Source organism: Orbicella franksi, chromosome 3 (genome assembly GCF_964199315.1).
Source record: "Orbicella franksi chromosome 3, jaOrbFran1.1, whole genome shotgun sequence".
NCBI lineage: Eukaryota > Metazoa > Cnidaria > Anthozoa > Scleractinia > Merulinidae > Orbicella > Orbicella franksi.
This window is the reverse complement of record NC_138147.1, coordinates 12,906,844-12,978,932: the sequence shown is the minus strand read 5'-3', so window position 1 is coordinate 12,978,932 and position 72,089 is coordinate 12,906,844. Positions and strand designations below refer to the sequence as shown.

At 39.9% G+C, this 72,089-nt stretch overlaps 4 protein-coding genes and 5 pseudogenes across 5 annotated transcripts; 7 read left to right on the top strand and 2 right to left on the bottom strand.

Annotated features, from left to right (window-relative positions):
• Window positions 1–3,260: 3,260 nt before the first annotated feature.
• On the top strand, window positions 3,261–7,383 carry LOC145482322 (uncharacterized; annotated as a pseudogene).
• Window positions 7,384–21,727: 14,344 nt separating this feature from the next.
• On the top strand, window positions 21,728–23,323 carry LOC145483042 (BTB/POZ domain-containing protein 6-like). The gene has a single exon (XM_081461662.1). The coding sequence runs from the start codon at window positions 21,933–21,935 to the stop codon at window positions 23,268–23,270; it is 1,338 nt and encodes a 445-aa protein (XP_081317788.1). The 5' UTR covers window positions 21,728–21,932; the 3' UTR covers window positions 23,271–23,323.
• Window positions 23,324–27,666: 4,343 nt separating this feature from the next.
• Window positions 27,667–29,989, top strand: LOC145483041 (BTB/POZ domain-containing protein 6-like). The gene has a single exon (XM_081461661.1). The coding sequence runs from the start codon at window positions 27,673–27,675 to the stop codon at window positions 28,996–28,998; it is 1,326 nt and encodes a 441-aa protein (XP_081317787.1). The 5' UTR covers window positions 27,667–27,672; the 3' UTR covers window positions 28,999–29,989.
• A 3,812-nt stretch (window positions 29,990–33,801) lies between these two features.
• LOC145482321 (BTB/POZ domain-containing protein 6-like) lies at window positions 33,802–45,955 on the top strand (annotated as a pseudogene).
• LOC145483040 (uncharacterized) lies at window positions 36,682–38,029 on the top strand (annotated as a pseudogene).
• Window positions 43,082–45,011, bottom strand: LOC145480402 (uncharacterized; annotated as a pseudogene). Its single transcript, XR_014048513.1, has 3 exons — window positions 44,843–45,011; window positions 44,569–44,651; window positions 43,082–44,353 (listed from the first exon to the last, which is right to left on the bottom strand). The product of XR_014048513.1 is annotated as an uncharacterized LOC145480402 (transcript).
• Window positions 45,956–48,663: 2,708 nt separating the features above from the next.
• On the top strand, window positions 48,664–50,676 carry LOC145483039 (BTB/POZ domain-containing protein 6 pseudogene; annotated as a pseudogene).
• Window positions 50,677–56,980: 6,304 nt separating this feature from the next.
• On the top strand, window positions 56,981–59,239 carry LOC145481341 (BTB/POZ domain-containing protein 6-like). Its single transcript, XM_081459815.1, has one exon. The coding sequence runs from the start codon at window positions 57,025–57,027 to the stop codon at window positions 58,057–58,059; it is 1,035 nt and encodes a 344-aa protein (XP_081315941.1). The 5' UTR covers window positions 56,981–57,024; the 3' UTR covers window positions 58,060–59,239.
• Window positions 59,240–62,917: 3,678 nt separating this feature from the next.
• Window positions 62,918–65,413, bottom strand: LOC145482320 (uncharacterized). Its single transcript, XM_081460975.1, has one exon. The coding sequence runs from the start codon at window positions 65,411–65,413 to the stop codon at window positions 62,918–62,920; it is 2,496 nt and encodes an 831-aa protein (XP_081317101.1).
• Window positions 65,414–72,089: the final 6,676 nt, after the last annotated feature.

The following is a 72,089-nucleotide window of genomic DNA, read 5'->3' as shown; positions in this document are numbered from 1 at the left end:
CCAAAATACGAAAAGTTTCCGCGTCAGATCACTATGTTTGAAACCTCTTGTATGCAACTACCTCTCTTAAACGACCTCGACCACTTTTTAGAGCTAAAAGTTTGAAATGGGGTTTTATTTTTTAACTTCTCGTAAGTGATCACTTGACAGATAAGAGAGCGGAAATGGGATAATTAGGTGTTGTAGCATTATGACATTCCTAGGTAGTACAAGAGGTAGAAATTTCTCAATGGAAAGTACCGGATGTTTTCTAGAAATTGACTCTTTCTCGTGAATAAAACATGTAAAACTTTAAAGAAAAAATGCACATACATTGTACTCTATCAGTTTTAAAAGAAACTGAGATCCTGCAGCTTCAAAGTGCTCTCAAGAAGAATCAACAATTTAACGGAAGTACAGTATAACCCGGGAATCCGGGAATATATATATATATATAAAAAAAAAATGTTTGACTCAATATAAATTGAATCCTGGCAAGCGGGGTACACCTCAAGAAATATACCAAATTTTGACGTTACTATGGCAACATGCACAGTTCCAGTCTCTTTCCTCTTTAGTCCGGCAAATATTACTATATATATTTATCTTATCTATTTTTATTTTTATTTTTGTTATTTTTTAGTTTTTTTTTATCTTTTTTTTTCTTTTTTTTTTTTATTTAATCTAGAATCCAGAGTCCAGAGTCGAGAGTCCAAGGTCCAGTCCAGGGTCCAGTCCAGGGTCCAGTCCTGGTTTTATACTATGCCGGTCACACATATATTTTTTATTTTTATCTGACTTTTATCACTTGATGGTACCACTTAAATTTTAACTTCACGACTTGAAACAAGAGGTGGGATAAGCTCGAAATTTATAACGTCAGTCTTATAATTTCGACAGAATTTGAGTTTATTGGTGTTCCGTTCGTGGTAGATATATATAGTTGACGATGTAGAATTGCTGAAATTTTTACTGATAGCTGACTAATATAATAATCGCCGAAAAATTTCACTGATAGCCGAGATTCCAGCGCCCCTATCCAGTCTGTCTTCTAGTGGAATGAGATTTTATAATGGAGATCACGTTTTCTGTGTTTGACAAAGGGTGCTTTTTACTTTTGCTGCTTTTTCGTTAATTTCCTGGCAAACGCCGAAGAAAATTTCATGATTAGAATCATTTCTGAACTGCTGGGAAGTCGCACTTTAATTTATCATTTATCATCTTTCTTTCCTTGTCATTATTTTGGTAGTGTTCTCAATTCCTAAGCTCTTTTTTCCCCAGTTTAGTTGTCGTCTTTTTTCAGTCTTTCCTTCTAATTATACTAGCTAAATATATAAGAAATAGATAAGACAAAAAGCCAACTGGCATGTTTTTAATGCCGGGAATGCATTTTATCGTAATGTTATTGTATTTTATTGTAATTTTAATTAGTTAAAAGTAGTGTGGCATGGGGAGTCAACTTAAGTAAATGGTGCAATAATTTTATGTGTATGGTATAGTTTTTTGTGTGTTCAAAATAAAAACTGAAAAACTAGCTTTTCTCTGCTTCGTTAATAAATGTACTACTTAGTGGCCCATGTAAACTAGTGTGCAAGTTATACAAATAAGTTTACATTGGAAGAGGTGAAGTGAACAACACCATAACAAAAAAAACAAAAAAAAAAACGCTTCTATGAAAAAAGCATTAAAGTAATTTTATGATCATTAGATCCAAGCTTCAAACAGTTACAGAACGGCACGAACACGACGAGAAGACACCGCTCTTTGTTCCTATAAAGTCTTTACACATCCAATATTTATGGCCTGAAAAGAGCAATAGTGTTCTACTGTTCCAGAGTTTAACAATACGTTTACCAAGTTCATGGCGTTAAAGAATCTCATGTAAACGAGAATGCTCATACGCTAGCCTTTGTTTGGCTGTCTTCAAAGCCTGTTTTATAACGCAGAACTGTGCATCTTTGTACACAGCGCGTGTAACATTTTTCCCATCGAACGGGTCTTCGATGCGAATTTTAGGGCGGGTCCACTTTTTATCATAGGCACAGTTTTGGTGCCGGCCAGACGAACCGATAACACTTTATACCAATCAAAGTCGGTGTAAAAATTGAAAAAACCGACGAGAAGGCTTCCAAGGGAATCTGTATTAGATGAATTATATGAGATAACGACTGATGGAAGGGAGCCGCTGGCCAGCTTATCTGCGGTAGCGCTGGCGCTGGACGATGTGCTGAAGTGGGTTGGGCTGGAAATTTGTAAAGATGGAAGGACAAGTGGGCTGCAACCTCTCTGTTAATAATAAATAACCAACGGTACCACGGCGAAACCTAAATCAAGAGAAAGAAATATTAAGCAAAGTCCTCACAGCCTTACCAAAGGCTCATCAAGTTTAAACTAAGAGAATTATTACCGTGGCAGTGTCTGGATCAGTCTGATCGTAAAGGAAAAATCTTTAGCATTTTATCCCTCCTTTTTCTCTGTAGTTAAGTGCTTTAATCTTGATTAACAAGATATATCTCAGTCACCAAACCGAGAAAGTATTTTACTTCATTTCCAAACGCCTTGAGGTTCGCCAAAATATTTCGTTGCATGGATTATTTTCAGCTCTCTTCTCGACGTTTGAAAAGTAATTATACACCGTCTCTCGTGTTTGATATCATTATTGCATCACAACCTTGAGCATGTGTAACCTTTTATAACACTCCTTTTATAGCTTCAGTGCATTCTATAGAGTGTGTGCATTGTCACACAATAAAAAATAAAATCAAAATCCATTCAGTGGATAAACTCAAGAAATTGTGATATTATAGACGATAAATAAAACAGACAGTTCTCCAAGTTTAAGGTGTGTGCTTCCCAAAGTTGAGATATTCGTCCAAATGTTCCGCGCAAAATTATGGAACCTAGTATGGAGCCGCCATGTTGGAGGACCTCCTTAGTCCTCCAATATGGCGACAGGAAAATAGTGTAAACATCTGGAACTTACTTTGGTTATCTAGACATCTGATTATCTAAACCGAACCAAAAAACATTTACAAAAGCACTTTTCCTAATACTTTAACTCCTAAAATGGCTAAATATCACGACATACAAGTGATTTTATTTTTGAAACAGGGAAAACAGGATATTTAAAGAACAGGCAAAAAGAGGATAGAACAAGTTCCACAAGTAAAACGAAGGAAAAACCAACAAAAAGCAGGGGATCAAAACAAACTGGCCGTACAGCCAATTCCCAAATCTCGAGTCAAACAAGTTCCAGGACTACAAAGCGAAGCAGAAGTACGATGTATACGTACTGGGGAAGCTCAAAGTGTCCAACAGGTGGAGATGAAATACTAAAAACTGTTTATTCAGGTGAGTTTGACATCTTGTTTACAGCGCCTGCTCATTGAAATCACCTTGTAAATCTCACTTTAGGCTCTTATCGAAACAAAGTAAAAGTCACATGGCGTCATAGTGCGATATTGCAGTCGAGTTCTTCTTCATTTATCGGTTTTTAGGCTGGTTTGTCGTATAAAGAGATTTTACAATCCTGGCAATAATTGTTGGGCCTCTCTCTCCATCCCTCTTTCAATGTTCAACTTTCAATGTTCAACTTTCAATGTTCAACTTTCAATGTTCAACTCAAGCGAGTTTGTATCTCGACATTCAGAGGGACGCGAGAAGCGACCAAAAGGAGAAACCCATTTATACCATGCCATAGAAAATACAGCCAATCAGAATACAGAAAAGCCGTTGTGTATTCGATGGTACTACACACAGCCTTTCTGTCACGCGCCGCGCGTATGTCGCATCAATTGATTGTGCTGACCACTGTATTTTCTATGGAATGTTATAAAATAGTTATGCAACGCTCTCTCGTGGTATACCATGGAATATCTCTAAATTATTTCGTTATTTCTTCATTTCATTTAGGCAGAGTGGCGTCTATGCATTCCCGCTCCAATCCCGCCGTTGGCTCAGATTATCTGTGTTCCCGACCGCTTTGAATATACGGATTACAAAAACGTGACTAGCGGACTTCACTTATCGCCTGTTAAATACGGGCCAAACATGACTATTTTCACAGCGATTGGACCTGAACAGTGCAAACAGTGGGGAGAGGTCTGCGAGAGATTGAAGAAAAACGATCCGCGCATGTTCAGAGTTCTCGACTATCACCAGGTCCCGGTATGCGGAGGGAATATTACTAAGGATATTTAATGACCGGTCAGCACGGAAATTCGAGGTCGCAGCACATATGCGTGGGCGCCGATGCGGACGTCATACCAGGGAGCAATTCCACTCGTAGTCAAGGCCCATTCCTGCAACATGTTGCTTATAAGTGCGACGAACCATCGTGCCCTCAAAACTATTTTTGAGGTATGTATCTGTATAGTTATTTTTTGTCGCGGGAGACAGGTTTTACCGGCTATTAAAAACATACACAAAAAGAACATTGGTAAGAGGAAACGAAGAATCTATATTCCATTAGACCTTGAGTTTTGAATCAAAATCATTTTTAGCTAGATTATCTTCTACTTGAAACCAACCCTCACAATAATGCTGAGCTATTTGAAATTTATTTTAGTTTTTCAGTGATTTTAATAGTCCTGCGAATGCAGTCGCCATGCACTCGTTCCTCCTTGGTCACTGGCCGACATTTTGTTAAGGTGACCCACAAGAGACAGCTGTGTCTAATTAACGTCAGAAGCGAACGATATTTTAACTAGATGTTGTAACTAGAGCTTACAAGGCAGTCGCGTATCGAGAGCACGATTGCAATCTTCATGCGCGAAGTAATCATCCTTGTATAGAGAACACTTCATCGTGAATGATAAATCAGCACAACAAAGACGTAATTACTTTGAAAGACGATGAAAGTCTACTCTAACAACTCAGTAATAAATCAAAATACCAAGTACTTAAGGCAGGTAATTTCAAATGCCACGCCACGGATATGCTTATAACAGTTAAAACACACTGGCATATACTGAGCTATATGAAAGAATTTGTAGGTGTTGTGAGGGTTTTCCTCCGAGTTATTTATTGTTCCTACCTTTATAATGGACTGGACTTTCATTTATATAAAACTACTTATTTACAGGTCATGCGCTGTGTCATTCACTTATCAGACTTCGGGGTCAGCGTCAAACGTATTAGGCGCCTAGTTCCCGCCAAAAAACTGTCACTTATAAATATCTCCATTTTCTGGAATCCTTCAGTTACAAGGGAGGGCCAAGAACGTGCAGTTAAAGTTAGGCTTAGTATACTACTTATGCTTAAAGAACTTAATACTGATTTTTACACACTGCAATATAGAGTACCTCTGCTCTTTTGACATCGTTTCTAGACAAAGTCTTGCACATTTTCACTCAAATCCCGCGCAGGCGTCGAGACCACAAAAGCGGAAGTGGCGTTGTATTGATATCTTTGAGTTTAAATCCTGTAAAACTTGAATGTAAAGTGTTCAAGAGCTTGGGTCGGGCCGCTATTTTATCAGGTCTACTTGAAAAGGAAACTTTTATTTTGTTTGATAACCGATTATCCACATTGTAGACAACTATAATTTTTTACGACAACAGCCACATATTTCTGGTTAGTTTTCAGTTATTCACCTCACTGTCGGTGAATAATAGGGGTATCTATTTTTACTTTGAGATAAATCCACTAGTCCAAATCGTGGGAAACAGACCAAGAGGCTGATTATTTTCTGCGAAATAAAACAGTGCCATAAACAGTCAATCATTTTGAGGGATACCGGAGCTTAAGAAACTCGTCCTGGGTGGAAGAAAATGCGACTGACTGATTGACTGGTTTGATTGACTGACTGACTGGTTTGGTTTAAATTAATCTAAATTAAGATAGTAAAATTTTTCTGAAGCAAGTTAAGCCAACATGTTGCATGGGTACATATTATTATTGTTGTCGTTCAATCCGCCCAAATGAAAACCTTAAAGCTCATTTTCTTGGTATAGATGTTATGCCAAATTGAAGATCTGTATAATAAACTATTTGCATAAAATAATTCGCTTTTGTGGTAACAAAATAAACTCATGAAGCTGCCATACTACCTGCGACTGATCATGAGCAGGTTCATATTTGGGCGGGTGTTTTAAAATCAAACCAAACCAATTCTTGGGTTTCACCTGACGTCAAAAGCTTTGCTCAAATCAGTGTCCGCCATGTTGGTGTCCCTCGGATGTCAAATTTATGCTAATAATAGGCCATTTCTACGTACAGTGAAGCTTCTCTATTATCGCTCTATTATTTCGAAAAAAACGCTAAAAGTGCCGGGCATTCATCTTAAGGTATCCCAGTGCTCTCAGACTATGCCAAAAGCTTAGAGAGTCGAGTAAGGGAAAGATATTCGCAAAAGATCTCGGTCATCAGGGTTGACCCCGCAAGCATACCAGCCGAGCAGTTCAGTCCAGAATGCTTACCTCCTGTGGAAGTCTCAGACTTTCTGAGTTACCTCGTTCTTGAGACCAGCTTCCACACCAACAAGCAGTTCAAGGCGTTCAAGAGTCTGGAGGCGTTTAATCAAATGGTGTCGGGATTTGTAATCTCAGTTGTAGGCAAAGTAATCGTCAACAAGTATGTCGTGAGAGCAAGTGTTCGGCGCGGCAGTCACAGCGTATGAATGATCCTTTAGTGAACCATGGGACTATTTTGTCAGCCCATTGCTTGGGACACAAAGCTAGACTGGCTGAGTCATGCTCACATATCGCGAGTGTTTTATTTTATTTAGAGGCAGCTACACGAATTCATGACAAGCTCGCTTGCACACTGGTAAAATGCTCATGGATTTTGCCGACATATGTCAATGAAGTGCCGTATGTGAGGGCTAAGGACATCGATTTTTCATCGGCTAACAAGCTCAAAGAAAAGCTCGACCACAAAATTGGGGATCTACAACAGCCGCAAGCCTCGAACCATACCGCAGCTTCTAGTTCTGGGACTGCATCGGCCGGCGCATCAGCGACTTAGCAAATGCAGCGCTCATCGGCACCTTCGAAAGAGGAAATGGGTCAGCTTTATGTCAAACTCATCCAGTGCAAAATTAAAGCAGTAGCTTTAGGTTTAATCGATCCTTTTCCTTACCAATTTATCGACCAAAGCCGCTCTGTTCCAGTAGTTTCAGAGCGAAGTGTTTGCTACAAACTCGTTCACTCTCTAGCACTCTCAGGTTTGTAGCGTCGCCGCGACTCACCGCAGAAATCCACTCGTTTCTCCTCCTAGTAGTGAGTTCCTCCTGTTCTTCCCCTTGAGTTGTAATAATCTTAGATATACAAAAAAAAACCCTAAGCCTTTATCCTTTCCAACTTTGCTCGAACAGCCAACAACAACGCATGAACCATCCCTTCTTTCTCAGATGAACTCTTCTTTGGATACGGTTTGTTTACGTTTGAAGGACACCAAGATGGCGGATAGTAAGCGTTGCTAAGCTATTGGTCACGTGGATGAAACCCAAGAATTACTTCCCAATTAGACTACTCAGCCAATTTCAAACCGTAGTAAAACCAAAACCAAGGTAATGACTTACTAATTAGACTACTCAACTGGCCAATCTCAAACCGTATATAGTAAAACCAAAACCAAGCAATTGTCTGATTAGACACCGCGGATATACGTTTTTTGGGGCGCGATACAGTATTTTGCTGGTCAGCGGTACACCCTAACAAAACTACAAAATGCCTGCAACTTTTACATTGTTTTCGCAGTGAGTCTTACCGACAGTCAAAAAGATACAAAACTTAGAGCGCACACTGTAAACTTAGCTTTTAAACTCCGCTCATTTGTTGGATAATTCTCAGTTAATATTATATATTGTGCCAAAGCCAAACTGAACTTGCACACGGTGTGAAATTGTTGTTGTTTCGTGAGAGTTCATGCTCGCAAGCGGCGAGCCAGTGACAATTTACGTTACGATGTGCGCTAAGGCTAAAACTAGGCAGCTTTTGTGCTGCTGTAACGGTGTTCTGAGGACATCAACTTCTCAAGTTTGTTGAATTGATGGGCTTGAACCGTATGAATCGGTATGTCAACGGCATTTCGATCAAATTCGTCGGGAAGACATGCTCGTGTTCGTCCTCTTGTTCGATTGGGGGCACTCACGTAAGTAATCACGGTCATCCTGTCCTGACTCGGCATCACCGAATTATAGACCAAGTTGGCCGAAATCGAAGCAGTACTTCGTATAAATCTTGGACACGTTGGTGTAACAGGTGTAGGACTGAGTCCCCAAAAGGGTTCAAAATCTGGCCTCAACTCGAGGAAGAATTCATCGAGGTATGTTTTCTCATAAAATATCCAATTTTAATTATACTGTACTTCAGGAAGCTTGAGGCTGGCGAAAATAAAATTTTAAATTTTCATGTTTATTATTGTTTCTGTGTTTCGTGTCATAATTTCGAATTGTTGCAGTTCTGTATTTTGCTTTTAGCGCCTCTAAAGTGTGAAAAATATTTTAAACTAGTTGCATAGCTGTTAGAGTTTAGAAAAAAAGCTATTTAGCTATTAAAAAAACCACAAGTTGATGGAGAGGCAGGGGGAATAGGGGGTAGGAATCCGGAGAGAAATGCAAAATGCTAATTTTTGTCATTCATTAAGGCTTCAAATACTTTCAAAAACAAGAACTGAAAATGTTACTTGACTTTCATTTAGTGTCTTTAGAGACTTCTAGGCCGACGGGCAAAGAAAAATTCACCCTTGGGCTCAAAATGAGGCTCAAAATGAAACCCTTTGACAGTGGTTATGTCATAGGTCATTCACTTGAAAGACGGGTAAGAGTAGCAAGGCTGAAAATGAAGGAAAAAAGGAAAAGGAAATGCCTAAGGACTGTGCAGCTAAATGACTAGGATGTGTTTTGAGTCTCTTAATTTACAGAGGACAGGAGCAGGATGAACAAGGGTGGGAGTAAAGAGATAGAGGTATGGGAAGTGGGAGGTTCTGACTCCACTGTCCCTTCCCCCACTTGATGCAGTACCTTGTCCCTAAGTAAAAGGTAAAGTCTGCATAGAGCCAAGTGGCCCATCAGGCCAGGCTTATCTCGGTTTCTGTAGCATGAACCGACTGGCAGTATTTCTACTACCCCCTGCCGGATAGGATGCTAGTCGATCACAGGGTTACCCCCTGCATTAAATTCACCAGTACCCATATGTACACCTTTGTGGAGAGAGACACCATGAGAGTAAAAGTGTCTTGCCCAAAAACACAACACAATGTCCTTGACCAGGGCTCAAACATGGACCGCTCGATCCATTGCTGAGCGCACTAACCACATGGCCACCGCACCTCCCACCTTGTCCCTTAGGCCTAACCTTAACCCTAAACCTAAAAAATAGGAGTCTGTAGATTTCAGTCAAGTTTACCTCTTATCACTTGCGTATTTGAGACAATTTCTAATTTCCTCGCTTTGCCATTCAGTTTACAGCACCAAAGCCTGACTTTAAGTGATTCGCAACTACTGACGGAACTTGTTTTTGCAACTTACAACTTCAGACTTTGCACAAAATTTCTCACTGGAGAAAAGCAATGTTGTAGAACTAAAGTGATGAACTAAATGCAATAAATATTAATTTGTAAGAAATGTATCTGTTCTTTAATACATGCTTTTGTGTCTAGTATCTGAGTTAGATGTAGCCAAGATATATTACCAATGGTTTGTAGACAACAGTAAGCCAATTCAGAGACACAGTGGCATAAACAAACCCACTTGTTAGCCAATTTATCACAGGAAAAAAAAATACATATAATAATATTACACATATATAATTCATTGCCATCAGGTTCTATTATGTCTTGTAATAAAGTGGTTACAAGTTAAGTCAGAATCTTACAGAAGGGAGGATGATACAATACTATTACTAAGGTGATCATAATTAATTTCATATTGATTCAAAGCACGTGATATGTACATGTATGATTACAATGTAAAAATTATTTTGTAGTGATTGTGCAAAGCTCATCTGAATTAAATTAAATGAAAGGAAAAACAACAACAGTCAATTATTTATTAAAGTTGATACAATGCACATGTAAGATAGAGAAATAGAAATCGAAAAGCTTCAAATGACTGAGTAAACAAAATAAACTAGTGGGTTTCATTGAGGAGTTGATTACTGCCTCTCTGAAATGTTGAATGTCTTTTCAGCATCAAAAGAAGTGAAACTTGACCACATCCCATAAGTGGAAGCGGTTTCGTGTAAACAAATACAGGTGTTTGGGCATTTTAAAATATTTAGTTACATGTGCATACATGTACAGGGAAACGGTCTTGAAAATTTCCATGTGCTATCAACATTTAATTGATGGAAACAAAAAAGACCTCAAAAAAGGAAAAATTGTCAATGAACCGAAGATATTGAGCGGTCTTAAATGTTTTCAGTATTTCCAGCGTTCGCTGCGGCCAACAAATTATAATATTTTCGATTTCTACTCCCTTCGCAAACGCCACCATTATATAAATGTAGGCTTAAACAATCTTTACTGAATGATAGAGAAATATCTTGTGAATGAAATGAACAAATGTTTTATTCTTACAGCAAACGGCAGGTACAAAAAAATATTTCACCCGTTCCAAAAGGCGCAGAAAGTCAGAAAGGTGATAGAAAGGCCAAAACGCCAGTCTTTAAAGACAAATTCTTATCAAAGTTTCTTTGAAGCGTTGCGAAATATAATCTCAATGAAAGAGCACCATACGTCGGCGCAAAGTGAGTGTGAACAAAACGGTCCCGACTTACATGTACCTTAACCATTTCGTGCAAATTACACTTTAAATCCAACCAGTCTTCAAAATCCTTGCAAAAGCTGCACACAGGACAAATTTTCTGCTTTGCTGGATACCCATCGTTGATTTTCACAATTCTGAGGTGAGGGCGGCTGAAGCAACACGATCCACGCTTCGTCCGCTCGAGCTGGCTCGATTCAGCAAACTACACATTACTCCACACAAAATGACTCCCCTGTACCGCTATTTTTTACGAACATTGCTTGAGTATTAAAAACCCATTTAAGGACGTCAAACTCACCAATAACGAGAACTATCAAGGATATTTTCGACCTTAAACCGAAGCAAAATACCGATCTCAGAGACTGCTCGGTCGAACAACAGCACAGCCCGATGGTGATGACCACTGACCAGTTACTGTGACGTCAGAAAACGTATTTCCGCGGTGTCGTCTGATTACTTTCGACACTCAATTGAAGACTGCTCTGACTGATGTAAATATACGCTAATAAAAAAATCTGTATCTTCACAAATTACAACTATTGGTTCTAAGAACCTGCGAAAAACTACCAAAAAAGCCATCCTTTATCTCTCATCTTATGCAGCAGCTCCAAGGAGAGTGTTCCGATTAAATATAAACTACAACGTTTAACAATCATTTATACAAGTTGTTTAAACAAAAACTTAATCAATCAATAATGACCTAAGTCTCCCGCCAATTAAATAGTTCATAAACTTCTCATGACTCCCCGCGAACCTCTCCATCTTGCCGTCTGAATGTTAATTTGTGGCTGATTAAGTTGTCACTTAATCGTCAAAAATCACATGCATTTTCCAAAGTATATAGTTTAAATCAGAAGATAGCTAAAGTACTTTAAACTTCGTCCAGCCGGGCTCCTGGCGGCAAATAATTTCTTCTCAATGTCAGGCATGATTAGATATTGGAGTCGAGGCACCCCTCGTACCCAGCGTCTTCGTTTCCCTGTCAAGCCAGTATGCCCAGTAAGGAACGAAGACACGAGGTACGAGATTGGTGTCGAGATTATGAGGTTGAGATTTAATGCCTGCAAGTTAGTTATCTCAGTTTATAATCCATCAAATATTTTCGCTCGCTAGCGATTGGTCTAAGCGCGTCACGTGACCGAATATTCCAGTTTTAGCTGGGGAATATCCGAGAATATTCCCCAATTTTCAAAATTGCCTGCGCAGTGTAAAATATTTGAAAGATAATAAACACAATAGCCTCCATTTGACTTTGGAAATATGTTCTGATATTTGTCCGCGGACATTATCTTTTCCTCAAAGCTCACAGTTTTCCTCGAGCTACGCTCTCGGAAAACTGTTCGCTTTTCGGAACAGATAATGTCCGCCTACAAATATCCGAGTATATTTTCGCGCCAAATGAAGGCTATTGTTTATATAGTTTCTCGCCAAATGGACAGTATTGTTTATGTGTCTGCAGCGGCAAATAAGTTGCATATGATGGACTAGCATCGATCATGATTATACAGACACGAGTGTTTTATTTAGCACATTAAGAAGCCTGAGCCGTGTATTACACTGTGATAAAACACGACGGGCATTTGAGAACACGAGGGAAATGTAGAAAACACGAGCCGCAGGCGAGTGTTTTCTACATTTCTCGAGTATTCTATTGATTTAGGAAATAACTATGGAAAAAGTCTGTCAATGAGAGGAAAATTTATTGTACTTTCGCGATCAAGTTGCTTATTCTCATCAAATTCATGAGATGACGCGACAAACCAATCACAGCGACTGAAAGAATGAAAGCACAGACTCAGCACCGGACACAAAATCCGCGGAGTAACAAGACGAAAGACTCTACGAAAAGTTTGCAAGTAGTCCAAACTTCATACGCTTGGCGAAGTGATCCAACGTAGTGTTTAACGATAACTTTCCAAAATTTTGTGAATGGAATAAAGGTATGTTATAGAAACGCTGCTTCCGAAATTTATTCAGAATTTATTTACTTATGCTGAAGGCTATTAAGTCCGTGTTTCGCTGTATTTTGCGAAATGAAAACTATTGCTTGAAAGCTAAGCTCATGGAAACCAAATTCATTTATCGTATTATGCATATATATGCATTGAGTTTAAACTCAAAATGTCTGATAGAAACAAATCTTTTCCCTACTTTTTTGACAACCCAAATTGATCAGTCAAGCCCAGCTGACTTCGTCCTCCAGTGACCGTGGAAAGCACCCAAAAAGGGTTTAAAACTTCCTTAATTTTAATCTCAAACGTAGCCGGAGTCGGCGTAAATTTTTTGCCCTGGAAAAAAAAAAGATAAAGCTTTATATGGTCCTGGTCCCTGTTTTTCCTTGCAACTTTCCATGTATATGTTGAATGAAAAGATATTCGCATCATTGATATCTCAGCAAGTGAAAGCCAAAACTGTTTACTATGTTTGTTATCGCTAGTGTTCCGGGTTCTCTAGTTCCCGCGTTGAGCTGCTGTAGATCGGGAACCGTAGTTTACCGGTACAATAGAACACAGCCTTAGCAGCTCTATTGACCAATCAGAGCGTGCATAGTATCTCATTTATTTTATAAATAAATATTATTATTATTATTATTGTTATTATTATTATTATTATTATTATTATTATTATTATTATTATTATTATTATTATTATTATTGTGGGTTATTTTCCGGGAGGGGAAGGCAGTACAGGTAACCCGAAAACACTGATCCCCGGTCCACGGACCTCCACTACGAACCGGGTCCACGGACTACCCCCTAAGGACCCCATCTACGGACCACCCTGAACTAGAATAAAAAATAACCAATTAAGATTTCACTTATGGGTTGTCTAATAGATTATTCTTGTCGGTGAAATTTCGAGCGTTAGGCGTTGCAAATGTAACAGACTTGCCAGTTTTTAAAACCCCCAAAATAATGTCTAAAAGCTGTTTTCGGCGTAAGGAGATGTCGATGACAAAAAGAAGGAAAGTTATTACCTTCCCATAGTTTTCTCTAACAACCATCCTACTGAACTCATTTGTCAGTTTGTCGACCATCACCTTAAGCCATCCTATGTAAAGGACGCTGCTGATTGCCCTAACAAACTTGCCAATGCCATACTTGTCACACTCGACGTCACTTCACTTTACACCAACATTCCACACAGTGAAGGTATCGAGGCTTGTCGCTTTTTCCTTCAAAACGTAACCACAAATACATTCCCACAGAAACCATCTGTTGCCGTATTTGCATAATCCTCAACATGAACGATTTCACATTTGACGACAGACATTATCTAGAAAAACACGTACGGTACTTCTATGGGTACCAAATTGGCCCCTTCGTTTGCCAACCTTTTCCTTGCTAAATTCGAGCATGACGCTCTCAGTAACGAACCTTATCTACCCCATACATGGCTGAGATTTTTGGACGATATTTTCGTTATTTGGACCGAAGGTTCAGATAAACTGGAAGTATTTGCCGATTATCTCAACAACCTACACCCTACCATGCACCAAGTTCACTTGTTCACATTCCGTTACTGATATCGCATTCCTTGATGTGATGGTTTCACTTGAGCCGGATGGATTCGTAGAAACTGATCTTTACCACTGACAAGCATCAATAGTTTACTCTCTCTTCATGTCATCCCACCCACACTAAACGTTCTATTCCATACAGCCTTGCACTTCCTCTTCGACGCATATGTTCCAATTACGACACATATAATTAACGCTGTCAGGAACTCGTGGACTACCTCGTTAATCGGGGTTATGACTTAAACTTTTCTAAAACCCAAACATGAAGGGCTTCTATGTAGTGATATAACTTGCGCACGAGCCTAAACCCAAGACTGTTACATTCGCGCAACGTAACATTCAAAAATTTCGCCGACACGAATGATCTATTAGACAACCCGTAAGTGAAATCTTTATTTATTATTTTTATTCTATTTTGGGGGTGGTCCAGGCAGGGGGTCCGTAGAGGTATTCCGTAGAGTGGTCCGTAAAGTAGTCCGTGGACCCGTCCGTAATAGAGGTCCGTGGATCGGGGATCAGTGTTTTCGGGTTACCCGAGCAGTACTTTAAAGTGAAAGGCGAGAAAAAAAGGATTGCCAAAGGTATTTCGGGATAAACGCCAAACCGCCAGAAAATCCCTTACAGAAATAGTGATCCTTTCAAACATTCTTGCGGATGAATGTATGCTACCAAACGGCTCATTTTACGTAATCTAGCCTGAAAACCGTTATTTTAAGCTGTTAGAATATCTCGAAATGCATTTTGAGGTAGCCGAGTCTCCTTTTTTTCTCTCCCAGATCCAGCTCGTCGCCCGCCCACATTCGCGATCATCCCCACTGAACGAGACTGGAGCAAACTATCTAACTTGTTCAAAAATACTCTTGTTCTTTGGCCATTTCAATTTAACAAGAAATAAAATGCAAACAGCGGCAACAAACATAACACATGAACTACGCCTGGTTTGGAACAACAAAATAAAATTTTCTTGACGTTTCGCATGCTACAGCACGCATCTTCAGAAGTGGCGGTTACAAAAAAACGAGAGATTTAAAACTTAAAAATGCAACGCGAGGTACTGGTAACTAACTAAACAATAACGAAAACAAAAGGTGATAGCTAATGAAGTGACAGCTTGTCACTGCTAGCATTGTCATTAAGTGTTGGTTTTAAGTCTCGTATAAACAAAATCTTTAAATCGCTCGCAAAAATCTAAAGTCGTGTACAAAGCCAGCTGCTGGGATTGTGACGCTTTCTATATCGGCAAAACAAAGCGACGACTGCATGACAGAAAGGTCGAGCATTTTAAAGCCCTTACGCAAGTGGGTCACGCTTCCGCTGTTGCTGATCACGCAATCTCCACCGGCCATAACATCAAATGGGACCATTTCGAGGTCTTAGCTAGTGGACAATATGATTACATTGTAAAATAAAAGAAACATTGTTTATACGCGAGACTTAAAACCAACGCTTAATGACAATGCTAACAGTGAAAAGCTGTCACTTTATTAGCCATCACCTTTTGTTTCCGTTATTGTTTAGTTAGTTACCAGTACCTCGCTTTGTATTTTTAAGTTTTAAATCTTTCCGTGCTGTCTGTGATATCACATTGATATCCACATTTATTATATGGCCAGCTCCGTGAGCGGGCAAGATGAATTAAATCGTCAGTGCGCACTGATAAGCTACCCGAGCGGGCAAGATGGAGCTGTCTTGCCCGCTCGAGACTACCCGCCGTGTCCCGCAAGAAACATTTCCCCGAAAGCTATATAATAAATCCTTTATTGACCGAGCTTGTTCGGTCAAGATGGCTGGATATTGGCCTCGTTCTTTTTTTTGCGTGTTTACGGACCTCGACTTCGTCTTGGTCCATAAACACGCAAAAACAGAACCTGGCCAATATCCAGCCATCTTGACCTCACACTTGGTCAATAACCCATATTTATAATCCGTCAATTTTTTTCGCTCGCAAGCGTATGGTCTAAACGTGTTACGCCACTGAATTTACCCTAGCTATAACTTTTCAAAACCGCGCACGTTACCAGAAATATTTGACGGATAATAAACACGCTCGCAGTTTTCCTCCAGCTTCGCTCCCGGAAAGATGTTCAGTTATCGGAACAAATAATACTTGCGGACAAATAACTTAGCATATTTCTGCGTCAAATCGAGGCTATTATTTATACAAGTGTAATAAAAGTAAATAACTTGCAGAAACAGTGGTTCATTAACTGTCGGTGATCACCAACTGGTCACAACTCCAAGCTAACAAAGTTTCCATTGAACCGAAAGGCATGTACACTAAACCACAACCTGCACAACGGAGATACTTTGTAACTTGTTTGCAATGCAATTGGTCATTGTGATTCTTTTTGAGGGAAAAAAATTTTACTGTATCGAGATCGAGATTGCTTCCTGCCCTGGAGCGTTATCTAGCACTGAATGTAGCGTCGCCATTTTCTCTTCCCCGTCTGTCTGCGCTCATGATCTTGGGCTCCAGTTTTCAGTTCCACCAGTTAATTTTTGTTTTCATGGAAGAACTGATATTTTATAAATCACATCCAAACGATGTTTGATCTCAATGAAATTATTCGCAATTTCAATGATTACATCAAATTTTATTGCATGAGTGCATGAGATGATAAGCGGAAATGGACCGAGAAGGTTTGATATGCTTACGATGAGTATACAAATAAAATCTAAAAAACCAGAAGCTCAAATCATGTTAGGTTAAATTCCAGGCGGTAATCTCAGCTAGAAAAAAACTAACATCGCATATCCAGTTAATTTCCGTAGACCAATTCCGATCAGAAAGGATTTAGCATGCGGGATTTGCAGTCATTGTAATAATGATAATGATAATAATAATCATAATAATAATCATAATAATAATAATAATAATAATAATAATTACTCTAATTATACCAATTATACTAATTACTCTACCTCCCAAGAAATGCTGGTGGTAGGTGTCTTATCCAATTAGAAGCCTCCTACAAAACAACCGCGATAGGGCTCGATACATACCTAAAGAACACTGATGATGCCCTAATCGAACTAGTGCAAGAACATGATGGCAGAAAGAAATTGTACTCTATACAAAGGCAAGCAGAACAATTCAAACAAGAACTAGACCTAACAATACCAGATAAACAAGCAGAAGAAACAACCACCAAATATGCAAAGAGAACCAAACAAATGGCACGAAATAAGACCCAAGAAAAATTAACAAAGCAGTGGGAGAACAAAGCCCTACATGGAAGATACCCAAAGAGAATAAAGGAGGCAGATGTTGACCACCACAAAACCAACCAGTGGCTCAAAAGCAGTGGACTGAAGGCAGAAACGGAAGGATTCATAATCGCAGCCCAAGACCAAAGCCTAGCTACCAGATCATACCACGCCAGCATTATCAAAGACGGTACTAGCCCCCTATGCAGGATGTGTAACAAATACGACGAAACAATTGACCATATCGTGTCTGGGTGTCCTGAACTTGCGAAAACAGAATATACCCACAGACACGATAAAGCAGCCGCGTATATACATTGGAAAGTCTATCACAACTATAATATAAAGACATCAGAAAAGTAGTATGACCATGAGCCGCAAACAGTTACCGAAAACGAGGATGTCACGATATTATGGGACATGCCAATACACACAGACAGGAAAATAACAGCCAACAGACCCGATATAGTGATTAAAGACCACAAAACGAAAACCTGTAAATTTATTGACATGGCAGTACCATCAGACAGAAACACATCCGTGAAAGTCAGTGAAAAACTATCCAAATATAAGGACTTGGAAATCGAAACAAGCCGAATGTGGGGCATGAGAACGGAAACGATACCAGTTATCATTGGAGCACTTGGAGCTATCAAAAAGGGACTAGAAACTTATCTTGGAAGAATTCCCGGCCAATTAAGCATCAGTGAACTACAAAAGATAACCTTGCTAGGTACAGCGCACATTTTGAGGAGGGTGCTATCAAGCTAAAAACTGGCTATCCCCTAGTGCCCCAGGACCATGGTTTGGTCTCGGCCCTAAGGACTCTAAGCAAACATTACGTGAAGACGATAATAATAATAATAATAATAATAATAATTACTATAATAATAATAACAATAATAATAACAATAATAATAACAATAAAAATAATAGTAATATACAATAATAGTAATAATACAATGGGAATGGCAATGACAATGACAATGACAATGGCAATGGCAATGGCAATAGCAATGACAATGGCAATGACAATGACAATAGCAATGGCAATGACAATGATAATGGCAATAGGAATGACAATGACAATGACAATGGCAATGACAATGACGATGACAATGGCACTGGCAATGACAATGGCAATGACAATGACATTGACAATGGCAATGACAATTACAATGGCAATGGCAATGACAATGACAATGATAATGACAATGGCAATGGCAATGACAAGGACAATGGTAATGGCCATGACAATGACAATGACAATGACAATGGTAATGGCAATGGCCAAAACAATGACAATGACAATGGCAATGGCAATGACAATGACAATGGCAATGGCAATGGCAATGACAATGACAATGACAATGGCAATGGCAATGACAATGACAATGAGAATGGCAATGACAATGACAATGACAATGGCAATGACAATGGCAATAACGATGGCAATGGCGATGACAATGACAATGACAATGACAATGGTAATGCATTGACAATGACAATGGCAATGGCAATGACAATGGCAATGACAATGGCAATGGCAATGACAATGGCAATGACAATGGCAATGGCAATGGCAATGACAATGACAATGACAATGACAATGACAATGGCAATGGCAATGGCAGTGACAATGGCAATGACAATGACAATGGCAGTGGCTGTGAAAATGACAATGACAATGGCAATGACAATGACAATGGCAATGGCAATGGCAATGACAATAACAATGACAATGACAATGGCAATGGCAATGACAATGGCAATGGCAGTGACAATGACAATGACAGTGGCAATGACATTGACAATGACAATGACAATGACAATGACAATGACAATGGCATTGGCAATGACAATGACAATGGCGATGGCGATTGCGATGGCGATGGCGATTGCGATGACCATGACCATGACCGTGACCGTGACTGTGACCGTGATCGTGACCGTGACCTTGACGGTGACCATGACCAGGATAATGATAATGATGATAATGATAATAAAAATCAATATGTAGAGAGGAAGCCGTGTAAGCTTCAACTTGTCCTCATGTGAGTCGTCGATCCAGTTCAAATGGGATTTTGGAAGTGTTGGTTTTTAATGAGGGTGGCATGGATATATGCATGCAGCCGGAAAATCGGAGAACCCAGAGAAAAACTCTCGGAGGAAGGCGAGAACCAACAATAAACTCAACCCACAGATGACACTGAGCCAGAATCGATTCCCACGAATATTTTCGGGAGGTGAGCGCTTTCCCCGAGCTGTGGCATTCCTGTTCCCCTTATCGGGGTTGACCTGATTATTGCGAAACAGTAACAGAAAATAATTTCCAGGTCGTGTATGCGGACGTATATGTGAAACAGTAGTGCACTTATATTAAACCCGCGGGGAGGGGGGACTGCCATATGAAAAGGTTGGGGATGCTCGTCAAAAGAGTTGAATTAAACCCCTAAAAGAGACCAACCTGAGCGTGGCTTAAGCTTTATTTGACCCCTGAAAGATACCCGACTTAATGAAATAGGCCCGAACCAACGTCTGTTCGGATCAAGGAAGGAGCCTGCCCTTGTAGATCGGATTCGAGAGACCGGCGGAAGTTGAGCCTAATGATATACTCGTCCAACGCCTGGAAGAGATAAAAAATGGAAATAAGAGCGGTACTTTGACAGCTAAAGATAGTGGCGTTGCGTATTGAACACCCTAAGTGAGACCAGAATCCTTGATTTGCACCCCTAGGCGAGACGACGAACATCCCTAACCTTTTCATATGGGAGTCTCTCCTCCCCCCAACCCCACCCCCACTCCGTCGGGTAGTTAAAGACTTACACTGCGGTACAGGTCTATTAAATTTTCACGCACCAATCCATCTGAATGGATATTGACAGACGTCAACTTAGGTACCCTGCGAATGCTGTCAGTTCTTTCTCAGGAAGTCAGCCGGAAAATGCACTTCATCATGATCAGATGCGATGCGTATTCAAGTTTCAGTTCCAAGCTATAAAAGTATTCATCTAACATTAAACGTGCGGATCTTCATGATTATTGAGGTTGAACTGGGTTTGTACAATAACTGTCTAATTTCTCGCGCGCTGATTGGCTCATTTTTATCATCAATAAGAGTACAGACGGATAAAATTTTAATTCATGCAAGCTTTCAAGTTCAACTTTCAGCTGTCAAATTGTCAACTTTTTGACCAATGAGATTTTGAGACTTTTTTAAGTAGCCAATCAAAGAGCGAGAACAGCTATTGACAATGTTCGCGTCATTTTGAATAAAATTCACATATCTTTGTTTACGGCGTTTTTTCCCCTCATTTATTCCCGGCATTTGACCATTTTGGGGTCCTGTTATTGTATTTAACAAATTGACGTCAGTTTTTGATGCGTCTATCCTCTTATTGATGATAAATTTCGTAATAACATTGTCAAAGTTTACTGCGGAACCACTCGCCTGCGGCTCGTGGTTCCACAGTCACTTTGACAATGTTATGATACAATTTGTCTTCAGTAAGAGGACAGACGCATAAAAAGCTGACGTCAATTTGTTAAATTGCAAAATAGCTTCAACAGTGGTTGATCAGAATTTTATTTTCCCTAAAATTCAGTCAGGCAACTCAGGTCAACCGAGAAACTGATCACCTTGACTAATATATGACCCTACACAGAGTCTCGAGGCAATCACAGGAGGAGAGCTAGACAGCTAGAGCCTGACAATACTTCATGGTTACATGGACTAACCTAGCGGCCCTATCCTAGGCTTATGCGAGATTTCAGGATTACACTTGTATCCTGATCAATTTCCCTGTGCTGTCCCTTGTCACGACACCGCTCTCTCAGTACCTCTTTCCTCCTAGGTATATAGATGGATTATGGCTCCTGGATGGATATTAATTCCCAGGGGAGTGGTAGCTAGCAGTACTTTGATCACTTTAGGCGACAAAACCTACCGAGAGGGGTGGTGGGAACTTCTTAACTAGGCGATAATGGAGACTTTATTTGCTACAGACCCAGGAGAAATTTTGCCGTGAGCCATTACGAACTGAAGAAATCTCATAGGTGTAAAAGAGATCGCTAAAGTAGTATTACATGGACGGATAACCGCCAAAACGTTAGCCCGGCATCCAGCGGCCCTCAAGATAAAGTGATGCTAGATGTATGAATAAAATGTCCAGGCATTTTAAGACTAAAGCAGACACTTGCGTACAGTTTCACAAATCTGTTCCTCTAGTGGCACTTTACTGGTTTGAGAACAATCAAACAACAATGTTATTTTCACACTAGGACCTTAGACTAAATATTTAAATCTACATCTTAAGAACAGTTAAGAAAAGCAGATAAGGTCCGAAAACTAGGCCTCGTACTCCCTCCGTCAAATGGGGTGAGGGGAATATGGATAGAAAATTGAGCCCGCGATATGGAGTAGTTATACTCACGTGACGTTAGCGTGACACCGTCGTAAACGAAAGTTCCATCTCGGAGAACTGTTTTATCAAACTCAAACTTAACAGCCCAAGGATGTCTCTCGATGTGTCCAGTAAAGATCTTTGGAGTGCGACTAGTAGACGTACAATCAGAGAAAGATGTCAATTTATGTTTAACAACGAGCTCTTGAGCGATGTGAAATTTGTCGTTCGCGACTCTGAAGGCGGAAGTGAAAGTATGAAGAAGATTCCAGCTCACAAGTTCTTGTTGGCGATCAGTAGCCCAGTATTTTATGCCATGTTTTACGGTGAACTGGCCGAGAAGAAAGATTCAATCGCCATCTCTGATTGCGATCATAAAAGCTTGTTGGAGTTGTTTCGTTTCGTGTACAGCGATGAAGTGAACTTGAACGCAGACAATGTCATGCAAGTGCTGTATTTGGCCAAGAAATACATGCTTCCTTCCCTCGCTGACAAGTGCACAGAGTTCCTTGGAGAAAACTTGGATGCGTCAAACGTGTTCCATGTGTTGCCAGACGCACAGAAGTACGAAGAGAAAGATCTTGTGGATCATTGCTGGGAAGTGATCGATAAACAGGCGGACGAAGCTGTGAAATCGGACGGTTTCGTGACAATTGAGAAATCAGTGCTGGAGGCATTAGTCGAGAGAGATTCGTTGAATATCAAAGAAGTGGAATTATTCAAAGCTGTCGATTCCTGGGCTAGAAAGAAATGTGAAAAGCAAGGCCTAGCAGCAGAAGGTTCTGTGAAAAGAAGGATTCTAGGAGAACGGATCGTTAAAGCAATTCGTTTCCCAGTGATGGAACAGAAGGAATTCGCCGATGTCGTGCTTGACTCTGACATCCTTACAAAGAAAGAGTTAAGTGACATGATGAAGTACTTTAGCTCTTTACTGATATTTCCGGAGTGGTGCTCTGAGACCACAAGACGTGGTCGTCAGCGAATCAGCAGGTTTGGGTCTGGGAGCAAATTGAAAGGGTGGCATCATTCTGCCTTAAATCCACACTCACTAGTTGTTTCGGTAGACCAAAACATAAATTTGTTTTCAGCACGGCTATTTGGAAGCGAATATAATGAATATTCAGTGACACTTAAGGTAACTGATTCCAATGGTGTTGCTCTGGCAACTAAAACAGGCACTTTTGTGTCTGAACTAATGCAAAATGAAGGAGAAGGGTATCACGGCTTTGATATCGTGTTTAAGCCTCCAGTTGTTTTACAGGCGGGGAAGAAGTATTTTTTGGAGGCTTCCATGGATGGCCAACGATCCTGGTATGGGCAGGGTGGCTTGTCCCATGTAGAGCATGCCGGAGTAACATTTTCCTTTGAAAACAAGGTTGGAGCGGTAGAATTTATAAATACAACTGTTTCAAATGGGCAATTTTCTGAATTTGAATTCGCAATAAATTAAGTGTATGTCCTCATATGTGTGAGGTATCGACTCAGAATAGAAGGTTTGCTCTTTTTCCAATGTCAGTAGTCCTAAGGTCTTAAAGATTTAGTCTAAATCATTGCAAATAAACTGATGATTTTTTAAAAATAAAACATATCTGTATTTCAGCTGCATTACTGATGAGCTGTAGGAGGCGTTTTTCTGTAATAAATAAAAGTAAATTACTCTGAAATTATAAAGACGTCTAGCTACTTCAAGCGAAAGAACAACCTTTTATTGAGAGGCCGGCCTTCTTGGTTCAATGAAAATGTTGCTACATTTCGGTGCACATCGTCCCGACTAGCTGTCCCTGGGTCTTCGAGGATGTGGTAACTCCAGCTTTGCTTAGATACTTTGCGATTTTGTGCAATGAAAGTGATCGTTGTGGTTCTCCGTGACAAAACAAAATTTGACATTACAAATCAAGAATGCCTTGTTCAGCAAGTGACTCACTCGGAGGAGAGTAATCTGGGAGTGGGGCGTGGTTAGAACATAAGAATACTCACTCACTTAACGGTTTCTGTGCCACTTTTTTGTTCTTAGCACATTTTGACGTCATCTGTGATCTGTTACTGAACATACGCCCCGCGAAACTGCCAAGCTGTTAGACTGGTGTTCCGTCAAGTGTCGGTCAGAGTTAAGGGTGAGAATGTCCAATTATTTTATGTCTGCAGACACACGGTACTTCTAATTACCTAACGCAAGCACTCACCTACAATTTTCCAAAACTTTTATTCTAATTACAACTTTATTGCTTGCCGTGAAAACAATCTTATTTTCCGTGTTTGACATTACATGCGTATCTTCGACTGAATAGGCAAATCCCCTCTTGCAAAAGCAGCGATGTTTTTAAACATTAGAGAGTTCAAGCATGACAAAGTTACGGCAGGCGGCAAACGGCAAAGATGACCTCTGATTTTTTTTCCTTTTCTTCTGATCCTTAAATAAATCACTTAAAAATAGAAAAATGTCTCCTACTATTTACCGCAAATACAAATATTTTCACTCCACTGTACAGACAGCTGAAGACAGACGGCAAAAGTTTCATTTTTGCCGTTTGCCGTAAACGTCATGCTTAACCTCTGTTCTCGCTGATCGACGTGTGTACGTTACCAACTTACCAACTATTCAAAGCTGTCGATTGCTGGACAAAGAAATGTGAAAAGCATGCAAGACATTGCAGCAGAAGGTTCTGTGAAAAGAAGGATCCTTGGAGAACGGATCGTAAAGGCAATTCGTTTCCCTGTGATGAAACAGAAGGAATTCGCCGATGTCGTGCTTATGACTGGGTTATTCTCACAAAGAAAGAGTCATTCGGCATGATGATGTATTTTAATTCTGAGCTGAGGTTTCTAGTGGCGTTTACAAAATCCACAAGAACCGGTTGTCGTCAGCGACTGACCAGGTTGGGGTCAGAAAAAATATGTAGAGGTTGAAGGTATTTTTCTTCCTGTTCACTTGTTGTTTTGGTCAAAAAACAAAACAAAACAAAAAACAACAACAACAACAACAACAACAACAACAAAAACAAAAGTGTATTCAGTGAGCTTATTTAACAGCGAAAACAATGAATATTCAGTCACACTAAAAGTAGCTGATGTCAATGGTGTTGTTCTAACATTTAAAAATGTCAGACATAAACGTGCTTGTTTTAAAATACAGGCACGTTTATGTCTGGACTTATCCAGAGTGAAGCACTAGGACCGATGCAGGTACAGGACGAACTAATTCTCAAAAAGGATAGATTTCTGGATTTGAATTTACATTGAACTAAATATAAGTCGCAATTACGTGCTTATTCGGAATGTCCTGTTTTCATTGGAAGGTGATGCGTAGACCCGGTGTATAAGGTTTGTAACTTTGCCAATAAAGAAGTCCCTAGATCAGTGCTCAAAAGGAATATCTAGTCCATAGCAGGCTTCTTGGCCATTGCAAACAAATGACTGAAGAGAAAAATAATGAAATATATCTATATTCCAGTTAATTCATGAATTTAAGGGGACGTGGATTTCGAGTAAATAAAAGCAAATAACTTTCAAATAAAGTGGTCCTTTTACTTTCGGTGATCAAAAAGCTTGTCAAAATTCTAAGGTATTAAACAAAGTTTTATTGAAGCGAAAGGTCTGGACACTAAACTTCAACGGAGATACTTTGCAACTTCTTTGCAATGCAACTGGTCATTGTGTTCATTGTGATGCTCTTTGAGAATGTCAAATGTTATTTTATAGATCGACATTGGCTCCGCCCCCGGAGCCTAATGTAGCAAGGGAGCGTCGCCATTCTTCCATCCCCTCCTCTTCCCTCTCGGTTAATTTTTTTTTCTTTCGAGGAAGAAAGACAGGTTACAAATCACATCCAAATGGCGTTTGATTTTGAGGAAATTCATTCGCAACTAGCCTCATTGAAGTTTATTGCATGAGTGTATGGGCTATACTTAATTTACGTGCAAGAAAATAAGAAATGAACCGAGAAGATTTGGTATGCGGGCGGTGAGTACATAAAAAAATACAAGACGGGAAGCTCAAATCATGCTGAATTCCATGTGGTGCTTTAATTACTTCCAGGTGCCAAGGGTGACAGTAAAATTAATGCTAAACTAGCATTTAATATCCATTTAATTTTCATAGGAAAATTCCAGATTAGAGCGGATTTTGCCAGATTTGCGACCAGCTTAGCTACCCTTTGAATGCTGTCAGTTCTTACTGATGGGATGCATTTCCACCTTTCAGTCCCAACCTAAAAGTGTTCATCAAACATTAAATGAATGGATCTTTCTGATTATCAAGATTGCAACAGTTCCAGCACCCAAAAATTGTTGATCAGCATTTTATTTGCCCTAAAGGTCAGTTTTGCAACTTAGAAAAATCAGCTGAGAAACTGATCACCCAGATGAAGTACATGACCTTACACAGAGCAAGAGAGCCACTGGCAATTAACTTCATGGGTCCTTTATGATAAGGCTAGACTTTTTCCCGTTCTCACTGCTCTCATCTGATCCTAAATTTAGTCCTTTCCTTTGTCTTTTTCCTGGTCAATTTTCTTGTGTTCTATTCTATGTCTAGACACTTTGCCATCGCGGTGCCTCTCTCGTCCTCTCTACCGCCTAGCAGACCTGGTTCAAATTGGGGAGAGAGGAGTAGCAGAACTTTAAATTGAACGCAAACAAAACATGGGGGAAGAATCACTGAGGATAAACTAGGCTTAGAGCAGACTTTTTACCCTAAAATGTACTTACCAGTCTCTAGAGAAACTAACTTTATACCAATATGAAGAAATTTGAACGTTGAGAAAATAGATTGCTAAAGAATCGTTACATGAACGCAAAACTGCGTAGCCTTTAGTCTGGCGATAAAGCGCTGTTGGACGTTAGGGCAAAATTTCTAACTATTTTACATAAGCAGACACTTGCGTTCAATTTCAGTTTTCAAAGTACTTATTCTACTAATTAGAATTTATTTGTTTGTGGATAATCTTGTTTTTAGTGTTTGACATCACAAAGAGAACTAAGACTAAATCTTCCAATCTCCCTCTTGCAGAAGTAGCTGATGAGTGTATGTTAACGAATTGCTTATTTCACGTAATCAAGACAGAACAAAGGTTACTTAAGTCTGCCAGAATATCGCAAAACGTTTTTTAAGTGAAATTTATAGCGCACCAGGTAAAGGTCGATCAGTTTTGGTGCATTGAAAGACGGGAGTCTTTGAACCTAACTTGATCAAAAATGATGTAAAGTTTATATGAAATATTTCATATATGAACTGCGGTTATAGATGAAAGTGAAGAATGATCATCGCAGTTAATTTTCCAATTTAAGCAACTGGAAAGAAGAAGCCTGAAAAAAATCAGGGCTTCAACGGGATTCGAACCCGTGACCTCCGCGATACCGGTGCGATGCTCTACCAACTGAGCTATGAAGCCACACATTGGGAGCGAGGTCAATTAATTGAGTTCATGTCTTCCCGTGAGGTGTGAAATGATGTAAAGTTTATATGAAATATTTCATATATGAACTGCGGTTATAGATGAAAGTGAAGAATGATCATCGCAGTTAATTTTCTGCAGTTAATTAACTGCGATGATCATTCTTCACTTGGATCAAAAATGTCGCTTAAATGGACAGCAAAAATGTAGTAAAACTTAAAAACCAAATACATATAGAAACAATAATTTGCACACATTTTTATCATAAAAATATCTGCTTCACTGGGCCTCTTGCTCGGTCAAGTTTGAAGACTGGGGAATATGGATACAAAATTGAGCCCGCGATGAGGAGCCGTAGACATGGGTTGGACATGCTTGACGGTAGCGTGACTCCGTCGAAAACGAAAGCATCTTAGTAGAGATCATAAGTTTTATCAAACTCAAACTTAAAAGTTCAATCATGTCTCTCGATGTAGCAAGCGGAGATCTTTGGAGTGCGACTACTAGACCAACAATCAGAGAAAGATGCAACTTCATGTTAAACAACGAACTCTTGAGCGATGTGAAATTTGCCGTTCGAGACTCTGAAGGCGGAAGTGAAAGTATGAAGAAGATTCCAGCTCACAAGTTCCTGTTGGCAATAAGTAGCCCAGTATTTTATGCCATGTTTTACGGTGAATTGGCCGAGAAGAAAGATTCAATCGATATCTCTGACTGCGATCATAAAAGCTTGTTGGAGATGTTTCGCTTCATGTACAGCGATGAAGTGAACTTGAACGCAGACAATGTCATGCAAGTGCTGTATTTGGCCAAGAAATACATGCTTCCTTCCCTCGCTGACAAGTGCACAGAGTTCCTTCGAGGAAAAGTGGATGCGTCAAACGTGTTCCATGTGTTGCCAGAGGCACAGAAGTACGAAGAGAAAGATCTTGTGGATCACTGCTGGGAAGTGATCGACGAGCAGGCGAACGAAGCTGTGAAGTCGGATGGTTTCGTGACAATCGAGAAATCAGTGCTGGAGGCATTAGTCGAGAGAGATTCGTTGGAAATCAGAGAAGTGAAATTATTCAAAGCTGTCGATTGCTGGTCCACAAACGAATGTGAAAAGCAAGGCTTAGCAACAGAAGGATCTGTGAAAAGAAGGATCCTAGGAGAACGGATCGTTAAAGCAATTCGTTTCCCTGTGATGGAAGAAAAGGAATTCGCCGATGTCGTGCTTGACTGTGATGTACTGACAAAGAAAGAGTCATTCGATATGTTGAAGTATTTTAATTCTGTACTGAAGTTTCCAGTGGGGTTCACTGAATCAAGAAGAGCTGGTTCTCGTCATCGAATGACCAGGTTCGGTTCAGGAAAAATGTATAAAGGTAGGGGGTGTTCTTCCGGTTCTGATTCACTAGTTGTTTCGGTGAACAAAAATATAAAGCTGTATTCAGTACGTCTATTTGGAAGCGAAAACAATGAATATTCTGTGACACTAACGGTGACTGATTCCAGTGGTCTTGCTCTGGCAACTAAAACAGGCACTTTCCTGTCTAAACTTATCCAGAGTGAAGGAGAAGTGTATCACGGCTTTGATATCGTGTTTGAACATCCAATTATTTTAGAAGCAAAGATCAGATACTGTTTTGAAGCTTGCATTAGGGGTCAACCTTCCTGGTACGGGAAATATTGTCCGTGTGTTATAGAACATTCTGGGGTAACATTTGCTTTCTACGATTCAGGAGCAGGGCCAACAACTAATGAGGAAGGACAATTTTTAGAATTTGAATTCACTTTGAACTAGATATAAGTCGCAATTACGTGCTTTGTTATATGAAATTAAATGTGCTGTTGTTCATTCAAATGTAATGCGCACCTGTATACTCGGAATGTAAGGTTTGTGACTTTGTCGATGTTAAAGATGATTTCCAATACTGCGCACCCTCCAGAATTTGTTTGCGTTTTTTGTCTTCTTGATGTAAGACGTCACAAAATGTAACATTTCGCAACTAGTTTCAACCGCCATTATGGTTGCGAAGCTTTATGCTTCGTTCTTTCTCACTTGATGACACAAATTCACACCTGGAAAAATCAAAGAAACTGCTGGAAAATTAAAAAGAATTTAAAATGCCCCATAGATAAGGTAAGAGGTTCGTAACGAATAGCATTGATTCCTATTCCATCGAGTGAGACTCACAAACATTGGGGTCCTGAGACTACGCAGTACGGACTGAAAATCATCTTTAAAAGTCCTTAAGTTACTGCTCAAAAGGAATATTTGGTCCAAAACAGGCGTATTGGCCATTGCAAACAAATCATTGAAGAGAAAATAAACTCAAATTCGACACATGCACTTTTTAGAGATTCAATCAAGGAACATTATAAATGTCACCCGGCCTCTGTGGCGAAAGACAAACGTTAACCCATCTTTTTGTTACCGGTTCTGAAGCTCAGCTTTTTTGGTCTCTTGACTAATTAGTGGAACTCCAAATACGGAGATACGATCACTCTCGATAAAATGAAATACAGTCAAACCTGTATTAAGCGGACCCCATATCAAGCGGACACCCTCTATTAAGCGGACAGCAGTGTAAGTCCCATTTTTTCCCCCACATTTACTGTAAAAAAATACCTGTATTCAACGGACACCTCTATTAAGCGGATACGGACACCTTAACCTTTTGTGGTCATTTTTATTGTTAGAAACTTGTATAAAACAGACACTGCAAATAGAATGCCTGATTTTTTTGTCCACGTTTTAGTAGATTGGTCATTTAAGTTTGCCAACAAACTGAGCTGTCACAGAAATGCAATATTTTAATTTGTTATTCGGTTGTTAAACCTTCACGTGGTTCGTCGATCAATATAAATACGGTTAGTGTATACTTAAATCTCTCTACATCATACACTTGTAATCTTTTATGGAAATACAGTATTTCAGAGTTATCGACTGTTCACAAGAATGCTAACTGACCCTTTCAAGGTCTTTTAATACTGACGGATTTTAATACCCTTTTAAGACGAATTCCGAGGGGACATGTTTTCAGTGGTCACCCTGTGGACACTAGCAAGGGCCGCCTAATAAAGGTTTGACTGTAATATATGTTGTAACTGATAACTTAGCTCGTCGTCTTGGCTTAAACTTCTGCAGATTATAGCCAAATATTATTTATAAACTGCTTCAAGGAAGGAGGAAGAGTTTTATCTGGATTCCTTCTTAGAGAAATAAAATTAAAGGTGAGAAACATAAATCTAAGTCACAAATAAAGTCACCTATTGTAGCTACCGTCCTATATGAACGTGATGTAAGATATTAATAAATTGGAAATAATGTTAGTAATGTAAGTTTTGTTAGTATTGTAACAATACTAACAATACAACTTACGATTTAAAAATCGTAAGTTACGTTAGCACTGTAAGAATAGAGTAGGTAATTTTTGGATGTAGTGTAATGTTATTGTTGCAATAAAAAAAGAGAAAATAAAATATATCAATGTTCCAGTCAATTAACGAACATTACACCCGCTTTCAGTGTTACGTGCATAGGCGACATCTTTCGACATCCTATCATTCAACATGCCACAACCCTGGCCAAAAGTCCTTGGGACACTTGACAAAATGCCAACTGGTGACTAAATACAATGACGCAAGAGACCGCAAACGACAATGCTGCCGGTTTACGTAGGATCTGCAAAAGATCTGATCAGGTAAAATAGAAACAACACTGAAGCATGGTTGATTATTAAGTAGAAACGACATGATAGAGTCCAAACTGAAAGTAAAGAATTGCAACCGTGGACAGCTGTATAGACCTTGTTGTGTCTCGTAAGCGCAGTGTAGCAAGTAGAGACGTAACCATTATTATTTTTGAAGTGGGAAGTCAATTTTCAGAACCACCCTCCCCCCCAAAGCAATGTTGGAATAGCGAGTCTACTTTGGATGAATCAACATCACTATTGTGTTGAGGGTGGGGAGGAGGAGGTGGACAGAAAGACCATATTGTGGCAAAAGTACAAAGCGTCCCAAGACTTTTGACCGGGACTGTATGTAAACGGCTGAAAGACGGTTTAAATATGAAACGTTATTAGCGGAAGAAATGACAAATAAATGATAATTACTGACCTGAAATGGCTGAAGAAGATTGCGGACTGCGTGTTTCCCGATTTACGAGAAAAATTAAACGATTTGAGTGTAGTCGATCGGCTCTAAATAGTTACCTCCGGTAAAATTGGGCCGCTATCGCTTTTAATAATCGTTGTTGTGATATTTGCAAAATGAAAAAGTTCAACGTTAAGGAACTGTTTGTTACTCAGGCCTGCCTACACGTTTTACATTACATGTATCCGTACTTGTCTTCCTTGTGCTGTAGTCAAAAACGGCAAGATAATTTTGTTTGGTTAAAAATGAGGTATAGACTGAGCGAAACACTTGAGCCTGCGGTACGTAAATAAATACTTAATTAATTAATCCTAGTGGTGATTACTGATTGTTTTCTTTTTCTATCAAGAAACCATTTACCGAATGGTAGCATTTGTCTTTCCGTTTCTTGTGTTAAAAAATCGTTTGGAGCCTTCAATCATTCGTTTATGTCGATTGCTTTCGAACTCACAATATCACGTAGGTTTGTGAAGGAAAAACCACGAAGACTTTCCCTGAATCGAATCGCTAAGGAAGAACCATAAGTATTTTCCTTACAATGAAAAAAATCGTTCTGCCTTCTACCTATTGAAAATAACTAGTTGACACGCTGCAAGCGACTGTAAAACGGCCTTAGACGGCTGATGTTCGAAACCCGGGGAGGACTCCTATATGAAAAGGTCGGAGATGCTCGTCGTTTCGCGTACAAATCAAGGATTCTGGTCTCACTTAGGGTGTTGATGACGAAACGTCACCATTTTTAGCCGTCAAAGTATCCTTTAGGTGCACTCGAGGAAATAATGATAAACGAAACGCTCTCATTTAAAGTGGTACTATGACGAAAATCGCATCTTTCCTATCGCAGCCATTTTAAAACATAAACAAGTAGCATGTGTGAGAAGAAAAATGCTGTTTACTATGTTCAAATATCTCTTTTCGTTCCAGGGATATTCAAGTTTTTTTAATATGCAAATTAGCCCAGTGATGACGCCGTAAACTCAACCAAATTTTGATCAAATGCGATGAAAAAAGATACCTCAGCCAATTTGTATCAGAAATGTTTGATTCTTTGCAGTAAGATTCTACTAAATGTGCTCCACAATATGAGCTTAACAGTTTGGTTACCATGGCAAAATACTGGGTTCAGAATCTCGCTAATATTAAAGGCGTTTCTGGCTACCTTTGGCATTCCATTTTGATATTTGCAAATGGTGCCTCATATGCATGATCCAGCGAGCATATAAATATGTTAGCTCAAGTTTGTGGCCTCGTTTAATGGTTTGCGAGCTGAAAATCACTAACATATTGAAATTAAGTGGGTGGGGACTGGAAAAAAGTGAGTTGCCATGGGAACAGAATTTTTTATAGCCGTAGGTGTGTTTCCTGTAGAACTATTATCCTACCAAGTTTCAATGGTCTGCGCTGCAAATTGAACAAGATACCTCTATTCATATACTTGACATAAAATTGGGTTGAATGTATGACGTCATCAGTCATCTCATTTGCATATTTTACACATTTTTTAAACCTAATATCTCCAGAACTAATGCAGATATTTGCAAACAGTAAACGGCGTTTTTATTCTATGTGATACACCTAGAAAATCGAGTGGGAAAAATGTGATCATAATACCACTTTTATTTCTGTTTTCAGGCTTGATTTCCGCTGATCTCGCGAGCACGCGAGTCGGGTCTAAGAGTGCACGCTTGGTCCTTTCTTGAACAGTGGCTAGTGATCGAACCTCTTCCGTTTTAAGTGGTATCTTTTAGGGGTCTAATGAAGCTCAAGCAACGTCCACATTACTCTCTCTTAGGAGTTAAATTCATATTTTCCGACGAGCATCCCTTGCCTTTTCATATGGAAGTCCCCGCCCCCCGGGTTTCCAAATGTCTAACGGGAAGTGAAGGAGTGAAGGAGTGAAGGAGTGAAGGAGTGAAGGAGTGAAGGAGTGAAGGAGTGAAGGAGTGAAGGAGTGAAGGAGTGAAGGAGTGAAGGAGTGAAGGAGTGAAGGAGTGAAGGAGTGAAGGAGTGAAGGAGTGAAGGAGTGAAGGAGTGAAGGAGTGAAGGAGTGAAGGAGTGAAGGAGTGAAGGAAAGAAAGCTTGAGGCTTGATATTTGCCTTGTTCATCTGTTTTTGGATGCTATATAATTAACAGGCAATAGGACTACACGCTTATCCGATTTGGAAATAATTGGATGAGAAAAATTCCGAGGACTGCCAAATTGGACTCCGCCTCCGGCCTCGGAATTTTTCTCGTCCAATTATTTCCAAATTGGACAGCGTGTAGTCCTATTACATATACTAACAGCGTAAAAATATTTGCCCCACTGGGCCTCGTACTCGGTCAAGTTCGACGGAGATATGAATACAAAATTGAGCCCGCGATGTGGAGTCTTCATACTTGCGTGACGTTAGCGTGACACTTTGGGTCGCCGAAAACGAAAGTTTCATCTCAACCAAAGAATCGATCTTAAGTTTTATCAAACCCAAGCTTAATCATTCAGTCATGTCTCTCGATGTAAGAAGTGAAGATCTTTGGAGTGTGACAACTAGATGTACAATCAGAGAAAGATGCAAGTTCATATTTGAGTTATTTTTTTGTAAAAAAAAATACCTCTTAGTCGGCGCGTCGGGTATGTTATGGACGGGTTAATGGGTGGGTGAGTGAGTGAGTGAGTGAGTGAGTGAGTGAGTGAGTGAGTGAGTGAGTGAGTGAGTGAGTGAGTGAGTGAGAGAGTGAGTGAGTGAGTGAGTGAGTGAGTGAGAGATGTATGTATGTCACACCAATCAGATTGGATCTACTATGAACAGCCAACCAAATTTCTTGTTGTAAAGGTAAATGGTATGTGAGAAACACAAGGTATGTATAAACACAAGGACTTTGGTAATTGAAAAATATAGACTGACGTGTATGTTGCCGGTTTGTGATTTTTAGTCCGGTTTGGAGGGGAGTGTGACAGTTACATACGTACATTGGGTTGTTTTAGAGTGCATAATTTTCAGCGTAATGGTGGCTAGTTATGAACGAGATGAGTCTTGAGTTTTGAAGCAGCTCATGAGTTAGTAGTAGGCAAATGGCACGAGATATTTTTATTTTTAATTACAAAGGGTAACTTGATACTTTTGTTTTTCACAAGGAGTTAATTCAGTTAGAGGTCACGAATCGTCGGTTCTAGTTCTTAGGACGTTTTAGAGGAGACGAGACTATTTAGATTTGAAGCATTTCTAACGTTTACAATAGTAAGTGCAGATAACGATTGTTTTGTTCTTGTTGCATGCAAATATAACGAAATATTTTTATTTTTTAGTTACAATGGGTAATTTGACACTCTTGTTTTTCACAAGGTATTAAATTCAATTAGAGCTGACGAATCGTCACCACTTGTTCCCGCGAGATTTTTGCTATTTTTAGTTGCAAATGGTAACTCGACACTTTTGTTTTTCATATGGGAGTAAATTCAATTAGAGCTTACAAGTTATCGGCTATTGTTCCCAGGATATTAAACAAAAAAGAAGCTTTCATTTCTAGAGTGTTTTTACGTCTCTGCAGTAGCAGTTTAATATTTTAATTTGATGGGCATTTTATGACATTCTTTTCAGTCCGATATTTTTGAAGGTAAGAAGTATGAAAACTGTTCAAATGTTCTTTGAAGACTGCGTGGCACCAAGTTAAAGTGCAATTTAATTAAATCAGATTTTCAACGTGTCAGAGAGTTTTTTACTCTTTCTTTCTATTTTCGGTGAAGAAAGTGTTATTGCATTATGTTGTGTAAAAAGGGTAAACTTACGACTCGTATAAAATGCGAAAAGTTCTCTTAACTTGAGTGTTTTTGAGCAAAAATTCCTCTTGAGGGTTCGGAAGGGTTATGTGATCGGTGAGTGAGGGAGTTATGCATGTGCGCGTGTCACACCAATCACAGTGTGGATTGTATCAAAGAACGAATCAAATTGCCTGTTAGAAAATAAGATGGTATCTACATTTATCTGGAGACGTGTCAGATTACTGTAATTTGTTCAGTCAAACATTTTATGGCTTTCTATTTAGTTATCTTACCATTACCGATGTAACATCGTATGCACATCATAAATTCCCAGTTTGTTTCTTGCTGTACATCGCAACCAAAAACACCTGTCAAATTAAGGTCATTCCTAACATTTGCATTGCACATCCTTACTGCGCATAATTTATGGCGTCATTAGCGCGCGCTCGTGCAAGCGCATATTGAAAACATGACGGATTTGCCTTGATATTGAGCTCTGTCAGTTGAAAAATGGCTCTAGCTCACCAACGAGCACGGGCATCCCAATTTTTGTTTTCCAGTCATTGTAATCAACTAATCATATGCTTTGCGTGAGAAAAGGCTGATCTAATTTCTATTGCTGAAAATTGAATAAATAAGAAAAATAGCAGATACACTGTGGTCTTTTCTATTTTGCAGTCGTTAACCACGTCAAGAAATTTGGTTCAAATTTTTAATCAAGGATTTAACTTTCTGCCTGAATCAAACTTAAAATGTTTATTAGTTTCCGACACAATGTATTGACTGTAGTTTAATGCGTGTTCTTATGAGTCTGAGTTCACAAAGATTGTACAATTACTGGGAATGCGTTCTTATAATAAGCATTAAATAATGCCAAAATGGGGTAATTTCAATGCCTCAGTGCTCCTTTATGAGCATGGATACCCCCCTCTTTTTATTTCAAAATTGAAGTTATCATATGACAAATATTCAGTGGACAAAGTTTGAACAAAAATCTATTGTCACTTTTATTTCAGAGGAATTACCTTAACCACATCATTACTGTAAACAGTTCCATGATTGCTCCTATCTCAGAGACGTTTAGTTCACAAAAAAATAACTCTTGCACGCCTTGCGTGCCTATGTTTAACAAAGAACTCTTGGGCGATGTGAAATTTGTCGTTCGCGACTCTGAAGGCGGAGGTGAAAGTATGAAGAAAATTCCAGCTCACAAGTTCTTGTTGGCGATCAGTAGTCCAGTATTTTATGCCATGTTTTACGGCGAATTGGCCGAGAAGAAAGATTCAATCGATATCTCTGACTGCGATCATCAAAGCCTGTCGGAGATGTTTCGTTTCTTGTACAGCGATGAAGTGAACTTAAACGCAGACAATGCCATGCAAGTGCTGTATTTGGCCAAGAAATACATGCTTCCTTCCCTCGCTGACATATGCGCGGAGGTCGTTCGAAAAAACTTGGATGCGTCCAACGTGTTCCATGTGTTGCCAGACGCACAGAAGTACAAAGAGAAAGATCTGGAGGATCATACTCCGATATCACGTTCCGCCATCTTGGATTGCGTGCTGTACCAAAACGAGGCTGGACGGGCATGCTTTCATTTGAAGCGCTGTGTGACAAGGGTTTTGAGTGAGATACCACGCAAATATGGCTAACGATCATTGTTGTGTAAATTGCTGTACCAACGACAAACGAAACGAAAGTGGAAAGAATTTGTCTTTTTTCAACTTTCCGTCAAACAAGACACAGAGATCTCAGTGGATTGCCGCGATAAAGCGAGATGAAGGGCCGCTTTTTAAGGTGAGTGCGACGAGCCATGACCAGCGAGTTGTCAAACGCACAAGTTCTACTTATGACCGATGTTAAGAGTTTCTAGATTTAAGACTTAGTTAGCCCGCTTCCTATTCATGGAATAATTAGTCAATACATATCCAGATAAAATGCAGTCAATTATCTAACCTAGATTACTCGACTGAAGCGCTTCTGGCCAGAGCTGTCAAACGCACGTGGTTCATTCACGTGGAACCGGTTTGTTTGTTTTCATTGGCTCGAAAATGGTTATCGATATTCTATGAGATTCTCTCTTGTTATCAGCATTTTAATGTGGAGTTTTAAACTTTTTTCCTAGGTCAAGAAAGGCTCTACTCTGGTGTGTTCAGCTCACTTCAAGCCAAGCGACATGTATAAAACTATAACAGGGCTTACACGTCTGAAAGCAGGAGCTGTGCCATCACAGTTTGCATGGACCAAGAGCAGTAAAGAACGCCCACAAAATAAACTACAAAACTTAAAAAGTGTGAACGAACAGCAAGCACAGGAGGAGCGACGACAATCTTTCGGTGATTCATTGTGGCAGGATGTCGAATTAGAAGAAGTGACTGAATCAGCAGTGGTGGAAGCCAGTGCTGGTGATGAGCCAATAGAAGAAACAGCTACAGATGAACTGGAAAACAAAAACATTCAGCCCGCCGAGCGGAGTGCAGAGGAACAAATTAAAATCTTGAAAGCCAAAATCAACGATTTAGAGCAGGAGGTGGAAGATCTCAAAGAATCAAAGTTTTGCGCTGAAAATATTTCCAAGAATTCAGAATTGCTGACATTTTACACAGGCTTTGTATCAAAAGAACGATTCGATAGCTTTTATAGCTGGGTTGAACCATATGCCAAAACTATGATAAAATGGTCCCAGATTCAGCGTGATCGAGGAAAAGAAAACTTCAAGCGAAGGCGTAGCAGTGGTAATTTTGCATTGTCACTCTATGACCAATTGTTTTTGTTTATGATAAGGCTAAGATTAGGATTGCTAGAGACAGACTTGGGAGTAAGATTCAATATTAGCACAAGTACTGTTAGCAGAGTTATTTTAACTTGGGTGAATTTCCTGTATACAATGCTTGGCCAATTGCCAATCTGGCCCAAAACTGCTCAGGTAAAAAATAGTATGCCTGACTCATCACGAGCCAGAGCTAACCGGAAGCTCAAAAATTCGCCAGGTCCGGTTGCTATGGGGTGATGTCATTTATCTGTTAGGTTGCTGTCATCGCAAGACTTTTGCGGTTCTATTGTGGTTAGCGATAATTGCTTTCAGTGAGAGTAATTGTGTACAAAAGTAACCTGGTTATTTTCAGATATGATCTGGCCACATAATTGATATTTTATAATAAATTTTCATAACGCGGGAATATTGCGCGGTCATATATAAAAAAAAGACTTCGACTTCGAATGAACCCGTCATCGGTCGTTGAAAACGGACACAAAACGAGATGTGCCTCTGAGTTAGAAGATATGGTGTCTCTCTGACGCATTTGTGTGAAATTGAGCCAGTTTCCAATCGAATCTGCCTTGAGGAGTTAAAGAAGGCGCGTGGGTTTTCTTTTCACGGGAAGGGAAACAAAGGAGCTGCCCTGACTATACATTTGGATTGGTTTTCGCTTAAACCATAAAACAGTTGTTGAAAACCAAACGAAACCGCCAGCCACGATTGATTTATACATGAATTCATTCACCCAAAAACGACGGAGAGAACCAGAAAGTGTTTTCAGGTTGCGCTGCCCGTGACCAACCTCCCAGAGCATCGAATCAAGACAACAGCTTCAAAACTCAACAAGTCAACCGCACCAAGTTAAGTCTTCCGATTAATATTTTATTTGTATCATAACTTACACCCATTGTCATGCTTTTAGATTGAATGGGGACTAGATAGCTACTAAAATGTTAAATCATTATTTTCATTCGTGGGTTAGACCCTAAACTGAAGTCCATGGTACACCAGTTTTCTGAAAGACGAATCCAGATATATAGTAAAATCACCATGTAGCTACATATTATAAATCCGCTTTGGTTTTCCAACGCAAACGTCCACGCAGTATTTCTACGTTACCGAGAACTACAGGATATTTTACAAAAACCACATAATTTTTCAGTAATGCGTGACACTACAGGAAACAAAAACAACAACAAAATCGTCATTTTTCCCTCGCTCGTTCATATCATACGAACATGTGACATATCCTTTTTCTGGTTCATCCAAGCTGAAGTCCATGCAATACAGTTGCTGAGAGCTTCGGAATATGTAACAAAATCGTGATATTGATTTTTCCGTCGTACGTGACATTATAGGAACATGTTACATATCCTTTTCTGGTTCACCCAGGCTGAAGTCCATGCAATACAGTTGCTGAGTGCTTCGGGATATGTAACAAAATCGTCATAGTTATTTTTTCCGTCGTGCGTGACATAATAGACACATGTTACATATCCTTTCTGGTTCATCCAGGCTGAAGTCCATGCAATACAGTTGCTGAGTGCTTCGGGATATGTAACAAAATCGCCATAGTTATTTTTCCGTCGTGCGTGACATTATAGGAACATGTTACATATCCTTTCTGGTTCATCCAGGCTGAATTCCATGCAATACAGTTGCTGAGTGCTTCAGGATATGTAACAAAATCGCCATAGTTATTTTTCCGTCGTACGTGACATTATAGGAAGATGTTACATATCCTTTCTGGTTCATCCAGGCTGAAGTCCATGCAATACAGTTGCTGAGTGCTTCGGGATATGTAACAAAATCGCCATAGTTATTTTTCCGTCGTGCGTGAGATTATAGGAACATGTTACATATCCTTTCTGGTTCATCCAGGCTGAATTCCATGCAATACAGTTGCTGAGTGCTTTATGATATGTAACAAAATCGCCATAGTTATTTTTCCGTCGTACGTGACATTATAGGAAGATGTTACATATCGTTTCTGGTTCATCCAGGCTGAAGTCCAGGCAATACAGTTGCTGAGTGCTTCGGGATATGTAACAAAATCGCCATAGTTATTTTTCCGTCGTGCGTGACATTATAGGAACATGTTACATATCCTTTTCTGGTTCACCCAGGCTGAAGTCCATGCAATACAGTTGCTGAGTGCTTCGGGATATGTAACAAAATCGCCATAGTTATTTTTCCGTCGTGCGTGACATAATAGACACATGTTACATATCCTTTCTGGTTCATCCAGGCTGAAGTCCATGCAATACAGTTGCTGAGTGCTTCGGGATATGTAACAAAATCGCCATAGTTATTTTTCCGTCGTGCGTGACATTATAGGAACATGTTACATATCCTTTCTGGTTCATCCAGGCTGAATTCCATGCAATACAGTTGCTGAGTGCTTCGGGATATGTAACAAAATCGCCATAGTTATTTTTCCGTCGTACGTGACATTATAGGAAGATGTTACATATCCTTTCTGGTTCATCCAGGCTGAAGTCCATGCAATACAGTTGCTGAGTGCTTCGGGATATGTAACAAAATCGCCATAGTTATTTTTCCGTCGTGCGTGACATTATAGGAACATGTTACATATCCTTTCTGGTTCATCCAGGCTGAAGTCCATGTAATACAGTTGCTGAGTGCTTCAGGATATGTAACAAAATCGCCATAGTTATTTTTCCGTCGTGCGTGAGATTATAGGAACATGTTACATATCGTTTCTGGTTCATCCAGGCTGAAGTCCATGCAATACAGTTGCTGAGTGCTTCGGGATATGTAACAAAATCGCCATAGTTATTTTTCCGTCGTGTGTGACATGATAGGAAGATGTTACATATCGTTTCTGGTTCATCCAGGCTGAAGTACATGCAATACAGTTGCTGAGCGCTTCGGGATATGTAACAAAATCACCACAGTTATTTTTCCGTTGTGCGTGACATTATAGGAAGATGTTACATATCCTTTCTGGTTCATCCAGGCTGAAGTCCATGCAATACAGTTGCTGAGTGCTTCGGGATATGTAACAAAATCGTCATAGTTATTTTTTCCGTCGTGCGTGACATAATAGACACATGTTACATATCCTTTCTGGTTCATCCAGGCTGAAGTCCATGCAATACAGTTGCTGAGCGCTTCGGGATATGTAACAAAATCGTCATAGTTATTTTTCCGTCGTGCGTGACATTATAGGAACATGTTACATATCCTTTCTGGTTCATCCAGGCTGAAGTCCATGCAATACAGTTGCTGAGCGCTTCGGGATATGTAACAAAATCGTCATAGTTATTTTTCCGTCGTGCGTGACATTATAGGAACATGTTACATATCGTTTCTGGTTCATCCAGGCTGAAGTCCATGCAATACAGTTGCTGAGTGCTTCGGGATATGTAACAAAATCGCCATAGTTATTTTTCCGTTGTGCGTGACATTATAGGAAGATGTTACATATCCTTTCTGGTTCATCCAGGCTTAAGTCCATGCAATACAGTTGCTGAGCGCTTCGGGATATGTAACAAAATCGTGATAGTGATTTTTCCGTCGTGCTGTTTCCAGAATCGGTCGGCATTTTTCGTAAAGAATTACATCATGTACTCGAGATTTCTATCGCTCTTGAGAGCTTTGACATAATTTTTGAGATAATTTCCTGACTGCCCATAACATTAGCTGATTTTCAAAGTGTCGGTGCACATGATCTTCGAATTCGAATACTAGAAAATTCAGATTATTTTTGGAATCGCTAAGCAACAAACATGTATACAGAGAATACCGTAAACAGGTTTCAATTAGGCTTTCCGCGGAAAATCTGAGAACATTTCTGACTCTCGGACATTTCTGGGCTGCTGTGCATAGTCTCTTCGCTTACTGAATAACAGTGATAACTGAGATTAGCGAAAACGTTTCTTCTATACGTGCTCCGTAGCTTTACAAGAGTAAGAAATGTATCAAAAAGTCTAAGTTTTAAACTGGCGTTTGCGCCCCAACCTAGAAAACACATTGTTTCAACGTTATTTTTTCTTTTAATCCAAATTCTTCACGTCAGTCGCGCGATTTCCCGAATCGCCGACTAGTAAAATGTTTTGTATCTTTCTGACACGATGGAATTGTCTTACAGTAAATATAATTTCACACTTTAGGATTATGACACATTCGTGCAAAACTTGACGCGTTTTGTGGAACATAAACGATCACCGACAGGGATATGATTACACTGGAATGTTGTAAGCCACTAGATATCCCGTGGAGATGTAGGACTAAAAGTTCTACATCTCCACGGGATCCCAGGTCTGTTTTTTGGTTGCTAAGAACGTCTGGCTCGTTATGCTTCAAAACCATTTACCCTAAAACCAGAGTCATCCTAGACTGTACTGAAATCAAGGTCCAAAGGCCTAGCTCTAAGGTTCTGAACTCAGAATTTTACTCTACATACAAGTCTCATAACACCTTAAAATGCCTAGTTGGTATTGCTCCTCACGGTTCTGTAACATTTGCAAGTTCTCTATATCAGGGAGGTATATCGGACAAAGAAATTACAAGACGCAGTGGAATTCTGTCACTACTTGAAGAAGGAGACGAGGTAATGGCAGATAAGGGTTTCCTGATTCAGGATTTATTGGAATCCAAAAAAGCTACTTTGACAATCCCTCCTTTCCTGTCTAGAACAAGGTCTTTGCAGTTCACCTCTAAAGAGGTTATAGAAACACAACAGATTGCCCGCCTTCGTATTTATGTTGAACGGGCAATTCGACGAATCAAGGAATATCAAATTTTTGACAAAGCTGGTTCAGTAAACCAAATTTGGACCATTTGCTGTCTTCTTACAAACTTTAGAGGTCCATTATATTGAACCTATAACTTGCCTGTTAGTATTATGTAGATGTACAAAATATCCATACCTCCCTCAAAAATGAGATTTTTCTAAGACCTCTTTCACCTTCCCCCTTCTGGTAACACAAACAATGTCCTCTACTTCCCCTTCGCCTCAAGGCATTTACAATCTGTTCTATGGGGGAGAGTATGGACATTTTGAGGAACTGCAAATTTCTCAGCAAAGCTTGGTTCAGTAATATGAAAGTTGTCGCAGTTCACAAGGTACTTACAAACAAGTGCCAAATAAAGTGCTGAAAGTTCATTGATGAAAGTTGTTTACATTTCGTGGTTTACACCTCTTCCTTTACAAAGCTAAAAATTTGGGGTACAGGTTCTACATATTCTTCAACAAATTATGCAGATTATGCCCCTGCTTTTTTTAATAGTTCAGGGAGGAGGTATTCAAAGTAAAACTTATCTAATTTCATCTTCATCTCTGAACAAAATTCTTCATCAATTCTCACTCTTTCTAAATGAAAGTCAGATTTACAATAGACATAAAAATCTACCCATTCACAGCCAGTCAACAACATCTGTCCCATGACCTGGTAGTAATAGCTATGTGTTTTTTTAAGTTTATAAACTCCATTTACACATTTTAGATAAGGCAACTCAGAGATTGACTCCTTAACAAGGCACTTGATTTCCAGCAGCCCCCAGGGATTGTTTTCAGAGGGATCATAGACTCTTCGATCTGGAGAGGCAGCCAAATGTGGGCAAGATGGGTTGATAACAATCCCGGCAGGGAAAACATTGCAATCTCCACTGTCAGCATAAGCAGAAGCTGCCTCTTCTTCAGTATTTATGCCATGCTTCATTGCTGCAGTTTGCACTGTCTTCTTCAGTTGCCTGACTGCCAGTGATTCAAAGTCAGCCCTTCGTTTACACACATCTTTAAATTTGCTGGAAGATAATCTCTGTGCCCTTAAGTCATGCCACTTCTGTGTGTCAGACTACTCCCTGGTCTCTTCCTCGTATAAGCAAGATTGTGCTAATGAGACACTGAGTCCTTCGATAAAGTTTTTTTCTTCCAAGGTGGGAACAAATGAATAATAGTTTCCAAGTGATGGCACATCAAACGCTGGTGGATTTTCTGGTCCATCAATGTTCATGTGAATTTTGGGATCATTTGTTGTGTTTTGGCGCTGCTGGTATGAGATAACTGAGCCAAAAGCTACTTTTCCCAGTTTACTATCCACAAAGTCTAATCTGTTAGTTTCGGGAATAATACTATTTATTTGCATGTCTTCATATTCTTTGAATATGTCTTTCAGGGAATCAATAATTTTAGGCTCCCCAAAATGTTCTGGAATGGGGTTGTACAGAGTGGACTGTACCCCATCTATCCTGCGTACTTTCTTTTTTGCTGGAGGATCACTGCTTGGAGGTTTTACCTGCTGCACTAGCACCTCTTGTACATTGCGGGGATTGATTCCTGCTGATCTCTGTGGAACATGCCATGTCTGTGGAAGACTTGTTTTGGGCATGGCAGGAGGAACACTTTTCAAACCACGTTTTCTGTAATGCTCAATGAGGTATACCAGCCCTATTGCATGATTGCAGAGCCCTGCTCCTGCCTCACAGCTGCATGAGGTACTGGTTATTTTAACTTCTACAGCCTTTGATATTTCAACCTAAAGAAAAAAATTAAAATGTGTTTTTTTTTCTGATTTGCAATGCGTGTGTGCTTTTTTATATTTTAACTCAATCACATTGATTGTTTTGTTTAATTGCTTAGCAGTTCAATAAACTAAAGCAAATTTTAAAAAATGTACACCTAAAAGGAAACTTAACACATTTTTGTTGGATTGGTACGAGCTCAGACGAAACAATAAGGTACTATCATTACCTGTACGCTCCATGGCTCTTCATTTTTTCGCTGGGATTTATAGCTTTTAGCTCTTACGAGGACTCCTGCGTCTTGAGGTTTTACTGGAAGTAAAATGTGACTATGGAAGTATACAACACTATAGCTTGAATCACAAGGGATTTCGATCTTCCAATATAGGCATAAACGAAGGAAAAAAACATGCCCCAAAAAGCATAAATTGCGTGAATCGCACCACTTTTCGAGTACAATTTCTCTCCCAGAGCAAAAACAACTCGACGGGACTGAAACTTACCTTCGACATCAAAGATGTAACCTTCGCAGAAATTACTATAGCCACGAGTAATCACTTTCTTTGGGACTTTTCCGTCCTTCTCGAGTCATTTCTCGATGAAAGATGAGTAAAAAAACGAAATATCTTTAAGAGATTTCGACCACGCGGCACTAACATGTCTTTCCTCCATATTGAAAAAGCAAACGTGGGGAATAACATGCCCGTCCAGCCTCGTTTTGGTGCAGCACGCAATCCAAGATGGCGGAACGTGATATCAGAGTATTGTTGGGAAGTGATCAATAAACAGGCGGACGAAGCTGTGAAATCGGATGATTTCGTGACAATCGAGAAATCAGTGCTGGAGGCATTAGTCGAACGAGATTCGCTGAATGTGAAGGAGGTGGAATTATTCAAAGCTGTCGATTGGTGGGCATCAAAGGAATGTGAAAACTAAGGCATAGAAGCAGAAGGTTCTGTGAAGAGAAGGATCCTTGGAGAACGGATCGTTAAGGAAATTCGTTTCCCTGTGATGGAAGAAAAGGAATTCGCCGATGTCGTCATCGACTGTGATAATCTAACAAAGAAAGAGTTAAGTGACATGATGAAGTATTTTAATTCTGTACTGAAGTTGCCAGTTGGGTTCACAGAATCCACAAGAGCTGGTCCTCGTCAGCGACTAACCAGTTTTCGACCAGGAAAAATATGTAAAGGTTGGGGGTATTCCTTATCCTGGTCCGATTCACTTGGTGTTTGTGTGGACAAAAAGATAAAGCTATATTCAGTGCGCTTATTTGGAAGCGAAAGTAATGGGTATTCAGTGACAATTAAGGTAAGTTATGCCACTGGTGTTGCTCTGGCAACCAAAACAGGCACATTATGTCTGAAGTTATCCAGAGTGAAGGAGGTGATTATCACGGCTTTGACATCGCGTTTGAGCCGCCAATTATTTTAGAAGCTGACATCAAATACTGTTTTGAAGCTCACATCCGTGATCCATTTTCCTGGTATGGGAGTGGTTGCCCATTTCGTATTGAGCATTCTTCTGGAGTCACATTTTTTTACAGTAACAGAACAGAAACAGGCACTACTTGTCGAAAAGGACAATTTTGTGAATTTCAATTTACACTGAACTAAGCATAAAGTAGGTGCAGTACTTAATACAGCCTTTTAAGGTTATGTCATGTCCAAGGCCACTTTCAATCACCTAGCGCTGCGGCATTGGGCTTTACAGTTCTTCTCTTCATGTAAATGCCTGGGCGAAGCACTTATGGATATAAATGATACTGCCACCAACATTTCCTATGAGAAAACTCAGGGTGTTTTTCATTCGCTTGGTGTAAACCATGCTTGGCATATTGGAAATTCACACTTCCCTATTTCTTGCCCAGTTTCGTCGGGTTTGTCCAAGTGAAGCATTTTGATCAAGTCTATTTTGATCACATGTACAAAGATGTGAAAAAACCCACAAATTATTCTTGCCTTCTATGAGTTTCATAAGAAATGTACTTGCGCTAATTAAAGATCACAGTGGTTTGTCAGTATGTACCCTTGTTATTTCACAGCTGTATTTATGTAATCTAGAGGATTATAGAGGGTGATAGTTACTAACTTCGAATTCTTCTGAAGCGACTGCCTTCTCGCTTTACAACTATAAAAGTCACACGAGAAAATGAATTGGTTCCCAGTATTTATGGTTTTACACTTTTATATTAGTCAGAGTGTGGTTTGTGAATCACATCTTGTGAAAAATTCAAACTTGTAAATTTGGCACGCTTTTAGTGTTACTTTAGTTATTATTTTGGACTCGCTCCTGATTATTTCTTCGAGTGCACTCTAAAAGATGTTCTGACAGCTACGGATAGTGGCGTTTCGTCCTGAACACTCTAAGTGGTAACAGACTCCTTGACTTATACCGCTAAGCGAGACAACGAGCATCCCCAGCCTTTTCATTGTATGCCGGGAGTTCCCCCCTCCCTGCCGGGTTACTAAAGGCTAACACTGTAGTGGACGTCCATATAATTTTCATACACCAATTGGTCAGAACGGATATTGACAGATTTGAAGTGAACATAGCCAGGCGCCCTGCGAATGCTGTCTGTTCTTATTCCGGCAGTAAGCCGAAAAATATATCTCATCATGATCAGATGCGATGCGTTTTCAACTTACAATTGCGACCTAAAGGTGGCAAACATACGGATCTTTCTGACTTTCGAAGTTGAACTGGGTATCGCAAAACAGTCCCAAAAGTGGTTCATCAGCATTTTATTTCCCCTAAAAGTTAGCAACTCAGGTCAACTGAAAAACCGATCACCTAGAGAAGATATATGACACTACACACAGTCAATAATAGGCAATCAGTAGGAGAGATTAAGACTGATCATGCTTCATGGTTAGCGTAGTCTAACCTATCCATAGCCTAAGTTTATTCGAGATTTTGGGATTTATATTTATTTCCTGATCAATTTCCTTGTGCTGTGTTCCTGGTTACGACACTGAACTCACAGTACCTCTCTCCTCTTCGCTGTATTTAACAATTATTCGCCGAAGGCGAAGTGAACATTGGTGAATATTCCACCGAGACGAAGTCGAGGTGAATATTCACCAATGTTCACTGAGCCTTAGGCAAATAATTGTTTTAGTATAATTTTTAGAGATGAATATCAAAGACTACAAAATAACGGACTAAAACATAAAAACACAGACGCAATTCGTGTGCATACACGTATGCAGGCGTAGTTTTCGTAATAAGCTTACATTTACATCGATTGTAAATCAATTTACTCATCGAGTTCGGCAGTAAGACGAACGAGCGAAACTCTACGAAAAATAAATTCATCCAGTACCGTTGTTTTATCTTTTTTCACTTCATTCACAGTTGCCATCATCGTCTAAAAACGTGTACCTTTAGTTTGAAGAAAAATAAATTTCGGTCAATCGATCTGCCCTGCTGGCGATAAACGTAACCTCTGCGTTTACGATTCTCAAATGCCTTGAATACGAGTCCATGAAAAGATTTTTGGTCCAAGGGCGACAGCAGTCAATTTGAAAATTCTCCATCCTTTCAAATATCCTGGACTTGGAGTGATGTCTTTCGAATAAATTAAAATTTCATGCAGCAACTGTTCGCCATGTTTACTTGCCGAGATACCAAGCCCTAGTGGGGTGAATACAGCCTCATGTGACGAGCTTTTCGACCAATCACAATGTCCAATTCTTATATTCATCTCTAGAGATTATACTAAGGATGGATATAAATTCCGAGGGGGAAGTGATACTAGTACTTGGAACAGATCACTTCATGCTACAAAACCTACCGAGAGAGGTAATCGGGAACTAATGACCTAGGTGAAATATGGAGACTATTTTTTACTAAAATTACCAAAATCGTCTTTAGAGGCCCAAGAAAAATTTTGTCGTTAACCAGTATGGAGAAATCTGATAGGTGTAAAAGGGATCGCTAAAGTAACAGCACATTTACGGATAACCGCTAAGACGTTAGCCTGGCATCCACCGGCCCTCTAGATAAAATGTGGCTAGACGTATGGGTAAAATTTTCAGGGACTTAAAGGCTTCAGGGACACAGCACCGTTTAATTAAGTAAAGCAGACGTTTGCATACAGTTTCACAAATTTGTTTATATTTTAGTGACAATTTACTTGTTTCAGAACAGACATGTTTTTCCGTGTTGTTTTCACACTAGGACCTTAGACTAAATCTTCAAATCTCCATCTTACAGAACAGTAAAAAAAAAAAAAAGCAAATGTAGAAACAGTAGTTTTCGCAATTTCTGCCCGAAAAAATCTACCCAACTGGACCGCGCACTCGCTCGGTCAAATGGGGTAGAGGGGATATGGGTACGAAATTGAGCCCTCGATGTTGAGTCGTTTTGCATGCGTGACATTAGCGTGACACGGAAAGTTTCATCTCGGTGGGATCTTAGCAGAGAATCGATCGCAAGTTTTATCAAACCCAAACTTAACAGCCCAAGGATGTCTCTCGATGTGTCCAGTGAAGATTATTGGAGTTCGACTGCTAGATGTACAGTCAGAGAAAAATGCAAGTTCATGTTTAACAACGAGCTCTTGAGCGATGTGAAATTTGTCGTTGGAGACGCTGAAGGCGGAAGTGAAAGTACGAGGAAGATTCCAGCTCACAAGTTCTTGTTAGCGATCAGTAGACCAGTATTTTATGCCATGTTTTACGGCGAATTGGCCGAGAAGAAAGATTCAATCGATATCTCTGACTGCGATCATAAAAGCTTGTTTGAGTTGTTTCGTTTCGTGTACAGCGATGAAGTGAACTTGAACGCAGACAATGTCATGCAAGTACTGTATTTGGCCAAGAAATACATGCTTCCTTTCCTGGCTGACAAGTGCACAACGTTCCTTCGAGGAAAAGTGGATGCTTCAAACGTGTTCCATGTGTTGCCAGACGCACAGAAGTACGAAGAGAAAGATCTTGTGGATCATTGCTGGGAAGTGATCGATAAACAGGCGAACGAAGTTGTGAAATCGGAGAGTTTCGTGACAGTTAAGAAATCGTTGCTGGAAGAATTGGTCGAGAGAGATTCGTTGAAAGTGAAGGAGGTGGAATTATTCAAAGCTGTCGATTGCTGGGCTACAAAGAAATGTGATAAGCAAGGCCTAGCAACGGAAGGTTCTGTAAAAAGGAGGATCCTTGGAGAACGGATCGTTAAGGCAATTCGTTTCCCTGTGATGGAACAGAAAGAATTCGCCGATGTCGTGCTTGACGCTGACATCCTTACAAAGAAAGAGTTAAGTGACATGATGAAGTACTTTAGTTCTTTACTGATATTTCCGGAGTGGTGTTCTGAGACCACAAGACGTGGTCGTTAGCGAATCAGCAGGTTTGGGTCTGGGATCAAATTAAAAGGGTGGTCTCATTCTACCTCAATTCCACATTCATTAGTTGTTTCGGTAGACAAAAAAATAAATTTGTTTTCAGTACGGCTATTTGGAAGCGAATATAAGGAATATTCAGTAACACTAAAGGTAACTGATTCCAATGGTCTTGGTCTGACAACTAAAACAGGCACGTTCATGTCTGAACTTATGGAAAATGAAGGAGAAGAGTATCACGGCTTTGATATCGTGTTTGATCCTCCAGTTGTTTTACAGGCGGGGAAGAAGTATTTTTTGGAGGCTTCCATGGGTGGCCCACCATCCTGGTATGGGCAGGGTGGCTCGTCTCAAGTGAAACATCCTGGCGTAACGTTCTCCTTTGCAAACCAGGAAGGTGTAGTAGAATTGAGAAATACAACTGTTTCAAATGGGCAATTTTCTGAATTTGAATTAAATTAAGTGTATGTCCTGATATGTGTGAGGTATAGACTCAGAATAAAAGGTTTGCTATTTTTCCAGTGTCAGTAGTCCAGAGGTCCTAAAGATTTAGTACAAAACAGGCATCTAAATCATTGCAAATTTGCCGATGATGTTTTTGAAAATAAAACATATCTGTATTCCAGCTGCATTACTGATGAGCTGTAAGAGGTGTTTTTCTGTAATAAGCAAAAGTAAATTTCTTTAAAATGAAGACGCCTTGTTGCTTTCAGCGAACGAAAAGCCTAAGCACTGGTCTAGAACCGACGCCTTCTAGGTTCAATGAAAATGTTACATTTCGAGAAGTACGACTGTTTCAAATGAATTCACAACAAGCTAAGTGTATGTCCTGATGTTCATTTATGTGTCACAAGATGAATTACAGTTAATTGCGTATAAAATAGGAAAACATCAAAAATGAAATATCTACAGCAATGTTAGCGCGATAAAAACTTCTAGAAACTTCTAGCTTTATCAATCGCGTCAAATCCTTTCCATAATTAAGATGAAACAGTGTTAGTTGATTATATATCTTAAGTAACACTTACAATGAAAGCAATAGTTTTGTAACTACTCGACTAAGGCATAGGCAGTGCCCATTTGTGCCCATTCAAGTATTTTACTTGCTTCTTGTTACTTTTGATGAGCTTTGTGTTTTAGGGAAAAGTATTTGTGAAGTTCCGTGGTTTTCTGCGTGATCTGGAATTTTCGATATGCATCTTGTTTCGTCCAGTTTGGGACATCGTGGCTCTGCTTTGACACTTTTAGTCGACTTTCCAACTTCCAGTAAATCCATTACCTGAGGAACTCAAGGACTGTTATGTTCTGATGTATCTTCTAGATATATCACTCAGTTTGTAGTTCAGGATTTTTATGACAACTTGGGTGTTGTCTCTTGTTTACCGTTTCGTAGAACAGCCAGGAATTGAGTCGTGATTTTACCATGCGTAATGCGATTAAACTTAAGTTTCTGGCCGGTAAATAGTTTCTAGTAGCGCTTAGTGTTATTACTTACTAGTGACAATTGTATTGAATGATATTAAGTGTAAGCTTAACCTTAGTGAGAAACTCTGGTTAGCAAGTGATAAACATATGATAACAATCTTTTGAGCTTTTAGTTGTTACGCAAAGATACTCGATACATGAGTGCACGTAATTAAACGTTAGAGAACACACGTAATCAGCCATTGATTAGTGAGAATTAAAGAGAGGATTCTGGAAGAAAGCTTACCGTATGTGAATGGTGAAGAAGATTATCAGGTGAGCGAAGTCTGGAAGAAAGTATAATCTCAAGAGTCTCTTTAAGACTACAAAATTTTATTTCATGGATCAAGACTGGTTCCTCCATACGTAATCTAGCAACGGAGCGTCGCCTTTTTCCATCCCGTCTTACGGCCCTGTCTCCTCCGCAGCCGTTTTTTGGGGTGTCACGGAACACAATCCCCAAAAATGGAGAGGAGACTACGTAGAGGGCCTGAATAGGTGTGGCGGACAAGGGGGGGGGGGGGGGGGCGGGGGGCGTCCACATGTCGGTTCTCGGTTAAAATTTTCGACCTTTGTCGGTTATCGGTCAATCTCTGTTAATTTTTTTGTCGCTAGTCGGTAATTTTTTCCTCGTTTTGTCGGTAGTCAGTAATATTTTGTCGCCCTTCGCCTGTCAGTTAAGCTCATTCAGACCCTCTACGTACGCCGTCTTAACCACAAGTTCTCATGATCAACTCTTCCAATTCATTTCTTTTTGTGAGAGAAAGACATGCGTACAGTTTACAATTCATACCCGAAAGCATGGCTCCTGCCCAAAAGTCATTTGATCTCGTGGAAAATTCAAAACTAACCACAAGTTTTTTTTCTTTTTTTTTTTTTTGAACGAACGCATGGGCTGTTTCATTTACATGCAAGAAAAAAGAAATGAACGAAGTTTGGTATACGTACGGTGAGTAGAGAAAAGTAAAGGACAAGAGGCCCAAATCGTGTTGAATTCCAGGTGGTAGACAACAGAGTAACATTGCATTATTTTCAGAACGGATATCATATGTTTGCGATCATCTTAGCCACCCTGGCAATGCTGTCAGTTCTAACTGATGGAACACTCTTCCAGGTCTATAATTATTTTTTCGGGGGTAGGGGGGGGGGAGGGGGGTAGAGGAGGGAGGATGGGAGGCGACGGGGGAGTGACCAGCAAATGTGTGTGTTTTTTATTTGTCTATTTTTTATCTATTTTTTGTAAACTACGGTAAAAATAACCGTTGTCTCGAACCTAATAGTTTTCATCAAACATTAAATGAATGGATCTTTCTGATTATAGAGGATGAATCGAATTGATTATTGCGAAACAGTCTCAATACTTAAAACTGAATAGTTGATCAGAATTTAATTTGGCCTAATGAGCAGTAATGTAACCCAGAAATCAACTGAGAAACTGATCACCCAGAAGATATACCTGACCTTACACAGATTCTCGGAGTAACAGAGATAGCCACGGAATTAACTTCATGGGTCCTTTATGATTAGGCTAGCCTACTCATAGTACTGTTCTCATCTGATTTTAAATTTAGTGATTTGCATTTCTTTCCTGGTCAATTTTCTTGTGGTCTATTCTTTGTCTAGAATCTAGATACTTTGCTATCAGAGTGCTTCTCCTCTCCGTATATACACCGGTACAAATTCCACCGGATCGGAGATGGAGTAACAGAACTTTGAATTGAACGCCTACAAAACATGCATACGGCAAGGTTCACTGAGGATGAAGAAGGCTTATAGCAGGCCTTTCACTACAAAAACAAATACTTGACAGACCCGAGAGAAATTGATTTTTAACCAAAATTATAATATTTCGAAAGTTGACAACAGGGACTGCTAAAGAAGTGTTACATGAACGTAAAACTGCGCAGCCTTTAGTCTGGCGATACTGTTAGACGTAAGGGTAAAATTTCCAACTATTTTACATAATTATAAACCACACGTACACTTACGTACAATTTTTCAAAGCAATTATTCTACTAATTTCAATCTACTTGTTTGAGGATAATCTTCAGTGTTTGACATCACAAAAAGAAACCTGAGACTAAATCCTCTAATATCCCTCTTCAAAGAAGAACCTGATGAGTCTATGCTACCAAATTGCTTATTTCAAGCAATCTAGACAGAACAAAGGTTTCTTTAGTCTGTCAGAATATCGCAAAACGTATGAACGTCAAATTTAGTGCATAAGGCAAAGGTCGATTCTTACGTAATAATAATAAATAATAATAAACTAATATTTTAAGACGAGGCCTCCAATCACCTAGAGGTGGTTTTCAGAAGGGTCCTCTAAAAAAAAAAAAAAAGTCTAGAATATACATTAAATGTCTAAAATACAAAAGAAATAAAAGCTAAAAACGTGATACTAAAACTAAGGTATAAAACTAGAACTAGGATTAAAAATCTACTGCTAACTAAGGTTAAAAATGGTTAAGTAAAAACTGTTTCAGTTTGTATTTAAAATCCTTTTTGGCATAAGTTTCTTTAGCTCACTTGGCAGTGAGACCCAATCGGTTATTGCTTTATAATACGTTTTGTTTCTGCCCCATTCCGTTCTTGGCTTGCTAATTTTGGGCATGCAACCATTTTGGGTACTGCAACCGTGTTGTTGGCTCATGGTAGATCTGAACACATCGAAATGTTGGGGGATCTCTCCTTTCATTGCGCTTTGCACAAGACAACACCGATGACCAAAACGCCTCGCATGTAATGGGACCCACCGCAACGATGTTTCGGCGTCAACCGATATCACGTTTCCCTTTACAAACTTCTTTGCAATGCGACCTTGGAATGACTGCAATTGTTTCATCTGTGTTGTTAGACCAGGCTGATCTCCCCAGACGATATCTGCATAATCTATGTGTGGTAGGACAAAGCCATTAAAGTATGCTGTGAGATTTTTTTCGTCGAGCATATGATAGATTCGGTTGAATACTGAGGGGCGATGCCCCAGTTTTTGTAAAAGGCTACTGACATCCATCTTCCATTTCCATTTCTCATCCAGTACTACTCCTAGGTACTTAAAAGATGAAACACGATTCACTTGCTCTTTATCAGTAGAAAACTTAAATTCATTAAATGACGACAACATTGTTTTGCTTCCTGACAGTATCAAGTTAGTCTTCTTTACATTTACTGTTAATTTGTTGCTGATGTACCAGTTGGAGATTTGGATTGGTTGAAGTCATGTCGAAGTGCATCAGTAAGCTCTTGGGATGTCGATGCAGCAACCACGAGAACAGCATCGTCTGCATACATTATCAGTTCACTCTTCGTTACAGCAGTTGACAAGCTGTTTATGTACACATTAAATAGGGCATGTACTAAAACCCGAAACAACGAAACGAAACGAGCGAAACGAGCGAAACGAGCGAAACGAGCGAAACGAGTAAAATAATAAGTAAATAAACCAGCCTTGATCTCTGGCAAGTTACTATGGGAGCCTGATCTCGTACCCAGATCCACATGTGTGACATCGTTACATCTTAAACCTGAAAGATGGATGACCGCAAGGGTGTCGACGACAAACACGAAGACATCGAGAAAAAGGTGAGTATTTTTCACATTTTGAATGGCATTCTAGCTAAAACAAGAAATGTAATTTTAAAGAAAGGTTTCCTGGTCGTATCGTGGATTCTTAGGCGGTGGCGAATCGACAACGCCGAGCCCAGTATGTACGGAAACACAATCTCAAGAGTATCCGTAAAGAGCTCAGCGCCTAATAAGAAATTACTGCAGGAGTCAAGAAGGCCTGACGTTAATATGATTAAAACCTGTCAAGTCGCCCTCGTTTTCTTTAGAGATATACATTAAAGAAACTCCTGGTTCGCACGAAGAATGCTGCAAAGTCATTCTCGAAAAGACCATTCGATTCGCCACCGTCTAAGAATCCACGATACGACAAGAAAACCTTTCTTTGAAATTAGATTTCTTGTTTTAGCTAGAATACCATTCAGAATGTGAAAATACTCACCTTTTTCTCGAAGTCTTCCTGCTCGACACGCTTGCGCTCATCCACCTTTCAGGTTTGTGATGTCACGATGTCACACATGTGGCTTAAGAGCAGGATCTGGGTACAAGATTCGGCTGCCATAGTAACGTGCTACAGATCAAGGCTTTTTTTAACCTTTTTTTATTTATTTACTTACTATTTCACTCATTTCGGTGGTTTCGCTTTTTTCGGTGGTTTCGTTTCGCTCGTTTCGTTTCGTTGTTTCGGGTTTTAGTACATGCCATTAAGGTCGTATGGTACCCTCAATATGGACCAAAAAGTTTGTTTAGATGCGGTGAAGAAAGATCAATTGTGTGCTATTGCACTCAAGAAGAGAAATTAAATTTCTAGAGTTTTACTCAAAATGGTTGCTATGGAAACCGGCCACAGCCTTTTGAAGTAGTGTTTTATAGTATTGACGCTAACACTTCCTGCTCTTTTACAAAACAAGAATTGACTGTCAAGTAAGCATATCATGTAAGTTTCTGTTTTGTTCTGTGATATGAACCTAAGTTTTGACAGTTAACTCTTATTTTCAATGCTTTTTACAGCTTTATTTGGAAATAACCTTATTTTTTGCCACACCCAGTGGACAAATCATCTCATGTCACGTGACAGACCTTAAAATGTTACGATTTTTTTGGTTTATATCATCACGACACTATTGGTCTTTGATGAGCCCAAGTCTCAGGAATTCTACTTAAAAACCTTGCAAAGTAGAAATGTTGGCGCGAAGTCAGTCGGTACAAAAGTAAACTTTTGAGAAAAATGCACTTTACGTTTCTTACACGAAGTATTAAGCATTTAACGAGCCACAAATAGTGGGGGGGGGGGTGCAGATTGGGTCTCGGGGAGGGGGTGCAATGGTTGTTCTATTTTGTAAAAAGTTACCGCAGTTGTGGGAAATATTCCTTGTCATAAAGGAAATGAATGAGCCTGTGATGGCAATTTGAGGCAAAGCTTTTCGCAAATGATTATACCAATCGAGTTGTGCATGTCTTAAAAGTTTTTTCTAAATAGTTTCGTTCATATGAGTTAAAAATAATCTATATTTTTGGTCACGTTCTTATAGTAAACAGTCGTTGCTATGGCCGTTGCCACGTGAAAAAACTTATACCTCTGTGTACTTTCCTTCAATTTCACACTCATCTGGAAGGAAATTCTGCAAGATCGTTTCAAAATGTTTTTGACAAGTCCTCAAGGCTCTTAAGTCTTGTATTTCCAAGAAATTGAATTTTTCACGAACATCGCCATATTTTAGGGTACCATACCCCCTTAAATAGAAGTGGACCTGAAATACTCCCTTGTGGCATACCCAGGATGATGGTGCGAGTCCCTGACATTTCTCAATTTATACACACGCATTGCCGTCTGTCTGCAAGATACGATTTAAACCATCTCAGACTTCTCGCTGATAGTCCTATATGTTCCAGCTTTCCCAAGAGTATCTTGTGATTGATAGAGTCAAATGCCTTGGATATATTGAGAAATAGCATACCAGTGACTTTTCATTCATTCATGGCATCAAGGACAAAATTGTTCAGTATACTAAGCTGGGAAGTAACTTGATCGAAAATGTCACATAACTGGACAGTCACAATGTAGTAAACCTTAAAATCAAATAAATAACAATAACTTTCACAATTTTTATCATAAAAATAGCTGCCCCACTAAGCCTCGTACTCGGTCAAGTTTGACGAAAGGGATATGGATACGAAATTGAGCCCGCGATGTGGGGTCTTTATACATGCATGGCGTTAGCGTGACTCCGTCGAAAACTAAGTTTCATCTCGAAAGGATCGTCAGTAGCAGAGAATCGATTTTTTATCAAACTCAAACTTAATAGTTCAGTCATGTCTCTTGATTTAGGAAGTGGAGATCTTTGGAGTGCGACTGCTAGATTTACAATCATAGAAAGATTCAAGTTCATGTTAAACAACGAACTCTTGAGCGATGTGAAATTTGTCGTTCGAGACGCTGAAGGCGGAAGTGAAAGCACGAAGAAGATTCCGGCTCACAAGTTCTTGTTGGCGATTAGTAGCCCAGTATTTTATGCCATGTTTTACGGTGAACTGGCCGAGAAGAAAGATTCAATCGCTATCTCTGACTGCGATCATAAAAGCTTGTTGGAGTTGTTTCGTTTCGTGTACAGCGATGAAGTGAACTTGAACGCCGACAATGTCATGCAAGTGCTGTATTTGGCCAAGAAATACATGCTTCCCTCCCTCGCTGACAAGTGCACAGAGTTCCTTCGAGGAATAGTGGATGCGTCAAACGTGTTCCACGTGTTGCCAGACGCACAGAAGTACGAAGAGAAAGATCTTGTGGATCATTGCTGGGAAGTGATCGATAGGGAGACAGAAGAAGCTGTGAAATCGGGTGGTTTCATGACAATTGAAAAATCAGTGCTGGAAGAATTGTTAGAGAGAGATTCGTTGAATGTGAAGGAGGTAGAATTATTCAAAGCCGTCGATTACTGGGCTTCAAAGGAATGTGAAAAGCAAGGCCTAGCAGCAGAAGGTTGTGTGAAGAGAAGGATCCTTGGAGAACGGATCGTAAAGTCAATTCGTTTCCCAGTGATGAAAGAAAAGGAATTTGCTGAAGTTGTTCTTGACAGTGAGGTCCTTACCCCGAGAGAGTCATTCGATATGGTGAAGTATTTTAATTCTGTGTTGAAGGTCCCAGAGGGATTTTCTGAATCCACCAGAGCTGGTTGTCAAAGAGCTGCTGGGGCGGATACTCGTTATCCTCAGCAGATGCCCAGGTTTGGATCAGGAAAAGCGTCCAAAGACCGGAAAAAGAGACAACCCGGGGTATGTTGGAATTGTGGAGGTATGATGTCTGCAGGTCATAAATTTTGCTTTTATTGTGGCGTACAGATCGGTTAGTGTGGCGCCAACATCGCTGAGAGTAAGAGAAAGTAAGAGGAACATTTTTCTTCTTCGTCGAGGCTAAACTTTCACTGCAGTTAATTATGAAGAACTGGCAAAACCCTGTTTATCTGTTTATTTGTAAAGAAGCAAATTTTATGAAGCAAATATCGTGCTGCAACCTGCGATATCCAAGAATTTGTGAGGGGCCCTTAAGGACGTTCGCGCTAATTGTTGCTGCGCATTTTTACTGCGCACGCAAATTCACACCCCACGTCATGGAACAAGCGCACTAAGTAATAAAATGAACAACGATAGGGCAGATGGCCTAAAACATGATGAAGATCTATCGATTAGAAATTGGAATTTTTTGCGAAACGCACCATCGAATTCCGTCCTTCTTAGCTCTTCGTTTATCTGTGCGGCTCTTAAAGGGTTATTCTTTGAAAACGTTGGCAACATTTGCCTCCGTGGACTCACCTTCGATATTTTTAACTATAAACCCTGTAGACCATGCTGAATTACGTGTGCCAATTTTTCAAAATCAGGGTAGTTTTCCACATGCTTTATCTCTAAAACGACGTCGGTGACCTCCAATTTTGTTTGCATTTCTGACACAAGTAACGCATCATCTGACTGCAGTAAAAATTGTAAAAAATCTATCGACTGGAATATTTTCGCGCGAACGTCCTTAATTTTACATGTTTGATTATTTCCCGAACAATGACCTCTGTATGAACTTGCATTCTCCTTCGCAACCCATACTGACTTAACCTTCTCCATTTTGTTCCGTTGCGGAAGAAAACATATGGATTGTAAAAAAAGATGTTGAAAAATATAATAGTGCGTAAGTCGAGAGTTGTAAAATAGATCGAAGGGAATAAAAATTATAGGCTGATCGAGATGTGCAGAATATCTGTTGATTAACGATATAATCCTAAACAGATTCATTTTATTTCAATTCAAAGTATATAGGCATAATTTAATCTTTCATAGTTTTATCATGAGTATATCCATTTTAATGTTAAAGACATATGTAAGTATCGTATCTTAGATTAAGAGCCACAAGTTTATTAGTGTTGTGCACTATATTAGGTGCTACCCTCGGTAAATAAAGTAGTTATCTACCGCTAGATGTCGTGACCGAGTCGAGATTTTTGAAATTCAAGTCGACAAAATGAAATAAATGCGTGTCAAGCATTAGTTCAACCAGTCAGAATTCTCCTTTTCATTACGGTTCAGTTCAGCCGTGCAATAAAAAGAGATAATTTGCCATGATTGGACAATTTAAACTATGAGATGATATGATATCATTATTTTACTGCAATGAAATGAAATCATATCACAGTTCACGGTTAGTCTTTTTTCATAAAGAAGAAAACAACTTAAAAACGAGAATCATGCTGAATTCAAGGTGGTTATTTAACCCCAGGCGGTAAAACTAACATCGGATATTCATTTAATTTTCATAGACCAATTCTGAACACAACGGATTTGGTATGCAGGATTTGGGGTCATCTTAGATACCCTTTGAAGGCCGGCCGTTCTTACAACCTGATAGTATTCACCAAACATTAATAAATCAATAATAATAAAAAATAAATATGTAGAGAGGAAGCTATATTAGCCTTAGCTTGTTTTCATGTGACTCCTCTATCCAGGTCAAATGGGATTTTGGAAGTGTTGGTTTTTAAGGAGGGTGGAAAACCGTCGCATCTCGAGGAAAGCCCTCTGAGGGAGACGAAAACCAACAACAAACTCAACACACATGATATTGTATGACATTGGACCGGAATCGAATTCGAAAATATTTTTGTGAGGCGAGCGCTCTCACTGAGCTGCGCCATCCCTGTTTCCCTTAACGAAATTGAATTGATTATTGCGAAACAGTAACAGAAAAAAGTAAAAGACGAGAAGCTCAAATCATGTTAATTTCCAGGTGTTATACGTATTTGAAACAGTAGCGCACTTGTTAAACCTGCGAGGAGAGAGGAGTGGGGGACTCCCATATGAAATGGTGGGGGATACTCGTCGGAAAAGTTGCATTAAACCCCTAAAAGAGACCAATCAGGGTGTGGCTCGGTCTTCATTTGATCCGTAAAAGATACCACGTAAAACGGGATAGACTAGAACCAACGACTGTTCAAGAAAGGAGCTTGCGCTAATAGACTGGTCCGTCGAGGGACCGGTCTATTAGCGAGACAAGCATCCTCAACCGTTTTATAAGGGAATTCCCGCCTCCCCACGCCGGGTTATTTAAGGCTAACACTGCAGTGCAGGTCCATTTAATTTTCATACACCAATTGATCAGAACGGATATTGACAGGTTTGCAGTCAACTTAGGTACCCGGCGAATACTGTAAATCCCTGCTTAGTAAGTCAGCCGGAAAATGTATCGTAACAATGACCTGATGAGTTGTGTTTTCATCTTTGAATTCCAGCCTAAAAGTATTCATCTAACATATAACATACAGATCTTCCTCATTATCGAGGTTGAACTGGGTATTGCAAAACAGTCCCAGCAATGGTTGATCAGAATTTTATTTCACCTAAAAGTCAGTCAGACAACTCAGGTCGACTGAGTAAGTGATCACCTAGACCGATATATGACCCTACACAGAGTCCTAATTATAAGGCAATTACCCCGGGAGGAGCGATAGCTAGAAACTGATAATACTTCAAAGTTTGCGTAGTCTAACCTAGCTTAGCCTAGCATAGCCCAGGCTTATTCGAGATTTGAGGATTTATATTTCTTTCCTGATCAACTTCCTTGTGTTGTGGCTGCACGAAAACATAAAGAAACCAACGATGGACGCCACGTTTTTATTACGCGCCCAAGGCATGCTGGGACCAACTATAACAATACATGATGTAACAAGCCATGAAAATGCATGATGTAACATCCCCCCTTTTGTAAAAAAAATAAATAAATAAAATAAATAAAGGAAATACAATATAAACACAACAGTGAAAAGCATTAATGGGGTTATAACAGGTTTGTCCCAACTGATCCAACTTAGTGTTGCAACCATTAAGACGAGAACATTTCAAGGCCATGTTCAACTAGAATGTTTTATAGAATGTTCAAGTTCAATAAATGTCTCTAACTCCACACAATGGAGTCCAGTAAGTCTCTTACAAATCCAGACGGGCTGGTGCTTTCACAACTCTGCCAGAGCGAGTCCTCACTTCTTTGGCTGGTGTTGTAGTGCTCTCTGTTTCACTGTTGCTGACCCATTTTCCGTGAACTAAGTTGTTCCCCGTACGTCGAAGGGCCTTTGTTGTGGTTGTATGGTGCTCTGCAACCGCGAGTCTGTAAGTTGGTTCTGGACTGCTGGTACTTGACTCTGCATCTGACGAGGGTCTTTGCTGAATTGTTGTGATGATTGCAGGTGATTCTGAGGAGTCATCCTCGCACTTATGGTGGGCAGTGGTTGTCCTAATGGCTGGTCATCCTCACAGGATGCACTTGGTTGCTGGGACATATAGGTCTTCGCATCAGGTGGTGGGGATGCGGCCAACCTGATTTGTGCTCTATTTCTGCGCATCTCTCCGCCATTAGGAGTGACAACAATGTATGACCTGGGCGAGGACACTTTCTGTACAATGCCATGAGGCCAGGCAGAGTGCTTGTGCTTAGGGTTGGGTTTGGCATATACCCACTGGCCAGGCTGAATTCTTCATGTGCCTTTCCTCCCAGATTTTTATCATAATATTGTTTTGCTCTGGTTCGACGTACACCAATTTCAGCTTTGACAGCAACAGGATGTGCGACTTCAGGCTTGAGAAGCCCACGTGTCATTGGAAGTATGCCCCTCGTGCGTCGGGATATGAGCCTTTGAGCTGGCGAGTGTTCCTGGCCCTGTTGAGGGGTGTTTCTGTAGTCCAGGAGTGCTAAATGGATATCCTTGTTCTTTTGATGCATCCGCTTGACAATCTTCACGACCGTTTCAGCCTTGCCATTTCCTTGTGGCCAGTACGGGGATGATGTTACATGTTCAAATCCATATTCAGAAGCAAACTGCTTGTACTCGGTGCTGATGTACTGTGGACCATTGTCCGTGATTAAGCGCTCAGGTATCCCGAATCTTGCAAAGTGCGCTTTGGTCAGCTGCACTACTGTTGCAGTGAGTGTGTTGGGCAGTACATCAATTTCGACCCAATCACTGTAATGGCACGTCGTGACCAGATGCCACTTTCCTTTCCACATGAGGATATATTGGCTAACCACGGACCATGGGCTGTCTGGAATATCATGGCTGAGCATGGGTTCTTTTGGGGCTTGACTAGCATACTGAGCACACAGTGGGCATGACATGCACTTGTTCTTGATATCTGAAGTCATGCCTGGCCAGAAGAGGGACACCTTGGCTCTTCGAATGCAGGAGCCTACTCCAAAATGCATTCTGTGGATTTTCTCAAGCATAGCTGGTCTCATTGAGCTTGGAATGACTGCTTGCTGGCCTTTATACACTATGCCGTCTGCCACAGAAAGTTCATCTTTGAAAGTGTAGTAGGGTCGCGCTAATGGATCCACACCTGTTTTGGAAGTTGGCCAGCCAGTCATTATGAGAAGAGATAGCTTTTGCAGTGCTGGATCCATAGCAGTCTGCTCTTGCAAGTTTTCCTGAGTAGCCTTGGAGATACCGGAATTGTCCAAAGCCATTGCTTGTAGTTCCACTCGAAATATCTGTTCTCCGGACAGATTTTCTTTGGCAAGCTGTGGGAGGGGAGCTCTGGACAAGGTGTCGGTTATGACTTGTTGTGCCCCTTTCTTATACTTCACTTCAAATGACCATCGTTGGAGTCTCATGCGCATGGCTTGTAATCGCCGTGGTGCTTTGTTGAGAGGTTTCTTTAAGATACTCTCTAGTGGCTAATGATCCGTTTGTACTGTGATATCTGACTTTCCATAAAGGAGACTGTCCCATTTCTCAAACGCCAAGCAGATAGCAAGACATTCCTTTTCAATCACAGCGTATCTCTGTTCAGTTTCTGTTAGAGTGTTGGAGTAAAATGCCACTGGTTGATCATTTTGCAAGAGCGCTCCACCAACGCCACCACCAGACGCATCCACCTGAAGGGTTACAGGCAACTGTGGATTGAAATAACACAAAACAGGGGCACGAGCAATGAGTTCCTTAGACTCACCAAAAGCTTTGTCATGTGAGTCAGTCCACTGGAAAGTGACATCTTTGTGGGTTAATTCTCTTAAAGACTTCACCACGTCACTCAATTTTGGACAAAATCTTGCAAGGAAATTGAGCATACCCAAATAACGCTGAACAGCATGTGGGTCTGCAGGTTTGGGCATGTTTGAGATTGCTTCCACCATGGTTGGAGCTGGGCTAACCCCTTCAGGACTGAGCTGGAATCCCATGAAGATCACCTTTTGAGTTTTGAATCTCCACTTGGCTGGGTTCAGCTTGAGTTTCACTTCTTGCATTCGCCGCAGGAAATTGTAAAAATTCTCATCGTGATCTTTCTCGGCCTCCTCCTGTGTTTGTCCACATCCATAAATAAGAACATCATCAACAATTTTGCGGATACCTTTCAATCCTGCAAGGGCTTCCTGCTGTCTCGCTTGATACTCCTCGGGTCCACTGGAGACACCGTAGGGTAACCGAAGCCACCGGTACCTGCCAAAAGGTGTGTGGAATGTTGTGGCCAAGCTTGATTCGTGATCTAGAAGTATGTTGGTGAAACCAGACATCGCATCTGCAACTGAAAAACACTTTGCACCGGTCAGTTGTGGCAAGATGTCCTTGAAGCGAGGAATGGGACGCTTGGGGACTCTTATCGCCTTGTTAATGGTGTTTGATGGGTCCAAACAGATTCTAAATTTGTCCTTTGTCTCTCTAATTGTCATGTTACTGCACCAAGCTGTTGGCTCATACTGTCGGCAAATTTTCCCTTCACTTTCCATCTTGTCTAACTGCTCTTTGATTCTGGCATGTCTTGCTACTGGTTGCCGGTGGATGGCATCATGGACTGGAGTCACTGTCGGGTCTAAATCAAAAGAAACAGGTTTTCCGAACTGTCCCAACCCTGTACGCACATCAGGAAATGCTTTGAGAACCCATTCAAGAGTCAAATTGGCAGGGCAGGATGGCAACGATGTGTTTTGATGCGGAACATCAAACATCCGTGGTGCTGGCGTCTCCCTGGCGTGCGAGTTCTCGGGTGTTGGCAGTTGTACTGGGGGCTCAGAGTGGGGTTTCTGAAGTGTTGCAGTGCTACGTGATGTTCCAAGTGAATGAATTTCATCTGCACGGATCTTCACCAGTCCCAGCTTCACACAGTCTGAGCCAGACAGGAAGGGTAGCTTTCCTTGTATATGCGAGTCTCTCAAAACATGAAATGTGAGGAGGTGGTACCCTGCTGTGGTTTCAGCTGGTAACTCCAGTTTACCCATGGGTGTGAGTCTAAAGTTGTCATAGGTGAATAAGGTGGCTTTACTAGGGGTGAGATAGTTTGTGATCTTCTGCCCAATAGGAATTAATGACTGAGCAAGTTTTTCTGGCAGTGTGTTGCAAGTGGAGGCAGTATCTAACAGCACTCTGATCGATTTGATAAGGTCCTTGGTCACACCTGGTTTCAAGTGGCTGAAGAACTTACGGCCCACCACGGCGCCATGAGGATTTTGCGAAGTGCTGTAGACACTTTGAGCATACTTTTCTCGTTTGATATCCACCTCGAATAGGTCAGTTTCATACTCCTCCCCTAAACTGGCATCAAGATGGTGTGCCTGGCTGGAGCTGGCTACAGGGGGTGCTCCCATTCGACATGCGCGGGCAAAGTGTCCTATTCTCCCACAGCCCTTCCTAGAGCATCGCTTGTTTGAAGCTGGGCATACGGAGCGAGGGTGTGGAGGACCTGCACAATACTGACAGGTATCAGTTTCGAATTGGCGCTTAGACAGATCTTGACCCCAGTTTTGCTCGGACTTTGGGTGTGTCTTTGTGCCTTTGTAGTTACCCTGACCCTGACCCCAGTTTTGCTCCGACTTTGAGGGCGACTTTGTGGCGGTGTAGTTTACTTGTTCTGTGGGGCCTTTAGCTTGCTGCATTATTGCTTTAGCCTTCTCACATTGCTCAAAGTTCTTAGCTACCTGTAACATCGTCTTAAATGAGACAATTTCTTTCGTTGTTTTATCTCTGTGGCCCTTATCTAGTAGTTTTGACATCAGTCTCTCGTTGTTGATCCCTGATATGAATTTATCTCTGAGTAACTGATCTTCACATTTATCACAGTACTCAAGTCTCCTACCTTGTTGTTTAACTCGTCCTTCCCAGGCTGTGACAGATTCTTGGTCTTCCTGTGTCATTTGGGCGAACTTTGTTCTTTCCGTTAGGACTCCTTCGCTAGCCATGAAGTGTTCCTGCAAGTGCTTGAGTATAATGTTCGGTTCCTTTGCTTCTTCCTCTGATAGTTGAAAGCCGTGTTCAAGGTTTTCGAGTTCTTCGTTACCAGCAATGATCACTTTATGCTACAAAACCTACCGAGAGGGATTATGGGAACCAATAACCTAGGCGAAAATGGAGACTATATTTTACTACAATCAGCAGAATCTTCCTTACAGAACTAAGAGGAAATTTGTTGTGAACCAGTATGGAGAAATCTGGCAGGTGTAAAAAGGATCGGTAAAGTAGTATTACATAAACGGATAACCACCAAAAAGTTAGCCTGGCATCCAGCGGCCGTCTAGATAAAGTGTTGCTGGATGTATGGGTAAAATGTCAAGGAATTTTAAGGCTTCAGGCTCACAGCACTTTTAATCAAGTAAAGCAGACACTTGCGTACAATTTCACAGATCTGTTTCGCTGGTGGCAATTTACTTGTTGGGGACAATCTTGTTTTTCCGTATTATCTTCACACTAGGACCTTAGACTAAATCTTCAAATCTACATCTTACAGAACAGAAAAGAAAAGCAAATAAAGGAACAGTACTTTTCGCAATTTCTATCTGAAAAAGGCCTACTCTGGGATCTTAAGTCGCCTTATATTGCTTAAAAGCAAAATTGGCAGAAAAAACATTGCGACTTTAGGCGATTTAATGCGATTTTACGCGACTTAAAGCGATTTTAGGCAACTTAAGGTGATTTTAGGTGACTTGAAGAGACTTAACTTCATTCGAGTGATGTAAATTTATATTTAGCAACAGTCTCTCCATATATCTCTTACAATAAACCAATATTGTACCGATGCTGGTACATAATTAAGTCACCACAGTCTCAAATATCCACGGCCGGGTTGCTCAAAGCCTGATTAAACTAACCCAGGATTAGAGAGAATTTTGATTATTTTCAGTTTTTTAACTTTTCGTTCCAGTTTTCTGTTTATGTTGTTTGTCTTTCAGTTTTGAGTTTGATTAATCTTAAACTACACAACCATAAGCAGTGAAAGATCTTTCTATCCAAAATATATATATATATGTTAGCTGGGTTAGCGCTAACTGGCTTTCGAACAACTCAGATTTAAAAAAAAAAAAAAAAAAACATTAAAAAAAAAAAAAATCTGTTAAAGAAAGAATTACCACAACACTGAACAGTTACTACTATTACAATAAATATCAGCAAGGTAGCATGAATATTAATGAAGATATCACAATAAAAACCAATATCAAACAAAACTAATAAAAATATATTCACAGTGATAAAAAAAAATTAAATTTAAGATATCTTGATTTAATTTTAAATGTTTGTATATTTCCATAAATTATTCAAACAACAGGGAAATTAAAATTAATTTAGCATATTTACACGCATTTAGTTTACAATGCTTCCCAAATTATAAAAATGGTTATCTTGGTAGACTTATCTGCCATATTTTTTGGCATCTCCACTGTCAATTCTAGCAAATGGTATGGTTTTCCAAAGTTGCTCAGTCCTTTTCAGGGACCCAATCGATTTGTTGCTCTCCAGCCTTAGTCAGAGAAAACATCCCAATACCATAATGAGTACCGCATACTAAGTTCCTTCGTAAGAACACTTCCTGTCAAATTTCACCAACTACTTGTCTGGCTCCAGAAAACTTTGATGACCCTGGCAGTTTATATTATACATGTACAGTGAGTCGAATCTCTTTAGAAGGTTTTTACCACGGTTGATCAGACCACCAGGAAATATACCTTCCAAGCTTTCACTAGTTTCCACCCGGCACATTACAAATGCCCAGAACGACATTTTCATAGCGAAATACTAGAAATTGCCGAAATTGATATATCGATAGTTTACGCCACTTTGATTCACTCAGTAATCCTTGCGCCGCTAACTGGTTTCCATGCTTCAAAGAGGCGAGACATCGGCCAGTGCCACGAAAATTCGAGTTCTCCTGCTAAGTGTTTCCGAATGTAGATTTATTTCAAATCACCCAATAATAAATTACTGTATTCAACTTTCGGAGAGTATTAGTTTGGCGATTTGTTTTCTTTCTTGTTTTTTGTAAACGCCTGTCGGAGTAATCATACTCGTGTGAGCGAGTCACGGAGCCAAACTAAGTAACGTGTTCCAAACATTGGCCTGGCGGCCATGTTTACTAAGAGTTGATCACAGAGAATTTTCTGTACCTTAGGTTTCGATAGTAGCAGTAGCGCAGTCCACATAAAGTGTATAAGCTAATGTGAATACCCGGCTTCATTAAATGTACGAAAAGGATAGATAAACATTATGCTACGAGTTGGTTCGTCCAGTTACGAAATTCAAATGTTTACAGTTGGTCGAATGTGGAGGTAAAATGCAAATAATGATTTTTGCTGGAGAAATGGCCCACTTTTATCACTGTTTTACACTGGGTAAGTAATTTTTTTTTAAAATGTAGACTCAGTTTGGTTCAATTGACTTTGGATGACCATATATTTACTGCTCAGTGTAAAAGTGACTAGAAAGAATTGAGGCTTAACCCAGAAATATCTTTCTGTTTTTTTCTTCTTTTTATCTTGATGATGTGGAACATCTGTCACTGTTGTTGTATATTAATTATACACTGTGGGTCTTCGAAAGATGATTGATCAGTAATATCTTAAAAAAGTAATAAGCTTAAGTGAAATTATTGCAGTACAGTAATTTGTTATATCTTTCCATATTTAATATATTTCTTGATGATAACGCAGCGTGTCATCTTTTTTTAAACTCTGACAATGAAATACAATGAAATGCAAGAAAAAAACTAAAACATCAGATGGTCATTCCTATCAAGTATTGTCTACACGTCGAAATTATTCCTGCTAACATGGGGGCTAGACAGGTGCAGGACTATTATAATATTAGGTTTTTTATGTATGAGGAAGCCCTGGCTTTGAGGCATAATACAGTAACTGTCGGCTCCTCAGCTTCTTAAAGGACCCTAGTCAGCCTCTGCTATTTTCGATGCCATCAAAATTATTGATATTGCATGGTCAAGCGAAATCTTACTGCTTTGCTGTAAGTTGTGTTCTTGAAAGTATGACGTGTTATCTTTAGTAGTTTCACATTGATTTTCTTTGCTTCACCACGCTCCAAATAAAATATAACAGCCAAACTCTTGTATGTAAACAAAAACAAATGTGAGGCTGGCTAGGGTCCTAGGGTAACAAATCACATCTAAATGGCGTTTGATCTTGAGGAAATTATTCATAACTAACCAAATTGAAGTTTATTGCATAAGTGTATGGGCTATACTTAATTTACGTGCAAAAAAATAAGAAATGAACCGAGAAGATTTAGTATGCGGACGGTGAGTACATAAAAAAAAAAAAAAAAAAAAAAATAGGTGCTCGATGAGCACATGAATCCACGGCCGTAGGTAAGTGGATTAGGAATCTCTGCAGGACCTGGGTTTAATTCAATGTCTCCAGATAACAAAAGCTTCTTTTCTGACAAGAGGTAGTTCTTATTATCAAACTGAACTCGGACAAAAATTCTGCATAACATTTATAATTCCTACCAGAATACCAACACTTTTCTTGTCCAAATTTTGTTTCGAAAAATCGAGTAAAAACAGACTCTTCTTCATGAGCAACCTTGACAATCCATAGTTCGCAACTGGCAGCCACAGTAAATAAAACAGATGAAACGTGAACACTTTTCTTCAAGAAATGTTTAATTCTGCCTCTTACTTTTCTATGTTTAACGGATTTTAAAACTTCACGTGGTAATCTAAAGGGTTCTTTATCTCTTTTCCTACATGGAGCAACTGATAAGTATACTGATTAAAGATTTACTCTTACATGTACCTTGCCTAAGTGTAAGTACTGGAAAGATTGGCTTTCACTCCGAGTATTTGCAGAAAAAATACTAGTTACAAAATGACCAGGCGTAGCCTCTGTGGATGTGTTTTCCATGGTGTGCTCTGGCTGCATCATCCTTCGAAAGGGATGCGTACACCCTCGAAAGGGCTGCATAATCCCTTGAAAGGGTCGAATTATCCCTTAAAAGCGCGGAATAATCCCTCGAAAGGGATTCGAGTTCCTTGAGAGGGGAATTACCGCTAACGGTGAATTCGTGATTTCTGTGCCATTTGAGTCGCCCAGTGATCGATGACGGAAAACACGTGCACTGTAAATACCTCCCGTTGTCCCATACAAAGCCTTAGGAAACTTTCCTAAGGCTTTGTATGGGCTTTTATCTGGAGTATCTGGTAGCGCTCCAGGCTACTTCATTATGTTTACCGCAAGGCGTCATAATCTTGCTGCTTGGTGACAGAAATGTTGTTTAACTAAAAGTAAACCAGAACACCAACAGACCTATGCATGTATCAATTGTCAGATGAAGGAATTTTACCCATCAATGACACGTCATCGCTTGTCAAACTTTGCCAATGAACACGACGTAATCGGTTAAATAAGGTGGCGGTAAGTCGGATGATATTGGAACTCGAGGAAAATGCATTTTATATTTCAGAAAACTTTATAACAAGTAGCTATAACTTAAGCTTAACCGAATTAAACAAGTATGCAGCATGTTAATGCTAATGTTCGTGTCACCTTGTGAGAAAAAAAAATACATATAAAGATAAGCGTAGACTTTATTAGCCTTGTAGCCACCAACACTGTACCAAGATCGCATGACGCTTTTTACAGTCACGTACCTTGTTTGACTTTTTTTTGTTTTTGAAATGAATCAAAACAAGATGAATTAGCGCAATTTTGCTGGAATTGGCACGTTGAAGGAAAAGAAAAAAAGCTCGTCAGAAGTGTTGCTTTTTCTTACAATTAGCATCTTCCTAAATCTTGCGTACATTCACGGCAGGGACAAAGCTTTCCCGCTTTCCTGCTTTCCGGCTAATTTATTACTATTGTTTAGCGATAAGCCACTGCCACCGTTCGAATTTAAACATAAGTAGTCGGATGCATTGAAACGCGGGCACATAAACAAGGCACAGAACCTCGCGATGATATGTTTTACAATAGGGTGGGGAACGAGAGGAAAGCGCGCCCTTCCGAAAAATTGATCGACCGTCCATAAAAGTTGCGTGAAAACAGTTCACCTGAGGGAAAACGCAAGATGCGCGACAATAGAAACAAATGGAAACGAGGAAATACGAGAAATTCGTGGACAAAAAGAAGGAGAAGAACATTCTTGTGCTATGGAATTGGCGCGTGTCTATTGGGCAATTCCATTTAATATCCGCACTCCCCCTATTGAGGTATTATTTGAAACCCCCTCAGATATCATATCATTGGCCAACCCCCCCCCCCCGGAAATTTTGCGACTTTAATTTTCGTACTTGCAAACCTCTTCAGACGTCTTCAACATATCATTTATTGGGGAATATGATATAAATGATATCTGAGGGGGGTTTCAAGTAATACCTCAATAGGGGGAGTGCGGATATTAAATGGAATGGCCCATTATGCAACTGAAGTGGAAGACATCAGTGCTCTAAGAAAACAATCGAATGACCCTGGGCAAAACCAAGGTAAGGCCCGTTTAGGGAAGAAGATAAGTTATTGCGGAACCACATTTGGCTGGACTGTCACAATATTGAATTCAAGCAAAACATTAATGCGACTAACATGATATTGCAATGTACATGGGTAATAGTCCCCTGGGCAGGCGTCAAGTAAATAGCACTAAAATAAAAGAAGTTTTAATCTGGTGGGCTTTCTTTGGAACCCCCTAGTCTGTTGTGTTGATTATTGGAACCCTTAACATTATTGCGAATGTAGTAGTACTGTACGGCTTCTTCACGCTAGTACCATTATGTACATGTAAAATTCTATATTGGTCAAACTTCAAGAAAATGTTTGGGTAACAGAGCCCTGTGAAAAGGCTATAGAAATACAACGACCTTTGAAAACTTTGTTTTGGGCTTGCCTGAGAACCCTCAAACCCTTTAAGTGCCACTGAAACGAAATTTTCGTTCTCTCTTTTATTATCCCAAACTATAGTTTCAAACGTGCTTAGAGTAATCGTGAACTTTATTTCTGTCAAATCCTAACGGAAAGTGCTTTTTTTAGCTGTTGAAATCGACTTTTTGGAGCAAAACTGTGTCCGGGCTCTGGTACCGAGTTTAAGGACATTCTGACGTCACTGGTTGTATTCACGCAAGAAGCGCTATAGATTCTCTATTGTTTTCACTTGATTTATTCAAGTTTATTCTTCATATTGTCGATACCTACTAGTTTTCTACCTTGTAATTTCTGTCCAGCCCTCACAGGAAATACACATCATAAACGTTGGAGGGCGCCAGAGAGTGTAGATTCACCAAAATAAATGCTACAGATTAGAACAGCTCAGTATACTTTTCGAACATCTTGAGTACTCGATTGGAGATTTCGAAGACGAGTGTGGCAACTTTTATATCACGTCCTGAAGCCTAAACACAATATTTCGTCGTCTGTTTTCAGCCTGGTTCTGAAATTTGGATTTTCACGTTTATCTAAGGTCTATTAACAAGGTTCGAATATATCCTCGGCAACTTTATTGCATTAAAAGCCGTAAGCGCATCAACCATCCGCACAATCACGAAGTTATTAACGGTCCACAAGCTTTGAGTCGAGTACTTCTTTGCACGTAAAGGGCATCTTTTTATGATACTAATAAGTGAGAGTTCTTGTGGTAGACAAA

Excerpts from the sequence above, each read along its gene's own strand:
- LOC145483042 (XM_081461662.1), top strand. The coding sequence starts at position 21,933 with ATGTCTCTCGATGTGTCCAGTAAAGATCTTTGGAGTGCGACTAGTAGA.
- LOC145483041 (XM_081461661.1), top strand. The coding sequence starts at position 27,673 with ATGTCTCTCGATGTAGCAAGCGGAGATCTTTGGAGTGCGACTACTAGA.
- LOC145481341 (XM_081459815.1), top strand. The coding sequence starts at position 57,025 with ATGTCTCTTGATTTAGGAAGTGGAGATCTTTGGAGTGCGACTGCTAGA.
- LOC145482320 (XM_081460975.1), bottom strand. The coding sequence starts at position 65,413 with ATGGCTAGCGAAGGAGTCCTAACGGAAAGAACAAAGTTCGCCCAAATG.